This window comes from Drosophila virilis, chromosome 3 (genome assembly GCF_030788295.1).
Source record: "Drosophila virilis strain 15010-1051.87 chromosome 3, Dvir_AGI_RSII-ME, whole genome shotgun sequence".
In the NCBI taxonomy this organism is placed as follows: Eukaryota; Metazoa; Arthropoda; class Insecta; order Diptera; family Drosophilidae; genus Drosophila; species Drosophila virilis.
The window spans coordinates 17,812,872-17,878,987 of record NC_091545.1 but is presented as its reverse complement, the minus strand read 5'-3'; the positions used below and the strand labels follow the sequence as shown (position 1 = coordinate 17,878,987).

The window sequence follows — 66,116 nt, the reverse complement described above, 5'->3', positions numbered from 1 at the left end:
TGCGCATTTAATCAATTTAATGCAAAAATCTCCCTAGCGGTTCGCTTTAGCCGCCAAGCGTCGCCGCTGAAAGATTGTTATTTATCACGTTGCCTTTTATTTAATTATGCACTGCCCCGACACTTTCTGCCCCCGCGACGTTGTCGCAGCTGCTGCTGCCAGTAATTTGCTGATTTATGCCTTGCTGGCTGATTATTATTGTGTTGTGCTTAATTGTCATTCCCCAAACAGAACAGAACAAGCCCAAAAAGGGAAAAGGCGAAAAATATGAAAAGAGTACGAACGAAAGATGATTATTAATAATAAGCAGTCAGAAGTCACCGGCCCAAGTGTAGCCAATTTGCTGATTTAGTCAACAGGGACCATAAAAACCTGGCTGTTGACACACTTATCAACACACACACAAACACACATACACACACAAATAGCTCACATACACAGCATGGAGGACATGAAGCATCATTGCTTGGAACGTGTTCATTTGCAAATTTATTTGTGTGTCGGTAAGTGGCAGTTTGATGCGCAATGTGCTCTTCAAATGCCGCCCCATGCACATGGAGCGGACTTAATAGGGACGTGAATGTATGTGTGTATGTGTGTGCTGGCCAACTGGCGTTGTTGTTAATATTAAAGCACATCAACGACGCCACCAAGAAGTCATTGACTCGTTGAGTTATGCTTACAACGAGCCCCAACGCTATCATTGTAGTTGTAGTTGTACCACAAACTCACACACACACAGATCCCAGCAACAGAATCAGCAGTGGGACGACAGCACAGCGCATTCGTGCCTAAAATTATGCTAACATTTTGTCCGTGCGGCGGTTTACGTTTGAGTTAAACATGTGTGTGCACAAGTATGCATATTTCTGTATTTGTGCTTATGTGTGTGTGAGTGGACGAGAGTGTGCTGTCGCATAGCGGAAAGTCGCTTTCTGTAAGTAGCGCTGTGTGAGGAAATACACCGCGCAAAATTTAAAGTGTTGAATGCAAAGCAAGTAAATATATAAAGTCGAAACCGACCGGCTGTTCCATACCCAACAAGCAGATCAAAGTTGCTTAACTGATTGACTGGCTGACTGACTGATTGATGACCGACAGGTGTTTAAAGCCACAATAGTTAGAAGGCTGCTGTACCCTTATGTAAAATAATGTAAGCGCAAACGAAGATGAAATGCTATTGCATGAAACTTCTTCATTTATCATTTATGTCCTTAAAGTTGCTTCAATAATCCTTGTGAAAATTGAAAATATATGTGGCTGATTCACGGATTACAGGAAAATTTAACCTTTTCAAAGACTGAAAACTGGCCAGGCAAATAAAATGAAACTTTGTACTACAATTGATTTCTTTTCCTTCGATTGGTTCCCTTATTAACTTATCAATCTTAAGCATTTCCAACAAATTTAGTGCAGCAAATACGCTTAAAGCAACTCTCGAAACAAAACTCATTCTGTTACCAAGGCAGCGACTGAGAATAAAACTGAAAATGTAACTGGTGGCCGCTTTAGCGACTTTATATACCGCGCACGTTGTTGTTGCTGTTGCTTAATGCGGCATTTTGCGACAAGTGTTGCTGAAACGTTTCTGGCATCGTCATCAGCACGCACACTCACTGTACGCGCACACACACACTTACTCACTCACTCACTCGCTCTGGCAATTGTACGTAAGTTGCGTTGGTGGGCAGTGATGAACGGGAGCAAGAGATTGTCGGGTGGGGAAGGATTCCCTCATTCAGTCAAGTAAAAACCGCACACACTTCACGTCAAAAGGAAGCTGCACATGCCCATGCGACAACAAGGCCAGAGTGAAAGCGTTAAGTATACGCCATGTTACATTCGCCCCTTCACAAAATTAGGCAGTAATCAAAATACACACAAACGCACGCCCACACTTACGCAGCACACACATACACAAGCAGCGTATGCGTATGTCGATGAGGGTTTCTTTGTGAGTGTTGCCCAACCTACTTTCAACTCAAATTTGAAACAGTTTTGCGTTTGCCGTTTCAGTTGCCGTCTTTTTTATGTCCTTTGGGTTCAACACACTAACCTGTTGACCTTAATATTTTCTAATCTTGCTGCGTGCCTACACATGGCTTCGTCCTTTCCCGTATGCTCCTCCCGGCGGATGTGTGTGGGTGTGTGTTTAGAGTAATTTTAGATAAGCTCAAAACGAACCGAAATGAAATGAAATGAAAGCAAGCGATGGGATAGAAAAAGAAGATGCGACGAATTGGCAGGCCAGGAAAGTATTTGATAGCAACGCTTGAGCCCCGGGACTATCCTTTGACTGTCTCCGTAGGCAATAGCCAATTCCTATGTTTGGCAACACAGCTGATAAGCACTTGGTCCAATTTTATGAGCTATGTCGCAGCTCTTAAAGCTCCTTAATTACCAAAATGGCAAATTCGTTTCGCGCAATTAAAACAATTTAATTATTTGTGCGTGCATAATTGAAATTGCATTGCTGTTATCCAGAGAAACCACACACACACAGTCAAACACTTAAAATCCAATCGATACAGCGGCCAACGCCCAATAAAAAATGGCGAAAAAACAACAACTTCAATTTGTTGAAAGTTCTATATACGACATAAACAAATATACGTACATACAATAAATAAATTGGAGCAGGCGTAAATACAAAATACACACACACACACACACACATGCATGAACACACTGAGGTGCGTTGCATGAATACATATATGCAACAACATGCAGATGCACTGCACAATAAATAAAATGCAGCAAACGCATCGCAAAGAAGCAGAAGAAAAGAGTGGAGAAGCCCACATCGATGTTCGGGGGTATGGAGACAAGGGCTGAACAAAAGATTTGTGATGCGGTCAGGCAAACTGGTCTCTACGCAGTGCAAGAAGTCCTATATTTAAAGATTCCTAGAAAAATCATTGAATGTACGAGCCCAATAATCAAGAAGACTTTTTTTGATACTTTCGTAGTTATTTGCTTTCAATTGCCATGTTATGTTTTAATTTATTTTATTTGTCAAAATCCTATTTTGCATTTTTGTATTTGCATTCTCAAAATTAAATTTGTTCGCGCACATACAGATTATCCCAAAATCTGGGGGCTCTTTTAATATTCGGCAGCCCTGGTACGCAGCATAAACGAATAACAATTTTCCATTTTTTATTTGTGCAAATATTTTTTTATTTGCCTTTGTTGTTGCAATTCGTATATGAGTAATGCAAACGGACAGACAACGAGGCATGAGGCTGCGGCGAATAAAGGTGCGGCTCACAATGGGCGACACGGCGTATACGCAATACACACACACACATACGCATAGGCGCTAGCAATGAACGGAACATGTATATAACTAAGTGTACGATCGTATGTGCGTGTGTGTACGTAAAGCGGATTTCGAAACCATAAAAACGACGAAACGACAACGAGAACGGGAATGACCCACAATGAAAACGGACAGCATGTACAAATAGGAGGAGGGGAAGCTGCAGCAATGGATACACACATGCATCTACATGCACATGGACATGCACATGTCCCATAAATATGGCACACACACACACTGAAGTAGAGAGAGAGAGAGAGACCAGCAAATACACATGGGCCTATATATTGCACTTGTGTGTATATGGAGTCGTAGTAAAATGCTAGACGCAGGTAAGAGGCTGGGACAGCTTCACGGCACTTTACAAATTTGCAGCTGAAAGCTGCGCTTTGAACAATCAAGCGTGCCACATGCACACACACATAGAAAGAAGGCAAAGAAAGACAATGAAAGCAAAAGAGTAAACGCTACGCAGCTGTCGAAAACGTAAATGAAAATGAAAAATTGTGGAGGCGGCATGCAGCAGCAGCAGCAGCAGCAAATTGAAACACAACAACAGAGAACACAATAGAGAACAGGCTGGCAATGCTGCACGTTGCATATTTCGGGTCGTGTTGCAGTCAGTGCAGGTCCAGTTAATCGGCTGCAACATACGTATTCAGGTCATCATTATTGATTCGCACTCGCCGCCGTTGTGCGTATAGAGACATGAATTTTACGTACGCACTCACAAACACACGCGCACTTACGCATGCATATATATAGTATACACATACACACACACACACACGCACACTCGCAGCCAGGCATGTACATTTTTCGGACATTATGTAGCTTGCAGTTGCATATGGCAACGGCCTCGTTATGTATTTTGAGTCCTACTTAGTTGCATGCGCTATTAACTCTGGTCAGGCTCATTACTAGCGCACAATCGTTTCGCTCCTACTGACATACACACGCACAAGTGCACACACACACCGTTCTTCTACTAATCAGCAGCCATTATGTAAAGTCAGTCAAGCAAACAGCAGCAAGCGTCGCATGTACATTGCGGCGTATGCGCAACGTGCCCCAGCTCAACCAATTTAAGGCGTTGCAAATTGCTCTTGCCGCAATTCACCTGACGAGCCAGAGCTCGCATAGTTAACGAAGCACCCACGGTTTCGCCGCGGCTCTAATTCAAGGGAAAGAAAAATGAACAAAATTAAAACGATATCCATTTTAGCTCAGCAATTTCGTCTCGCTGCCGTCTTGCAGTGCAAGACTTTCATATCTCGTATTTTAGCGCCCTGAATACGCACTGCGTTGGCAATTTGCTGACAGCAGACAGGACGCGACAAGGACGACAGCTTGCCAGCCAGCCAAACAGACTCTTGCGCCTGACTCTGCTTGCCTAGGCGAGCAAAAACTCGTTTAGTTTTCATTTCATTTTCCAACCAACGCTGAAAATGCGTTTGCCTGGCAATTTTTGCTCGCCCTGGCTTCCCAACTCTAAATTGCTTGCAGCCTCCCATAGACATTGTGTATATAAACATGGACATTCCTTTCCTTTTCTTGCTCAAATCGCTGTCTGCAGCCACCCAAACAGCGCAGGCCCGGCCGGCTGCGTGTGGGGCAAGTTGTATGCCTCAGTGGCGGCGTGTCATAAAAATGTCGTCGCTACCAACGCGCAAAATGACAGCTGCACTATGGGCTAACATACGAATTTTTTATATACATACAATACAGAACAAAAAGCAAGTCCCTAGGTTCGGCCTTAGCCAAACTATTTATGCATCCTTAAACTAATAACAGAAATAATACTTAGGTATATAGAGGTCCAAATGAACTTACCCGATTATGAGGCGGAGGTACACGGACTTAACATTTAGAGTTATATCTTCCCACATGAATTCGCTGACTTCGGATCTTGGACTTATCTTTTAAAATATTATGTGTTTCCTTATAAAATGTGTTCGCTATCAACGGTTCAGATTAAAGTCATATTTCTATAAATAAAGGATAAAAACAATAATTATACGAATTGTAAAGACTACGAATATTATGATTATAAAGCTAATAAATATTTAGCTATAAAGAAGAGTTATCTTTAGCTGACCTGTGCAAAAAATAACGATGGATGCTAAGGCCTTCCGGAGGAACCAATTGGAATTTGTTGAAGAAAAGTGTGAAAATAAGATTATATACAGAGCTATAGGCAATAAAGAAGCGCACTTTGCAGACTAATCCATTTATATTCCATGACCTATTTAACATACTTTTTTTCCCCTAAAAATTCCATATTTTACCATAGTATATGTTTTTACCTTCGCCTGTTTGCTGCTTGTTTATTTTTGTCCTCTGCATGTTGTGGAATTATTTTATACACATTTATTTTTCATTTTTTCTGTTTTTTATCATATATTTTCAGCTTGTTGTTGTTGTTGTTGTTGGTGTTTGTGTTGTTATTCGTGTTGCCGTGGCTGCCGTTTGCCTTCAGTTTGTCGGCTAGGCAACTTCGCGCTATTGCCCTGATTAGAGATGTTGATAAGCCCCATGTCATTCCATCTCAAGCTGCCCGTTTAAATTATGCATCTATCTATCGTGCTCGGTGCGTTTTGCATTAGCTGTGCTTATCGCATCGCCGCATTCTGCGAGAAATATCCAGCAACAAGAACCGACATGTTTTCCAACGTGTTCCACCACTTGCCATTGGCGGCGTAGCCTATACTGCAGCGACAGCAACAGAAATACATAGATTTGTACATTTATGTATATGTACAACAGCTTGAAATGCCGTCATGTGCAGTCTATGGCATTGTTTCGTTAAAAAGCAAAGTGCCCCAACAATGGAGCTGCTGCTGCGCCATGCACTTGAAATACCAGTCAAGAGCAGCGGCATCTACGGTGCAGCCACCCCAAAATATGCAGCAGCATTTGTTGTTGGAAATGCCAACGGAAAATGGTTTTTGAGGCCAATGTTTGTTTTTCTTTGTGTTTATTTGTTTTGTTAGTTTTGTAATATTTTTTTTTTTACTACACAGAACAACAACATTTACGGTGTTTGCAAAAGTAATTACACACATGATGATCAACTTGGGGGCCAGGGACTAGCAGCACCTTGCAGAGAATTGCTGCTTGTTAGGGTCAGGTATGATTGAAGTAATTTTCTAGCCACTTACTTTTGGTTCAAAACCATAAATTTTGCATAAGGCAATTTATTTTCTGTATTTATTTTGTACGAATAAAAATCCATTGATTTTCAACTGATTTCAATTGTGTGCACAAATATTTTTAAGTTTACAAATTATTTAATTTCGGCCCACTCGAAATGCCCCAAATAGTAAATAAACGTTTGCAATGTGATTAAAAATAGTTTTTTTTTATTTATAAATTTCTTAATAAGTATGTCTTTTTAACTCCCGCTCATTGAACTCTCACAGCCATTGCCAATTGCTTGCGCTGCGTATTAGTGTAAGAACGAGAGCGCGATCGGCCATGGGACCGACCCCTAGAATGGCCGCGAGAACGTCCACGAGAATGAGAACGATCTCGCCTGCGCCCTCGTTTGACTGCAGAGATTTTCCTTCTGAGCACAAGTTCATTATCGGAACTGTCGGAGTCGGAATAGTCTCTGCAACGACAGCGATCTAGCTTCTCTAAGAGCGGATTCTCCTCCAAGTGCTTCAAGACATCTATAAGCAAACGCTGCGTTTTATTAGCCTGTTTAATTAGTTGGCTCATCAGGCCCATGGTATCTTCGTTTAATTGATAACGACCCATGATACTTTGGTATTTTCTTTAACCAATAACAAACACACATCTATTGGAACCTACTCTTACTGTTACTGTGCTCACACTTGCGTGCTATCACAGCTCTCGCTTTCAACTGATAACAAGCTCAGCGCTGCCGCAGCTTTTATAGAAATACAGCGAACGTTTGATAAACGTTTACAAACGTTCGTCCCGCTGTTTATATACGTTTATAAACGTTGACGGCCTTTCGTTGAACTCGAACGCACAGTAAACGTTACTCGGACGCTGAGTCATAACAATCTGTTAAAATATATGTAAATACCATGTTTCGACATTTATACAGAGTATGCGACGCAAATCATGCCAAATGCCATGACAATTCAAAAACATAAAGAAAAGATGAACCCATTCATAAATTCGCTTTTAAAAAAATTGAAATGCCTCCTCATCGCAACGAAATTAAACTCAAGTGAGGATTATTTATCACGGGATGCCCCTTAATATAGGAGTATGCTGGGATAAAGTCTACATAAATGTGTAACATGGCTTAAGAGAGTCGTGTGAGAGACAGGAACCCTTTCCGCAATGAACCTTCTCCTATTGGGAAGAGTTGAATCGATTATTTCACCTGTTTGTAAGAAAGAAAGGATCTATCTTACCTAAGAGGTAGAAAGCTTTGCATAATCGTCATCACAAGCTTTTGTATAGCATACGCAGTTGGAGTCAGACAAAGTCTTGAGGCACACCAAATGTTCAAATCGCAGCACTTTGGGACAAACCAGCCTCGAAAATTGTATCTCCCACCTCTAAAGATTGAACAAAAAATATACAAGCCACATCTTTCCCAAAGTAAAAGTTTAAAACTAACAATTTCGGGGCACACTCTTAATTTCAATAAAACATTAAGCAAAATGACTTTTTGGCTAATTGATTCGTTAGTCACACCTTGGGCTGAGTGTTAGTAATTTAGCTAAGCCCGACTTGGATATAGCATATTACAGATAATAATATACAGGTCAATAATACATAACTAACATTTTTGTTTTCTCTCAAAAAATAAACAAAATGTTTGCGACTATCCCGAATCAAACTCAAACTTAGCGTGTAATTAAGCCCAGGCCTATAATATTTGCTGAATCAAATAAAAATCGTTGACTATATATACGCTCCTGCAAATTGATCAATGCTACGAAAAATTTGATTTATACAACAGTAGTGCATCCAATATAGGGTATCTAAAAGAAATCGCGGCCATTGCGTACACAAACAGAATAAGAATGAATCGCACCCAACTTCAATAAGCTTCAACTTAGTTTCACCATGAAATCCCTGGAAACTTCAATTGTCGACAGTCTGACGGAACTGAGCACATTTTGTGCAGTGTAGGAGTACGTGAGCTTGTGCAGACCACGTTCATCTTGTGCTTGGCTCCTCAAGTAGCTTCAAGTTAGGAATTCATTGTTAGTTATGCGATTTCATTGCTTGTTTTCTTTGCGAATTTCTTGCGACAACAGCAGCCATGAAGATGAGGACACCCAAGCAAACTAAACGTCTTTCATTGGATTTTGGCATGCCAGGCATCATGGCTGGAATCACGACTTCAGGCAGCCACCAGCAAAACAACAGCAACAACAACGATGCCAACCAAGGACCTGTAAGCCACCCTCAATCGCATTGCATTGCACGGCAGCAAGTCAAAGTCAAAGTGTTCGACATTATTTGAAATTCATGAGTGGCATTCTCTGCTGGCGCTGTCTTCCCTAGCTCTGGCATGAGCTCTACGTTTTGTCTGGCAAATAAATTCAAGTAACAGCAGCTGATAATGGCATATTACCCACACTCAGGCCCCCACTCACATATAGCTTCCATTCCCACCCCCCACCCCCCTCCCGCACACTTCTAATTGAACACGCACGCTAATTAAGACACCAATAGTTTTGGCTTTACTTCTAGCTTCCACTTTTTGTTCGTGATGTCGATTGTATGTGTTTCTCCCCGGTTATTTGGTCCTTGACTGCTTTGCTCCGCAATCCAATTTTCGTTTCGCTTCTTGCGCTCTTGCATGTAACGCAATTATTACGCTAATTAACTGTTTAAGTTTATGCTAATTAATAGCTCGCAAGTCGCCCGAAACATTTCCTAGCTGGCGTTCAATTTAAAGGAGCCCTTATGCAATAACGCGCTACGCAAACAAATAGTTTTGCTTGCATATACGAAGTATAAACAAGATATATGATATGTTATACTTAAACAATCTTCTTGCTACTATATATATATTTATTTATATATTTATTCCATATATATATATATATATATATATATATATATATATATATATATAAGCCAATTTGTTCCGATTGACGATTTAATATTGCTTTTTTGTTTACCATCTGATCGGATTCAAACTCATTTTTAAAGATCTTTGTGAAAATTCATTGAAGAAGTGTCTTGCATTGTTCGAAAAATCAACCCCGTTTAAAAAAATAGTACTCAATAGTTGTATGGATGACAATTTAAAAGATTATTTGCATATATGGGCTTCCATCTGATAGACTCTCACTTTTGTCTAAACATCTACATAAAACTTCTATCGTTTGCGGAAGTGCAGTAGGATACAAAATCTGACTTTATACAACAACATTTATATTGCTTAAAGAATAATACGCATAAAAGATGCAAACTTTCTAATGGATGTTTCTGCAAACTAACTTAACAGGTTTCCTTTTAGTATTTCCCAAGAAATGTGCGGCTTATAATATATATCCTCTCAACTTCTTTATGTTCTAAGTACATTTAAAAATCTTAAAAATAAAACACAACCCATTTTAAAACTTGTACTGTAAGCACCTTGCTATTATGCACTTTTCAACTTAGGCAGCAACTAATGCACTAAAATCTTACTCCATTTGGTGAACCCTTCACCCCTGGCACTCCGTCTGTGGCCTGCAGCACACACTTGCTGACTCTGACACTGGTGTCCATGGCAAGTAATGCTTCATTCCTGGCATTCACACGTCACCGTCACTCAGCAGCGAGCGGAAACAGTTAGCAGCCATCATGACTTTTCCCGCTCGCCATCCGCGTGCCTAGTTGCTGGACATGTATGTGTGCGCATTTCTTAAAGTTTGTTTGTATGTATCTGTGTGTACATGTAATTATTGTAGGTCCGACGTCATCGTCATCGTCGTGTTTGTGACGACAACGCCAACTTGTTTGCATACAAATTAAACTCGTCATTTATGTGCGCGTTCTCTTTTTCTTATTTACTCTCTCGCTCTATCTCCACTGCTCTCTCTTTCTCACACACACACTCTCTCGCTCTATGCCTCTTCCCTACCTCGCTCTGTTACTTCCTCCCCTTTGTACTCTCTCGCCCACTCAATAGCGCGCTCCGTTGCACACTGCAGATTAATTTATCATCTCGCTTTACAAGCATTCTATGAGTGTAATGAACTTTTAACAAGCAACTGCCACACCCACAATGCCCACCGCCCTACTATACACAGCCCGTCGACGCGTTAGTTTTTGCATTTTTTCTCAATGCTTTTATTAGCGCAATGCAAATATTGTTCAACTGGTCCACTACACACTCATCAACCGTAAAAAAATGGTATACATATTATATATGTTATCTACCCGCACTATCTTTAACTGCACGGTTTGAGTTATATTTTACATTAACAGTTAAAAATATAAATTTAAACTACAAATAAACTTTCGTTAATTAAACCTTTGACGCGCATTTGTTATTTGAGAGCGGTGTATTTTGCGTATAAGATGAGTTTACACAAATATCTTAGAAAATACTACCTAAGCCGATCACCAATTTTCAGTGCAAATTTCCTAACTCTCATATAAAGATAAATATATATTTGAAATAACGTACTCACCTGTGAATCCACAAGCATGATTATTTTATCGTGTGGGATAAACACATCACTGAAAAAAAACAAAAAAGCAGAGATAATGGTTATTAGCCAACATTCATACGATTGGATAGTTGTTACTTTTGTTTTAAAGATGTGTTTACAATACGTACCTATATTTTAAATTTCTTCGTCCAAAGCCATAGCCTCCGCCATACTTAAATACACCTGCTCAAATGCTAAAGCCTCTTTATCCTTTTCTACTCAACGGCCATCTCCCTTCAATGTTAAAGCCGCTGCCTCCTCTTGGTTTAAGCCGCCGCCTCCAATTTTCAAGCCGCAGCTCCTGTCTCCTGTCTCCGTCTCCATATGCACAAATACTTGCACATATTAATCACTGCAACCTCACATGCATACATATTAACATGCATACACAAACACACATATGTATTTATTTTGACTAACATGCACACACATACACACATGTCAACAGAAACATATATAAAAACATACTTATATATAAACACAAGTGCATTCATATACGTAAGTACATACATGCATAAATACACACATACATACGCATACAAATAAATATATATACATCCATATATACACATATACACACACACATACTGACAGAGTCATGCATACATTATACATTTGACTTGACCCATCTACTGACGGGTCTAATCACGAGGCAGACCTGATTAGAAAAGGCAGATCATATTTAGTTCAACTATATTTGATGATGAGTTTGAAGCCGATCGGATGGTAAAACAAAAAAAAAGTGCATGCATCAAAACCAAGCTTAATTTAAAAAAATAAATAATTACATATTTACATAATTAAATATTTGAGATCCTAATATTCGTCAAACAAACTTCTAATACCTTTGCACGAGATGCAAATACAAATACACATACGTATATGTATCTTATGTATACAATATCCTATTAAATTATTATGTATACAAAACTAATATTGTGTCAGAGCCGGTTGTTGCTTTTGCCACCACAACAAAGTTGAAAAACATAATTAAAGTTTTGCATGGCGTCGATCCCTCGGGACCAATGCCTGGAACCAGGACTAAAGGTTGACTAATGCGCGCAGCTTTCACGCGCCGAAAGGTAATTAAAATGCTAATAAACACTCGTTAAGTACATAATAACCCAGCAGGAGCCGCAACAACAACAAACAACGACAACGACAGCAGCCAACCGAAATAGAAGGCCCGACTAATGCGACTTATCTGCAAATTTACACCAGGCACGAGTGCACGACACGTAGCACACTTTGGTCTCGACCAAATTTACTAAATTTATGTCTCAAATTTTCACAAATACACACAGCCAGCAACATGGAGCTCGTTTTTTGGCAGGTCCTCGCAGTGTTGACTCTGTCACACTACTCGACTACTACTCATACTATTATTTTGATCAAGGACCGCATTGCTTATTATGCGTCGGACGTCGCCTCTAAAATATGAATTACAAGTCTGATTTAAATAAATTAGCTCATGCACACATAAACACGAAGGTCATACGCAGTACAACACTCGATACATACACAGCAAGCCAAGGGACAGAAACAATTCCCTTTATTTGTCCTTGTCGTAGGCCTCGTAATATGCTCACAAGTTGTTGACACACAAACACACCTAAGCAATATGAATAAATACACCATACATATGTAACTCTGCACATACGTAAAGGGTGTCAAGCTCATGCTACATTCCTATTGAACGACCAGAATCCAGGTATATAATGCACTTTCTTTATATTAAAAAGTCAAATTAAAGAATAAGATAATTATAATAGTTATGAAATTGTTTTCTGTTTATTGGGAAACAGAAAAATGCTCTAGCATGGATATTGAGAAAACGAAAACATTTAATTGATACAATGAATTCGCCCAATAATATGCCATAATTATATATTATATACTTAAGATTAAACAGATAACCGGCATTCTTGCTAGTTTGTTTTCATCACTTGTATTAATGAGTTGAAATCCGGACCTACAGCAACACCCTATATACCAGCCAGTCGCACCCTTTGGCCAGCTTTATCCCCAAACACTAAACTCAAATTTTAATTAAGTTTTTTCAAGTGTTTTTGCGCTTATGAAGCTGCCCAGGCACTCGCTACGGTTCCGTGACCCTGTGGTCCATAAATTGCTAGCAATTTCTCAAACTTTTGTTGTTGTTGTTGTAGTGGTGTTGGTGGGGTGCTGTTTGTTGTTGGTGATGGCGGTTGCTACTGTTGTGGTTAGAAGAAGGCAGCCGAGAACGTCGCTATTTAATATGTCAAATATGTTGGCCTTGCCCGGTTATTAGACACCAGGACCCAAGCACATTATAAATTATGACGTAAAAATGTAATAAAGGCCAGGATCGACCCACAGATAGTGTCAAATATTGAGTGCACAGTATGAGATTCGCAAGAATGTTAGTTTCAGTGTGTGTGGGTAATTGTGCGGGTGCTTGTTTTGGCCAGAACGGTTAGTCAAATGCTATAGCATGGCAAATGCTTACATTATTCAAAACTATTGCTGTGCATAAAATATATGTAAGAGCATTGGGTGAATAGGGGAATGTCAAGTCAAAGTTTGCAACTTTGTTATTTGTTTGTTGGCGTTCTTATTGTTGTTGCTGCTATTGTTGTTGTTGTTGTGGGAAATGAGCAAGAAAATGCGCCCGTTACGAAATTTACATAAAATGAATGCTGTAGAGGGCCAAAGGCTGAAAGAAAAGTGCGCGAGTGTCGGCACATAAACAAGCTGGCGATGAGTGAAGCGTCGCAAATGCCAACAGGTTAGCTCCCGAACCACCCCCCCCCCCCCTCCCCCAAGGCAAAAGCTGGCACCCACAACCATGTCCTTCTAGCTGTTCTGGCTTGTTCTGGCATTATGACAATACAACAAAGCGAAAGTCGCTGCCAACGTTCACCGCGCAGTGGCAACAAAAACGAATTTGCATAAATAACAAAAACATATTTAAGCCACCTTCTCTTGGCCCGCACCACTCGCTGACTTTTGAGCGCAGGGATGCCAAAAGGGGCAGGTTCAGAGATCAAGCTAGGCCAGGTCATGCTGCCACAAGCTGGCAAACTTCGTTGGCAGCACTCCGGCTGTTTGTTACCTTCAGGACTCTCCTTACGTCCGTCCCGCATCTAGTTTATTCTACTTCTTTTTCTTGTTGCTCGTTGTTTGTGCCGTGCATAATTTAGAGGCACGCATCGAGCCGAGGAAGTTGCGTTGTCGCCTTGCGGACATCTTGTCTGCCTTGGTTAGTTGATTTCTCTTAGCCCATAAAAATCAGCAAAAACCTCGTTCGTTTTTCTACTTTTTCTCAGTTGATTTTTTTCTCCCCCCCTCCGTTTTTTTATTTGGCTTCTGTCTTTGGCAAATATGCATGCAGAAACTGTTTGTAAAATGTGGCGCCAAATATTTGAAATAAATGCAAAGCGGCAAATAAACGACAGGCAGCAACCGGATCCGCAACAGGATATGCAAAAAACGCGTTAGGGAATTTGTTGCCTTCAAGTTGTTGTAGATTAAATATACAATAGATTTAAGATGACTTGGCAGCGGGATTGTTGCATGTAAAAAACAAAAATAACAGCAAAAATTGTTGACGCTACAATTTCTTGGCTTGAGAAGATGTGCAGAATTTAGCGAAAACTATAAAAATACATGGTAAAATTGCATACGCTAAATTACAAAAAGTATATAAATATTTTCTAAATTTAATATGCATTTATATGTCAAGGAATATGCACAGCTCAACTGAAAATGTTATTCATTTAATATTAGCACCCAAACTAAATGCATATGTTTCTCAAATCGTGGTGCGTCTTTTCCTGCAACCAATTTTACTGCTTGCGCCACTCTAGCTGGAGCTAAGCGCCGGCGGTACCCAATCAATATGCTCCGAAGACCGCAGTGCACAACTCTAAACAGCTCGGAGCCAAAGCCAGCGATAATGTTGGTGTGGTGCACAAAAACAAGAACTGCAACAGCAACTGACAACAGCTACAAAAACCGCAACAGCAGCTGGGGCGGCCAGGACAGGCGGAGCACAGTCGGGACAGCTGGGACATGGCCAGGACAGCCAGAATGTGTCGCAAACAAGAGCGGGGAGTGCTGTGCAGAGAGTGATAGAGGAAGCAATAATTTAATTCTGCATTGCAAATGCAAACAAATTTTGTTGAGCCGCAGAGAAAACTTAAACCGCAGCGTGCAACAAAAACGCAGCAGAAGACAAAACCAAAACGCGAAGCCGCGAGGCGGCACCGAGCAGAGGAAGGAGCAGGATGCCACGGTACAAGGAACTGTGGTTAAAGTGAGCGAGTGTTTATTTTATAGCCGCCACAGAGTTGGCTTCACCCGTTTCCCGACTCACAATCTAAAAACGTTTTGCTGTTGTTGCATGGCCCGCATTTTTGCCCCAGCTCCTGGCATCGGTCTGTTATTATTGAAGAATTATTACGCGGAGTGGCAAGCGAAGCTGCCAATGCAGGCGATGTCCTCGTCCTCGTCCTCGTCCCCGTCGTCTGCCCCTCCCCTAGACGACTAATAGCGCAGAGCACCCGCACAATATCCTTGTCGTGGCGTCTCTATATTTTTTATATATTTTTTTTTAGATTTATATATTTGCGCATAAAAACTGAGTGTAAAAGTTTTGCATATTCATGGCGCTTTAAATGTCGTCGCCAGCGTCAACGGCACCGATGTCTGAAGTGCAACAGCCGCCGCAGCAGCCACAAAGGCAACTGGCAATAATAGCAAAACAGCAATGCAGCCTTGCTATATACCCTACCAAATGAAAGTATTATGATTTTGTTGAGAAACTAATTGCATTGATAAAAACCAAAGCTGCAGGGCCAAGATATCATCGGCTTTCAGCTTGAACCCATTTGCAAGCCTGATATTGTAAATCTTATGAAATAATTTAAAAAATTCGGTTCACTTAAGTTTTAGATTTGGTCCGGCCTAGATGTAGGTATATATTTTTAATAATCGTAAATTAAAATTAACTTCACTTGCAACTTGTTACAAGATATTTATTGTGTAATTTTTGTCAATATTCTTGTCCCATTGCTATTTTATCCCTAAAATGACCAAGTCAATAAAAGCACTTTTTACATAGTATAAAAGTGTATTTCTGCTGCAACTAGCTACAGCTATGAAAACATCTCAAACTTTTTGTGCACTTATAGTACATACATATATGGAGCAGATGCTCAAGTGCGAAAGAGAGGCAGTGAGTGGAAAAGGAAAGGAGATAGCGCTGAAAAAAAAATCGTAATAACATCAACTATAAAAGTAGCAACATCAGTTGGCAGCTGTAAGCAAACCAAACGACAGACCGACCGACAGACAGAAAGGCAGACAGACAGACAGACAAATAGACGACCGTCACAGACATATTGTGTCTGCAAAACTTTGTTGACAACAACAACAACAACAACAACAATGACAACAACAACTACGTAAGGATACAACAACAAGGAGAAAGTGTTTCAGTCGAGTATCTCGCGACTAAAAACCGCGCAATGGAGCGCATGTGAAAACAATGAGATTATTGGTTAAATTTATGTGTTCTCTATGAAGTCTGGCTGCCGGCTGCTGCTAAGGCTCCCTCCGGCCAACCACGCCCCCGTTCCGTGTAGCACACCCCGACACAATTTGCCTTGTAATTGTCGACATGTCAGCACATTAAACGGCTATAAAACGTTGGCAAACTGGCAAATCAAAGCAACTTGTCCCGCGTCGAGCAACTTTTCTAATTTACGGCCATGGAATGCAACAGTTAAGCGCCTGTGGCCTTTTGAACTCTCGACCCCGGCCACATTTACATGCACCCAAGCACACAAACATGCAAGCACCCAAGCCGCAGCGAACGCAGACCAGCTGGTCGGTCTACCTGCAAAGTTGGTCTAAAATTTATCATGACACTAATGAGCATGAAATGGGACAAGGTTTATTAAATTTCCTTTTTAAAATGCGCACATGGCAAGTTGCCCAGTAAGATGCGATGCAGTTGGCAGTGTGTGAGGTGTCTCCCAGTAAAAGGCAACAAGTTTTTTTATTATTATTTTTTTTTTTTCTATGCTCATCATCGCAAGCAGGCGACGGCATTGCATCGAGGCGAACATTGGCGACATGGACGCGGCGCCACGGCGACTTTCGCAATCTCCCGCCCCACCTATCGGCTGCCTAACTTTGCAAGATACCCGGCCGCCGGCCGCCGCCCGCACCCAGCTGCCACACATAGACGGACGTCCAAGCAGCTGCTGCTGCTGCCCGGGCAGCAGAATGAAAAATGTCCGCAAGTGCGAAAATGAATCTGCCCCATGTTGCAATTTATTATGCCAACATAATAAATATTATATACAGTTGGTGTGTCAGCGACTCACAGACCCAACGCGCCCCATCTGGGGCGGAGGTCTCCACTTTTGCTTACACTTGGGTGGCACATTTTTAGGGCGTGTCGCTTTGTGACACTTTGAGAAGTGTTTAAAGTGTTGCCTCGTCCATTTGCCTAATTGTGGCAAAAGCAAATCAAAATGTATCTCACTCAAGAAAATGCAAAGCACATGTGGGAAACACATTTGACACAAACACTTAAACATGCAACAAAAAAGAGAGAAAGCTCGACGTCCTGATCCAAAACTGATTTATATATTTAAGGGTATCGAATATGAAACTAAAGAAAATATCAATTTTAGACATTATATTAGCCAATTAAGGGTTTTAAGAATAGCATAAAGAAGACTAATAATAATGGATAAACGTTTTCTCAATATTTTGGGCGCTTCATAATTCAAAATATTTGCATTCTTGAGGTAAACATCAAAACTTTTCGCCTAATTTTTATCTATTCCTCAAATCTTTCTACTCGGCTTTAAATAATTGGAATGTTTTTGGTCTTTCCACTTGCTATTTGTGTTGGGAGCCTTGTTTATTTTGAGCTTAACTCTTTACAGTTTTTACCCTGGGGTACATGATGACATTTGTTGGGTACGCACCCATAAATAAATCATTCAAATTGTCAACACGAATTTATTTGTGTTGCGTTTTCGTATGATGTAAGTTTCTTGCGGTTCCCCAAGCGGAAATGAACAACATGTTAGTGAGCACGAGCAAGGTGTTGATCAGGGGTATGGCATGGCGGGGGAAGCGGGTGTAAAAAGGCAGCAACACAATGTTGTGCTTTTGTCAGGCTTGCCAAGTCGCTTGCAACGCAGTCTGTCTAAGTCTGTTTCTGAATGTGAATATCTATGTGTGTATGTGTGTGTATTAATATTTTCTGCGTGCGTGTGTGTGTGAATGTGTGTGTGTGTGTGTCAGACTTGGTCGTCTTTGCGGTGGGCAGATATATTATTGCTAAAATACCCTTACTGAAGGTCAAACAAAAATCACAAGCAAGGTAAGAAATATATTTTAGAGAAATCTAAACGAGTTGGGCAATAAAACAAATAAAAAATATCTACCATACTAAAGCATCTATTTTTTTTCTTTATCTTATTTTATAAAACGTAGGGAATAGCTTTCAAAAGATCTCGAGATCATTTTTATTTAAATTTAATGCTCTATCACCTTCTTTGCAACCATATTTCCCTGTCTTTTACTTTCATCCTTATGCCCAGCCAAGTCTTAAACTTCTTCATCTAATAAACCTAACTAAGATTAAGGCCCAAATTATAGTTTTTGAAACAAATTTGGAAAACGAAACTTAGTATTTAAATAGAAGTGTATACGTATGAGGACTCACCTATTAAAACTGATTTGCAGAGACGATATTCCTTGGCTGTTGTTATTTAAGCAAATTTATATGTATGCTGCTGGCAGTGTTGATGCTGTGGCTGCTGTTGCTGCTTTTGGGGCTGTTGGGGCTGTTGGGGCTGTTTGCTTTTCATTTCCGGCCACGTCGACAAATCACAAACAACCGAAAAAGGATATTATCTGCAGCAAAACTGTTTCCGTGGCCACACTATCGTCGCTGCGGTGTCCCCATCCTTGCGTTGGGTGCGCCCTGTCATGTTTATTTGGATAAATAATTTGGAAAACATTTTTCGTTTTTCATTGTGTGTTTTCTTAATGGCCTTTTAAGTGGTCTCCAATTCACTTCAAAGACCGCCTGGCCTCTAATCTCGGCTCGGGCTGTCAACGCCTAACAAAGCGAGTCACGCAATAGAAATACAAGACCCCATTGGGCCAACAAATCTAAATTCAAATCTCACGTGTGCAAATAGAAAACCAAACCAAAGGTGATTTCGGGGTTTTAGGCAAAAGAGCGCCTACACTCCAATTTCCAGCACAATTCCAATGCTAATTGGCTGACCAAATGTTTGTGTCTCCGAAATTTCCACTTGTCATCTTTGATGGCTCACTCGAAATGCTGCCGGAGAGCGGCTGCGGCTGGCTGCCCCTGTGGCAGCAGTTGATTTCGAAGTGCGCTGAAGATATGTCTGGAGCGGGCAGTATATTCATTAGCTTTGCATTATTAGCCTTGGGCTGGATTTACTGTGCCTCAGCCTCGGCCAATCTGACCGAGTTTCTGTCGCATCGCCAGCGGCGTGGACTTATTTTTCAGAACAGCGGTTCTATTAAGTTCAGCATTGGACCCTCGTTGCCAATTCCATTGGGCGACCATGTGTCCTTTCGCTCTGCTGTGCTCTCCTTCACACTGCAAACGTCCAGCAACTTGCCAACTACGCCGATTTGGCCTTGGGACAAATGGGAAAGCACTTTTGCCCGATCTCTGCAGCAAATGAGACGCAACATTGAGAGGAACACGGCAAACGGAGCTGTTAGATATGCGGACGATGCACGACTGTTGACCTACACAGTCCTGGAGGAGTACATGGGCAGAAGGAACAATAATATGATTGTGGGCAGACAATGCCTGCTGCGTTCCATATGCGAAAATGCCCAGGTGCATCATCATGTTGGCATCTTCTCCGAAATACTAAACATTGTCCTCAGGTGAGTAAACAATTTGAATGTTTTCCATCCTTTCATCTGGCTTTTCTGAACTCTTTGTAGTCCGGGTAAGGCTGATTTAGATAACGCCTATCACGATGCTTTTGCCGCTGGCCAAGCGGGTGCTAATTGCTTGGCCGTTTTTAAGGCCTGTCCACGTGGTCTCAACTTTCTGGACGAGCTGTTCGTTTCGGAGCACAACTTGATTGATTGAGTTTTCGCTATGGATTGATGGATTGATGGATTGCATAGATTGGTTAGATTGGATGGAACAATAAAGTTTTGGCAAATCAAAGTGCATGTCTAATGCTTCTTCTTGTTGCGACTGTTGCATAATTTGCGACTCTGTCAAAGGAGCGCGCAGTGAGCATGTGGCATGTGGCATGTGGCATGCGGCATGCGGCATGTGGCAGGAAACGGCAATAGGGGAGCCTGCCCAAGCAAACATACAGTAGGCTCAACTAAACCAACAAGCAGCTTACACGTAGCCTCTTATTTTGATAATTCACGTTTGTGGGCATCACTTGTATCATTTTTTATAAAATCATATAAATAAGCCGAAACAAAAAGAAGCTTATCTGGTTTATTCCACTTGCAGTTTGCATATGCAATATTTTTGTACCTGTTCCTGGTCGATAAGGAGAACCAATTCTAGATAAGGAGAACCAATTCTTCACGGATTATTATTATGTATTATTGCTGTATTCATGATTTCATTTTCATGTTTTCGTTGTCCGCATAAACGTAATAGCCACGAGATTGTTACCTATTCCTATGCGACATCAGAAGTTCAAATACCGCAAAGTTGCACAACTGCTGCGCTCTCTCTCTCTCTCTCTCTCTCTCTCTCTCTCTCTCTCTCTCTCTTGCACTGTGCAATTGTCTCTTTCTCTCACACTCCCACGCTCTCTCTTTGTCTTTGCCCGCACTTTGCACAGCTCCCTGTCAACATTCCCCACCCACTTATCAGCAGCGTTGTTCGCGTTGTCATAATCGCATTTGAATTAGCTGTGCATACAAAACGACGAGCAATACCAAAAACAGGGTGCCTCGTCTAAGTGCTGCTGACTGCGCGAGGCTAACACTTGAACTCAGCTGCGTTGGGAGCACCCGGTGGAGCGCAATTGTCGTGTTGTTGTCGACGTGTAGCTAGCTACCTGGGATGCCTAATGTGCCACTTAAGACGCATTTATTGTCTTTCTGTTCTCGTAGTTGTTGTTGTTGTTGTAGTTGATGGTACTGCTGCATTTCCATTTAATTGATGCCATTGTTGACAAAATGACGGTCGCACGCCCGTTGCACTGCAGCTCTCCCGTGTGCCGCAGTCAAAAGCCATTAATGTTACGGGTTTTTTTCGAAGAACGGCAACATTTAAAGGAAAGGCGTGGCACGTGCAGGCACTTAAATCAGTTGAACATTTGACGCGGCTTAACGGTATTTTCTTTCAACACCATTTTTAGACATTTTTTAAGATTAACTTTTAATCAAATAGTTGATTATATGCAATTGCCCATTGGCTCAGCCCGCCTTGCCAAATTGAAGCTGCCATTTTAGTTGTTCACATCCAAAGTAAAAGCATCCAGAGCACTCGCACCTCTGGGACACTCATGGAACTGCTCACAGCAATCCACACCTGCTAGGCCCGCAGCGTAGGCTTCCTTATAGGCCTCCTCGAGTCGCGCCTTTCCAGGTCTGCAGTTGAGAATGAAGCAATAATGGGATAATTGAGCTGTCGAACTGTCGCACTTACGTGAGTAGCACATTGAGCAGCTCGGCCATGATGCCCACATGATGATGCACTTGCGCATTCTCACACATTGCACGCAGCAGGCACTGGCGACCGCGACCCCGGACTCCGCTCGCATTGTCCATGTAATGCTCCAGCGCGGTGTAAGCAAACAGGCGCGTGTCATCCTCGTGCGATGCGTCCAGCTGGCGAATCTTATCGTTCAGCGATCTGGCAAATACGGACTCCCATTTATCCCACGGGTAAAGCGGCGCTGAGGGCAATGTATATGCCCCAAAGTGTATCACATAAAAGTTGACCATGCTGCGCCAAGCGACAGGATCTTGTAGCTCAACGGCCATGACGGGTCCAACCACAAGGCGAATACTGCCTCCGTTCTGGTACAGCAGCTGATGCCGCTTCTGCCGTGCATGTAGGTAAGCCGTTATATTCTGGGTCGGCGAAATCACATCGTAGGAGGCTTCCAGCCATGGCACAAGCCAAACGAGCAGCAGCAAACAACTTGTTAAATGCATTACTTAAGTTCCTAGGGCAGTCGTCCGTGAAGTGCACAGAGTGCTTGAGGAATGATCTTTAACAGTGCCAGAAATGATCGAACGTTGAAATTTTGTTCGACACAAGCGAAGTAAATATTTGTGCACCAATTAGCAGCTGAATTGGGTTATAAAGTCATCAACTTGGCGGCGTATTTCGTTCAGCTTGAGCACAATAAATCACTAATTCCCTATGTAAAATGTATATTGTGGGGCGGACAACTTTTAGGACTGACTTCCTACATTTAAAAATATCCATAGTACTTTTGAAATATGCGCCTTGTTAAGGCGCCTTGTTAAGAGGCGGTGCGACAGTGTTGATCAATATATATTTGAATTGCACAAGAGTTTCGTTTTGTATTTCTAGAACTCTTATTCACAAACAAGAACTGCCAACCGATTTTAGCAACACTGCACCCATTGCATTATTGCTTTATTCTTCTATTTGATACTGGCCACATTTAAGTTCAAATAACGCGCTTCGTTAACTGGAACTGCCAACCTATGTGAAAACACTACGTACTGAATAAGAGTTTTGAAACAAACACGATCCACAACATCCACCATACAAATTAGTGTAACCGTAAGCAGCTTAAACAAAAATGTCAAATATGAGTAAAATAAGTAAAAACGCCAAAGTATTTGACTTTCGGCCACACATTATCGAGCTAGCATTCAACTTTAGTAGACATCTGTTTAAAAATTAACTAGAAAAATGAGCAGCGAAGCGGTTAAAGCCCAAATGTCCCAAGAGAAAATTGTTGCCCAGTTTCAACAGCTCCGGAACGAACAAAGAAATCTGGCCAACAGCCTAAATACGCTGGAAATGGATCTACGCGAACACAAGTGAGTCAGAATGGCCGCTAACCTAACCTAGAAAATATAAACAACTAATTCTTATTGTAAATTAGAACTGTGATAGAAACCCTCAATTCAGCGGATCCGGAACGCAAGTGTTTCCGTCTCATTGGTGGCGTGCTGTGCGAGCGGACTGTCAAAGAAGTGCTGCCCCAGCTGGTGGACAACAAGGATTTCATTGCGAAAACCATTACAACGGTGACGGAGGATTTGAGCAGAAAGGGTCAGGAACTCAACAAATTTAAGGAGGAGCACAACATCAAAATACGCGGCGAACAAATCGGCCCCGAGGGCACCAAGTCCTCAGAGGCGGAAAGCGGCAGCAAAGCGGAAAACCGCAACGTTCTGGTCTCCAACTAACCTCGGCAGTGAATACCAAACGGCAAACAAACGAAGCGTGTTTATTGTGTCCGATGAGGTTCTTTGTGCGGCGGCACTACAATAATGCATTGATTATGATTCTAATGTTATATGTAATTTTAGCTATAAGGCGCAGTTACACACACACACACACAGAGAAACGCCACTCATCCATCCCCTCAAACAATTCACCCACACAAGCTACACACAACTCACAAAGTCGGCCCACAATTAAAAGAAACTGAGCTAATTCAAAATGACAATGGATGCACAAGCTGCGTGATTTTATTGACGCTGGTAGTCGCGTTTGCCGCCTGACTTGCTCAGCAGGCGTACGTTTGTGATGCAGATGTCATGGGAGACAGCCTTGCACATGTCGTAGACGGTTAGTGCAGCCACGGAAACGGCCGTAAGGGCTTCCATTTCCACGCCAGTCTGGCCGCTGCAGCGCACAGTGGCCACCAGGCGCACACACTGCTGCTGCTCTAGCAGCGTGGCCTGCACACGCACCGAGGACAATGCGATATTGTGGCACAGTGGTATCAGTTGTGACGTATGCTTGGCACCCATGATGCCGGCCAGTTGGGCCACACTTAGAACATCGCCCTTGGCGAGCTCATTGGCTGCAATAAGCGCAGTTAAACACTTACCGACTTGTACAGTGGCCTCTGCGCTGGCTGTTCTCGTGGTGTGTGCCTTGTCGGTGACATCAACCATTTGGGCCTTGCCTTGAGCGTTGATGTGCGTCAAGCCACTGCAGTTGCGCAGCTGTAAATGCTGTAGTTGATGAGGATGAAGCATGGTTCTGCTGCTGCCGATACCTGCAAGCAAACAGTTCTGGGGGGAATGGTGTGCAAGTTCTGGACTAGCCGCCTATGAGTATCATTGGGCGATTTTCCATTTGCGACAGATTCAGCATGCCTGCGTAGGATAAATGCGCCCATTAATACAGACAACTTTTTGACAATTGCAATTTGACACTCACCTGCATGCTGACGCTTCTTGCGCTGCACTGCCGCGCCTATTAGCTCGACCAGCTGCTGCTCGGTGCAGCCTTCGGCGCGCATGGCATCGCGCAATGAGAACTCCTTGTTGCCAAACAGGCACACCTTAATGTTGCCATCAGCTGTCAGGCGCAGGCGATTGCAGGTGCCACAAAAGTGTTCTGTCATGGAGGTAATAAAGCCCAGTTGGCCAGTAAAGCCAGGCACTGCGTACGCCTTAGAGGTGTCATTTGGGCCATTGGGCAGCGCTTGAAACTCTGGCCAACGCTGACGTATGATCTGCACCGTTTCGCTATACGAGATCAAGCGTTCCGTATGCCATTTGTTGCCCGTAAAGGGCATGTATTCAATGAAGCGCACATCAACGGGTCGGTCACGCGTAAACTCCACAAAATCGCATATCTCGTCCTCATTAAAGTTGCGCATCAGCACGCAATTGACCTAAGGGCATACGGAGTTGTTTAGTCATCAAGATATATTGTTCTACAATCAGACAACGCGCACCTTTGGTCGATAGCCCAGCTGTATGGCTAGGTCGATGCCCGCTATGACGCGCTCCCAGCCCTTGCGTCGCGTTATCTGCTCAAAGCGCTCCTTACGCAACGTATCCAAGCTGATGTTCAGTGAATCCAGGCCAGCACGTTGCAGTGGCAGCAACATACGTGTCAGCACCAGGCCATTGGTCGTAATGCCCACATGCTCGAGTTGAGGCAGCGCCTTCAGCTGTGCCACAATCTCCACAATATCGCGACGCACTGTTGGCTCGCCGCCTGTCAGGCGTATCTTGCGCACGCCCTGCTCCACAAAGATGCGCGCCAGACGCAGCACTTCCTCAGTGCTCAGCAGCTGGGCTTTGGGCTGCAGCGGCACACCCTCGGCAGGCATACAATATTCACCTGCAAATGGACACGGTTAGCTTGTGAATTTCACCATGAAACATCTACAGCTTATCAACTATCAAGTACTCAAAACCTAAGGTCTGGCCATCAGAGATAACAATAATTGGGTAGGGAACATGGAATGGAAGTGATTGGGTTTGGGCAAAACTTACAGCGTAAATTGCAGCGTTCGGTGAGTGAAATTCGCAGATATGTGTGATGACGTCCAAAGCTGTCTGTTAGGGGCGAGATCGCAGCGGCTCTGGGCACTTGGCTCTGGCTCTACAGTTGGTGATAAGCGCATGAATCAAATTCTCATTGATCTAAATTATCATCTATTTACCTGTGGGACAGACGCTTCCATTGGCTTGTTTTCATTTTCAATAACGTGCTGTGCACCTGTTGCGGCACTTTTTGTGGCTGTCGCCAGTTTTTGGAATTGGAAACCGGTTGCCAGGCCCGCCACTGGCTGCGCTGTGCATCGGAGCAGCAGCAGGTTTGCGCGTTTCGCTAACAATCGCATTTGATGAATTGTATCTACGCTGCGGCTCGTACAGATTAACTTTAAATGCTATTAGCACGCCAATCTGATTACCTAACCTACAATTCGCTGCTGGGGGCTGCGGCTTGGATTCCTGCGGTGCCATCAAAACACTCAATTTAGACTTGCTTTTGATAAGCAATTATTTAAAGCCAGCAAAGTGCTTACCTCACAAATATACTTGTAAATTCCACGGCTCGTATTGCTCTAGCCCCAAAGTCGACCTGCAACCGGCGACTGTTGTTTATAAACTGAACGCACAGATCATATGGGATTTGTAAACTGGAGCTTTTGGCCCGAAAGCTCTGCACGCAACAAGCACAGTTAAGAGCTGTGATTGCTGTGTGTGTGTGTGTATGCGTGCGCGAAAAACTACTGAATGAACGGTTCTCTCAGAGTCTCTCAACTACCAGATACTGCGTAATTAGTGGTGGTGAAATAATATTTGACTATGCAATATGAGATTCACTTAATTATAATACAATTCGTTTTTCTTATTATATGGATCGAAGCATTATTTAATTCAAATTGTAATCAAGTGTGATTTTGAGAGCTTTAAAGCTTGTTAAAACATGTTTATCTAACATTTGACATTATATTGTGCCCGTATAAACCGTTACATATGGACAAATCGAAGAGGTATACAAACTAGCATTATACCCTGTACCAATCGAACTTAACTTATCCAAAATAAGGTAACGGGTCGCAATGGGATATTCAAGTTTAATATGTGTACATACATACATTTTATTTCTGATATTGTTTTGAATTATCGAATTATAAAATATTGGTTGTGTTTAAGATTTTTATCAACGTAGATCCGTTTTGGGTATGCACACGCACATGCAGGTTCAATTGTTATTTTCAAGCATTCATGTTCCATCCCTTTTGCACTACGCCACTGTCACAGCCTTTGATCCACTGAGATCTTTACCCATTGCCTTGTCAAATTTCCCTCAGTCAGTCTTCTGCTTGCCTCGCTGCTGTTTGGTTCGTCGATGGTCTGCTGAACAATTGTTTATTCTATCCGATCTCCGGTTCCCTTTTTTGTTTTGTGTTTATTTAAAATTCGAATAGCTCTGTGCCACAAACACATTTGCACCATGCATAGCATGCGTCTTTGGAATCTCAAGCGGCTCTCGTTGCTGCTCAGCGCGGTCTTCTTGATATACTTCTTTGTTTTCTCCGGCGGCTATCATAAATATCAAATAGACGGCGTTATCGGCAAAGCGAAACCGGAAGCAGTTTGGGAATATGTGGCGGACTTTAATAAAATGCGCTTGCTGAATCCCACAATGTAAGTACACTCATGGATCTCACATAGCAACAACTAACTGACGGCACAAATCGCCAGCATAAATTTCAAGATTCTGGCCGATCATGGCCACGCCCATGACTGGCGCTACACGGTGCAGTATACGGAACGGCTGTCGCACTGGCCCCACTGGCTAAATGAAGCCACCGCCAAATATGTGGTTACCAAGACGATGCCGGGTGTCCATCCACCAGCCTGGGCCATCCAATCGACGCATAAGACGTGCTTCTTTCGCGGACTTTATTGCTGTAAGTATGTCGGAATGTGCCAAATGTGCCACATGTTTGACTTTTCCAATTCTTTTTTCTCCCAGTGCACTCGCTTAGCGAGTTCAGTTTCAGCGCCCTCGGCAGCGACACATATGCGAATGAGAAGATCCAATATCAGTGCCCGCCGCTCCTAGGCAGCGCTTGTCGACGTGAGCTCGAGTTCCAGCGCCGCGCCGTTATGCACAATCTGACGCACATTTTCAAGCGAACCTAGCTCCAGCGTGCCACAAAAAAGCAAAAGAATCGTTTTCCATTCTAATCTGTTTGCCGTATATGTATTTCCACATCCATACACTTGCACATTTCATTGAGTGCACATAAACAAAACATTTGCATTTAGCTAAATTAACTAATAATTGTTGCTAAATTTATCTGAATTGTAAAAAACTGATTAAAATATGCATGTGAACTAAATGGACAATTCAAGCTCACAGTTGAAACTTTTAAATTGTTCAATGCTCGCCCCTCTGTATTATATATTTAAAAATATTCTTTGTAAACGGACGCTGTTAACTTGTCATTGAGGAACTTCAGAGAGCGCCCCTCACAAATTGATTTTAACAGCGTATACAGTGTATATCCCTTAAAGTCGGATATTTGTGATAAATGAATAGATTAATTGTCCCCACATTGCCGTCTTGGGGACCTTAAAACTGTTCTACATCTTAACAAATTATAGAAAAAATAGTAATGTGATTCTTACTCATTCCATTCAACAAGGTGTTTCAGAGGTATCTGGTTAGAGAAAATGGATCTCCTCCACGGCCTTGATATTGATTAATATTTTGGCAAATTGTTTAAACACGACCCACTGCATAGTCTTGAGTCTCATAGTCTTGAGTCTTTTGTACAGATCGGAGCACCTCACTTATCGAGCTGCAGTCGCTTGCGTTTTCCAGCTCCACCACTGCGAGCCATGCGAGCGCGCGCCATTTTGTCGGTTGGCACTACAGGCGTACTAGGCGCACTTTGGGATTCCCCTGACACCGCGGCTGCAGTGGCAAACCAACGTGTCAGTTTCGTCGACTGTGTGGACTTGATGCTTTTGGGTGACTTGCGCAGCACTTGACTGGCTTGAGTTCGCTGGCCAGCATCCTCTGGAGTGCCGCCGGAGCTAATCAAATAGTTAGTAATTTTGTTGCGCTGGGGCTGTGACTGTTGCTGCTGCACGGGCGACACATTCCCCATGGAGTCGAGACGCAGCCGACTGCCGAATTCGCCATTATTAGTTATCTCAAAGATGTCATCATCCAGCAAAGTGAAGCGGCGGGGCGGCAGCTGTTGCTTGGGGCTGGGCAAATTTGGCAATAATTGAACACCTAGGTCGCTATTCTTAGTATTTTGCGGCTCAAACATTTGCTCCAGAATGTCCAAGCAGGAGCGTTCGCGCTTCTTTTTGACCGGCATGCCAGCTTGTGTTTTGGCGTGCTGCTGCTGAAGCTGTTTTACTTCCGAGCCAAAGATCTTGAATCCCTCAAACGGTGAAACTGAAGGCACAGGCTGTGCCAGCGTGAGCTGCGATAAATCGGAGCAGTTGCTAAATATGTCAGGAGATTTGTTGACCGATCCACGTTGCTGTGCTAGCAACATGCCAAAACTGGAGGTGGTGGGCTGCGACTGTTGCTCCTTGGAAGGAGCTGGACGCTTTCTTTTTAATGCTCGAGTGCGTCGGCTTTGTGATTGTTTAGCAGATGGCTGGGAGCTTTCGTCATGCGAACTGTTGATGACCACTACATCTGACTTTTGTTGGGGACTCGGTGCGATAGCCACTTCCGAGTCGCTAAACAAATTCAAAGGGATGGGCAACATGAGTGGAGTTGCCGGCGGCACGTGCGGTACACGAAACTGAGGCAGCTCCAAGGATCCGAGTTCTGCGAGGTTCTCTGGCAGCTTTTGTGCGCATTGCAAATACGAATTATCGGACTGCAGGGAACCGGAGCTTAGTAGCTCTGGCGTGGCAGCTGGCGCAGACTTCACGGTTACTTCACTGATCTTTCCCCTTCTTTTATTGCTAGGTAAAGATTTCGGTTCTTTAGACAATTTTCTCTTCGGCGCTCGCCCTATCTTTTTAGTTTTCGGGTTTCCTTTAGTTGGTGTTGTCTTTGACTTTTCAGCCGTGACTGTGACCTCTTGTTTTACTTCCACTTTTTTGAGCTTGCTAGTTGTGGGCGTTTGATTTGTATCTGAGTTGCGTTTTCGTTTGGGAGTGACTTTCTTATCGTTGTCCAATGTCCTCCGGAGACCCATGTATTTGCTGTACGGCCGTGCATCCGCGGAACGCGTCATTCTTTGCATTCCACGCGTCTCTCTAAGTTGGACGCCAGTTGAAATATTTGCGTCAGTGCGTTTAGACCTGGGCTCGGTCTTGGGCGTGATTGGCAAGGGTTTAGGTTTATCATCTTTAGGCGTCTGCGGCTCAGGCGTTGGTTTTACAGGTGGGTCAAGTTTTACCTTGTTATTAGGTTTAGCACGCAACAACTTTATTTCTAATGGTGTTATCTCTTCGGGCGGCTTTTTAGATACTTCTTGCCCTGGTTTTGACGCCTGTTCTTTTGGTTTGTGCGAGTTAGTTGCTGCCTGTTCTTTTGGTTTGTGCGAGTTAGTTACTGCTATTATGTTTAGATCCTTTTGGGGTAAGCAAACACGACTTAATCTAACATTCAGTTTTTTCCCCTTTATTTTCGGAGTTGGGCGCTGCTCCTCTGCCTCTGAATCAGTAAGCTCGGCTGACTTTGCAGTCTGTGCACGTTTTGTGTATTTTCGCTTAGTTTTGGACGTTTTTGAATTTGTTGCGCTTAGAGCCGAATGTGTCGGAGTGATTGTCGGCGTGACTATCTCACAATCATCGCTGGAGAGCATAACCACATTAGTGTTTGACTCCTTGGCTTGTGCATCTGTCACGTGTGTGACTTCCACCTCGGGCTCCGATTCGGACATTTCGAAAACCAAAGGCTCCATTGCTATTACTTCATCACTGTGCTCAGACAGCGATATTTTATCTGGATCCATTTGCTGATTCGGTGCCAATTGTCTATCCCGTTTCGTGCTCATCAGACACTCGAGAATTTCATCGGTGCCTCCTGTGGAAGTCGAATCTATAGTTGAACCACTTAATATACTATTGCTATTGTTTTGTCCCAGCCAAAGCGTTAAGTTCCTCTTGTATTGTTCGGGTGTGACAAGTGGTAGATATGAATCAAACTGATGGCGATAACGTCGCAGGCGAAAGTCTCTGCAAATAAAATATATTGTTAGATCATTTCCATATGTCATGAAATCACATAACAAGAGACATAATCATTTGGATGCAATGAATTGCTTTAACAATTGATTGTAATTTTGAAAATGATTTCATGGCTCCAAGCAATATTATGTAATCGTTTGATTTACTGCTGATTTTCACCAACTTGATGTATTCGCCAAGAACACCCCGCTGTTTGTAGTACTCCTCAAGATCGACACGTTTGCTCAGCACCTCCTTAACAGCGGGCAGATGAAATTTGCGCTCAAAACTGCGAAAGCTCTTGTGCTGATGTTCCAGGCAGCCACCCAGGCTCATCACATTGTACAGCAACTTCACGTCAGACTGGAGAAAAGGCAGAATGCATATAATACCAAGTGTTCCTTTATAATTCTAATAATGCTACCGTTATGTCCACACTAGAGATCACAATGTTCACTTTGCGCTCGAATTGCTTGAGAAGCATGGAAGTGCAAAAGTTGTTATTTAATGTATAGCCACGATGATCGACAATGATGTAGTCAAAGTTTAGCTTGCTGAGATCGCCAATGCTGCGTAGAACGCTCCATTTGCTTAGATAAACGCTATGCGCCGAATCCGTACTGTCTGCAGATTGAAGGTGATTCAAAAATATGCTAGCTGATAAGAATTGGCAAATGAATATTGCAAGCTACAGACCATTGACGTCCTTTATAACGCACACAGGCAGGTCGGATAGGACGCCCAAGTGAAACTGCCAGCCAGCCAGCAACTGCTCATCGTTCTGCAACACAATTAATGTCTTTTTGGATATTCCCAGGCCATTTAGCAGTGCCACAACTGGCGCACTTTTGCCCAAGCCGCTCTCATCGTTAAATATGCAAAATTCTTGTTTGGACAGCCGTTCATAGAGAAAACGCACAGCTTCCAGTTGAAAGCACTTCAGGTACTGTGTCGTATGGCTGGAAATAAGCACATTCTCGGAGAGGCGCAGTTCCGCTGTTTGTTCTGAGACAAAGTGATACATTTGCCTGGTATTAGCCTTTTTTTAAACGTGCCTCTTTCGCTTTTTTTTTGTTTTTCTTAGTGGACGTGGTGCAGAGCCAGATAGATTGCCACGAGTATGTAGAGAAGTTTGAGGTATGAAAATATCACAAACATTGAAAACGAACCAATTATCATCTTTTTAGACGTCAACGGTCCATCGATGTAATCAGGATTAAATATATCCAAGTTGTTAATATTGTTGTTGTTGTAGACGACATGCATGTGTAAGCAAATTTTGCAGGTGTCGTGGGAAAAAATGCTCGCGTATTGTGCCGGCGGGAAAATTGTGTCTTGGACGTGTCTTCACGTTGTGGTGTATTTTATATTCACTATAAACTCACATAGATATATTAAAACGCTATTTCATCAACAAATATACATTCTTAAGCATATTGCGAATAAAATAAAAACTTCTTGTTCTTGCACCTTGCAACACTGCACTTTTACTGAATTAGCGATGGGTAACTGCCCACAACTAAAGATGGACGCAAGTCGATAACTTTTACTGCGATATATCGCAAGCATGAAAATTAATTGAACAAGCACGATATATATTGGGAATATTTATGCATATAAATATATCATATATAGAAATATATATGAAATATGAATTTTATCTTACTATTATTTTATTAAAGATCAGATAATTACCGGGCTACCTTTAATTTTCCGTATGTTAATACTATCGGAGCGCAGCCACAATTGTGTATCGTTAATGTCGTTACAGTGGCGACTCCACAAGTTCTTTGACGCGCTTGAATAATAATAATAAAAACTAGAACTATGCTCTTGCCTAATAATAAAAAGCCCAGTGCGAAAAGAAAACATGCCGAAGATTCTCCAACTGCTGCCCCAGTGTCTTCGCCTGCCAAAAAGAGAATGGTGGTCACACCTTGGCGCGACACGTGCGTTTTGTGTTATTATTTGTCCCAGGAAGAGTCTCTTACATTTGACAATCTAATTGCAGCACAGAGTTTAGCACCGTGTACGAATGGTTGTTTGCAAAGCAAACGACGCCCGCAAATTGTCGGAAGGCTCTCAGCCAGATGCGAATATGGAACCTGCGTCGAGGCAGTCTCTGTCCGGCTTCTGTGCTAGCCACTGCGGTGCTGGTCAGGGCCCAGCTGGAGGATAAGCAGGGTAGTACCAACATACAGCCAACGTATGCCAGCGCCTTTACGCGCTTTTTTAATTTCATGTCCTCGATCATGCAAAACTACAACATCAGCAGCATGTACACCACGGCACGGCAACTCGGCCTGCAATCCTTCATCGTCGACTTGAGACACTTGTGTGCCCATGGTCAGGAGTTGCCGCCAACGGTGGTGCTGCGTCACACAGCTGCACACTGTTTGGAATGGTTGCGAAACTTTTACTGGCTACCACAATGCGAGAGCATGAGCAATTTGGATGCCCCGAAGCTGCAGCGTAAGGATAAGGCGAAATTTCAAAATGAGCTGGAGATTTTGTTTGAAATGTTTGACTTGGCATTGGAGTGCCAGTTAAAAGGTGCCCAAAAGCTGAAGTCGGTCAGCAAACTGAAGCCCAGTGCGGAGTTCAACAAGATACGAGTTTATTGCTCCTCGAGGAAGCTGAAAACTACTAGAGAGATTATGGATACTGTGGTTACCGAGCTGGGCACAGCTGTAAAACGCCAAACGTCATCAATGAAGGATTTGCTAGACATATACATGACGGGTATACTTAAAATGAACTATTTACTTGGTGCTGGCCTCAGCCACAGCGAGGATGAGGACCTCGTCATTGAGGCCACCCAGGGTCTCTTTCGGCTGCTGGCCATGCAGGGTTACATTGAGAATTTGTTTGTAGCCTTCGTACAACTAACAGAGAATTCGAATGCGGATGATGAGAGGCGTCGTGGCGCAAGCTATTGGGCTACAAAAATGCTGCAGACCTTCGGCATGCTGAGCCGAATGAAGCGTATGTACAAAGAGGAATTGGATATGGTATGTAGCTGCTATATAAATTCTGAACCCTTACTATATTTATCTGTATTTATAGAACTCAAAGCTCAAGCCAGTGGATTTCTCGACACTTAATAAATCAAAGATATCAAAAACTATGCGAGCGCTGCTCATTCACTCGGGCGTGGATCTGGCGCTCACATTGGTGTTTGGCGAGTGTCCAAAAAAGCCGCGCTCTTGGGTATTTGAGCGAGAGTTTCTCATGAACAGGCTGGATCCCTTGAATATACACTCAGCCCCCGTCCTAAAAGGGTAAAATGATCAATATAATTAGTTGAGTGGGAGTTTAAACTGTTCTTATTCAAATTTCAGTTTGCTGCCGCTTGTGGTCCCGCCACTAACTGACGAACAGCTTGAAGATTTCAGCAAACAGTGTAACCTAAAATTGCAGGACACAAACGGGGAGCAAAAGATTATTGTTGACAAACAGTCTACGGATATCACCAAAAACGGGAGTCAGCACAAGCCAGAGGATGATGTTTTTGGCATTTGGTCGATAGAGAAAGGTTAGCACAAATTATAAATTGTGCTTATTACAATGCTTTTTAATATTAATCTATTTTAGAGAAAAACTGGTCAATGTGTGCGCTTGGAGTACTACCTACCACCTTAAATTAAGTTGAATACATTAGAAAAGCTCTAATTGCTGATCAATTTTTATTTAGCATTTAAGCCGTAAAAATAAAATGACTTGAAGAAAATTTATATATATTGTCTATATATTTCATCAACAAACAGTAAACAGGAAACACTATTTAAAATGCGCGCCCCTTAGCTGCTTCACTCATTTTAGCCATTCCCGACACTTATGATGGTCTTTTCCAGCACTGGCTGTTCAAGCCATATTTATTTTTTTCATACAATTTGGGAAAGAATTGAAAATGGACTTTCAGCGAAGCGATGCTATGTTAATGGAAATATTACAGGAGCGGAAAACCATTACTGGATTCTTGGACGCAATATTTGGTTTTTTGAGACGCAAGTAACAAAGTATTTAATTGATAAACTGGATAGGGTAACATCAAGATATTTTGCAGTACCGACTTTTACCATACCAAGAAAGATCCAGAAGACAAAATCGGGTTTCCGAAAGGATTGCGGGATCAAATTCTCTATGGCGCCATGCAGCGCTACGACCCCGACTGTTGGCTGCAAACTATGAGCGCGGAAAGCGGAATTGAAGACACTGGGGAAAATGCGCCGCCTGCCATTCAGGAAGTGTCTGTGGAGACTGATGAACAGACGCCTCCTAATAGTCAGACTGAGCCAAGTAGGGCTGCTAGCGATGTTAGTCGGGGATTTGAACCCGGCGACTTTAAGAACGGTGCTGCATTCGAGCATCACTGTTGGTCGCAAACCCTAAAGGATTTGGAAGTGCAGGTCCAGCTGCCACCCGGTCTTAAAACTGCCAAACAACTGTGCATCGATATCAAAGCACAGCATATCAAGGTGAGCAGTAAAAGTGCACCAGCGCAGGTAATCTTAGAAGGAACGCTAAGTCAGCGTATACGGCAGAATGATGTCATGTGGTCCATAGAAAATGGCCGACTGCTGATCTGCTGTGGTAAGCATTTCGAAGTAAACGAAGAACGTCCCTTTAAACGATAACATTTGTAGACAAAGCGAAGGAGCGATGGTGGGAGCGCCTGTTTGAGGGTGACGATGACATCGATATCAAGAAACTCGACTGCGAACGCTACATAGATGAGCTCCCACAGGACTCGCAAGTTGCCATTGAGAAGCTGCGAGTACAGCAAATGGCAGCGGACAAACAACAAAACGCTCTACACCCAACAAGCCCAGAGCAGGTCGAAACAATAGAACGCTTGCGAAAAGCGTGGGATGCGGAAGGTTCGCCATTTAAAGGACAGCCATTTGATCCGTCGGTGGTGCGAATGAGCTAAAACTTTATTAGTTACATTAGGTTACGAGAAAATAAACGTACGTTGTTATAAGTATATTCTTAACAAAGAATGAGTTATGGCTTAAGCCCAAGACGATGACGATCAATTTGTACTTGTGATTCCGTCAAAGGATAGATGAGGCACATTTGCTTCATCGGTGGTTTAAATGAGTTAGTAGTTTATTAGGTACGAGAATATAAAAAGGTATGTGGTTATAGTTAAAGACTAAACTAGGAGGGAGTTATTGTTCAAGATCAAGTGCATGATGCCCCTAATGAGCCTTCAAGCCGAGTTTTTTACGCTGCAGCTGCTTCTGCTGGTAGGCGACATCAGTGTCATCAGTAGACCAAGCTACGTACATGTACGTAGTAAGCAGGACAGCGAGCAGCAGCCGATCAAGGCTCATTACATTGGTGACAAACAGAATTAGAGTGAATCCAACGAAGGATGGATGGCGCACATGTGAATAGAGATTGCGCAACTCAAGCGACTTATACGCTAAGGGCTCCGAGTAGTTATGTAGATCATAGTAGGTCTGCTTGACGCCCAGCAATTCCACCGGATCCATTATGAAGGTGCCACCGTAAATGACTGTCCAGCATAGTGCATGAGTTATCACAAAAGTCCACCAGAGCGGTGCGCTCTCATCCACATTGATCTGCCAGAGCACAATAGACTGAGCTGGCAGCCAGTTTTGTACGAGATACTAAACGAATAGTGAGCATATGTCTATACGCAAATTCAAGGCTATTTTATGATTCTTGTACGCACATGTAAACAAAACGATGATGTCAGAGTATAAATAGTTCGCTCCGCGGGAGCCAAATGCAATTTACGCAGCAGATTCTTTACGAATGCTGACTTGAGGAAGCTGTGCTGAAATATGAATCCAATCACATAGAGGGTGTCCATTACAATTGGCCCATAGGCGGTTTCCAATCGTGACTTATTGTCCAATAAATTAAAGATCCAAGTGTGCGCATTTGAAATAGAACGCGGTTCGGAAAGAAAAATCGTTAATTTTCTGACCACGTAAAACGTATAACAGAATGTCGCTAGAGAGGCTAGCAACACAATAACCTTCGCAAAGGACGGCATTTTAACTTCCTTTTTTTCTTCTATTATTTAAACAAAATACAAAAAACGTAAACAACTTGACGCGACCAGCAGCAGAGAATAAGGCGGTGTTGGAAAATCTTTTTGCACTGGCAATGGATGGTCACCCCAGAAATCCAACAGCTGTTTGTGCGCGTCTTTTAGTGATTGGCAAGTGTGGCTTTGAAACTGACGTCAACAATTATTTAGTTATTTTATTTTATTTTCTTTTAAGTAGTTGAAAAAAATGTTTACACTGTGGACACTGATTGAGGCCTCGCTGCTTTGCCTGAATGCAGTTTGCATTTTGCACGAGGAACGTTTCCTGGCTAAATGTAAGTTATTGCAGTCAAAATCTTCCTACAACTGACCCAATGCAATGCACTTACAGTTGGCTGGGGCCGGCACGCCGGTCAGCAGGATTTCGGAGCGCCCAGTGCCAAGGATCAAGTCTTAAATCTCATTCGCTCAATTCGCACAGTTGCCAAGAGTGAGTTGCCATATATATACTTATATGTCCACAAGACTAACACGTGTCCATATTTCCCACTTTGCAGTTCCACTGATATTTCTTAATGTAATAGCGATTATATTTAAACTGTTACTTGGGTAAAACTTAAATTCTATTGTAATAAATGTACTAGTAATGCTTTTCGGAAAAGTCATGATCATTGCCCTGCGTGCTGACTCGATTTGCGCTGCAGCACACACTTAACCCGATTCTCCAACGCTATGCTATATGCATCCAACTTGTAAGCAGCCGCCTCCAACTTGTCCACTGTGTCCGATATTTCATCGATTTGCTGCATGAGCGGTGCCAACTGTTGAAATTTGCCGCACAGTTCGTTGGTGGATACGTTAAGGTTTTCGGCAATTTGACGCATGTCTTTATACTTGGCTATGGTTGCCTTGTTCATTTCCTCGAGCAATTTATAGTCCTCTAGCGGCGCATTAAGCTCGTGTGTTATATATTCTTCGGTTTTTTGGAACATCTTCGTGGCCAGTTTGCTGAGATTCGGATCATGAGCGTGTGCTAGCGCCTCGAAACTGGATGTTGAAGTTGACAATGTTGGCCCCCGCATTGGTGAGTCGAGTAAGGGGTTGTGATCCTGATCCTTTGCTTGAGCTGCATTAGCGCTTGTTGTTGGCTGCTCTTTTTCCATGTTGTACGAATTTTCCAAAACAATTTCACTAACAGCTGATGTTGCCGGCTCGTTGTGAGTGGTAAATGGCACGAGCACTGCGAATAGTTAACGCATGCGTTTCGTTGTAACTGGCAAACATTGTGTGGGTAAAGCTTGCACAAATGGTTACTCAAATGTATCGCCCTAAAACTCTTGACTCAAGATGGCATCTATCCGTATGACAGTGAAATCCTGGTTCATATTTATTCGCGAGTGCCTTATGCGGCCGAACCACGAAAAAAACAATAATTAAATAACACTTATGTTACGCTACAAGGACGATTAATTCGTACGTGCAGGATATCATATGCTATTGTCGTTATTTATCACAATCACGGTATTTATCACAATATCACTGTCAAAACCCCGCCATACTTTAAGAAAAAAGTATTATTTTGAATTTCTATTGCTTTAACCGCTGTTTTCGCTCAATAATGGGAAAACATTGATAAACATCGGGAAAAGATCGATAAAACAGAAAGAACAAAAATCGACGTACCGATGTTATGTTAACATTTCGTTTGGCACTAATCACTTTAACTTCGTTTGTCTGAAAGATAGCATATTTAAATGTCACGTCAGAATAAAGAGCTGATGCATAAGCATCTTTTTGATGGCACCGCTTGGAATGTGTACAACCCGAATCTTTTAAATCTAAGCGTAGGTGCCCCTGGCCCAGATCTATTGGAGCCCTGCTGTGATATTTTTCAACAGGCTACTGCCCATTGCTTGGTGAGATCTCAGCTACTCTTATCATTATGAGATTACAATTTTAATCAAAGTTATCTTTGTACATACCCAGGAACACGAAAAGAAGTCCAACAATTCTCTGATCTTTCAATATGGACCAACAAGTGGAACTTATGAGATACGCAAAGAAGTTGCCAAGTTCTTCAGCGAGATGTACACCAACTCCGTTAACTGGTAATCGTACTAAGGATGGAATGCATTGCACTGAATTGTTTTGAATGTGCTTCCTTTTAGCGAGGACTTGATAATGACAACTGGCGCAACGCAAGGCTTACATTTCGTGCTCTCTACTCTGATTGACTTTAGCGGTTATATCTTTGTGGATGAGTACACATATATGATTGCATTGGACAGCATGAGACACTTTACGAGTCTTAAAATCGTTCCACTTAAGCTGAATGACGATGGCGTGGATCTTGATGATCTAGATGAAAAAGTAAGAGGGCGTCATTTTAAATCAAAGAACAAGGAATTTTGGGCTATTTATTATACGATTCCCACTTACCATAATCCTACTGGCATATTGTTTTCACCGGGTGAGTACAAAAGATGAGATGAGTTGTTAATAGAGATAATGACAGTATCTTATCATTTCTGTGCACTCCATTTTTAGCTGTTTGTCATGGAATTGTGCAGTTGGCACGCAAATATGACTTTTTAGTACTGTGCGACGACGTCTACAACATTCTCCATTATGGCGAAAAACCCTCAATTGATCGTCTAATATCCTGTGACGCGCGTACTGATGCGGATTTTGTCGGCAATGTCATTTCCAATGGCAGCTTTTCGAAACTTATTGGACCTGGTGTGCGCCTAGGATGGCTGGAGGTGCCACCACGTGTCAAACCGCTTCTAGATAGCAGTGGAATCATTCAGAGCGGTGGTGGTTTCAACAACTACACAGCTGGCATTGTGGCTAGTCTGTTTGAGCTGCAGTTGGCGCAATCTCACATTGCACGGCTCCACGAAGCATACAAAGAGCGGATGTTGGCGACCATTGAAATACTGAAGTCGGAGTTACCCAAAAGCTGCCATTTTGTGCCGCCTAGTGGAGGATTTTTTATATGGATACGTTTGCCGGATCAATTAAAAGCGCTCGATTTCATGGAATATTGTATGGAGCGTGAAAGGATTACATTCATTGGAGGTTCACGTTTCGCTGTAGAAGAGGGCAAGGGACAGCAGTTCTTTCGTATAACTATAGGTTTCTACAACAAGGAAAAACTTGTTGATGGGGTCAAGCGTCTTTGTCTGACTTTGACGGATTATATAAAGACTGTTGACATGAATAATTGTTGATTTTATAATATGGCAATGAGTTTCAATTGCTTGTCTGTTGTTATCGTATTTTAAATAATCCTTATAAAGATACGACTTAGAACTTAATCAGCTATGTAGTTATAAATTATGAACATACGATAAAATATGCGTATGTAAACATTTTTGGGCACACTGCTTAAAAATATCACAAATTTGATCAAATTTTAAAAGTATTCAAGTTTAACTTTGCAACACCTCGTCTTAATCCACTCTTTTTTTTGAGGATGAGAATTTTTAACGATTTAGTATTGGATATTTTGTGCATAATACTTTGCTTGTACGACAACTGAAATGCGTGACGGCAAATTCGAAGGAAAAAAATAACAAATTTATGACTAAAAACAATTGTAAAATATTCAGTTATTCAGTGAATGTGAGCACAATCTCCTTGAGAGAGGTATACGTGCCAATTACAAGACCAAGAATGCCCACAATAATTAGCACAAAGTTGCCTAAGAATAAATTGTAAATAATTATGTTCATATACTTTAAAGACTTCGTCTTTAATACTCACTTAACAGCAGCCAGCCCTTGCTCATACCGCTTGTTTCGTACCAGTGCGTGCATATTTGAATCAGAGCTGGAAAGGCCAATCCCAGCGCGGATAAGCACAGAGCGCCAAATAGCGAAATAAAGAGCTCCAAATTGGGTATGGCTACGGCCAGGAGAACTACAAGACGATCACATGTTTATAAATCTTTGTTGGCTCATTAGCTTATTATTTAGCTACTTACACGTGATCAGCACAAGGCCCGTACGCACTGCATATTCCCAGAATAGCTTGTTACGCTGTGGACCTAGCTTCTTGCCAACGTAATCGTTCCAGGTGATGTCGATGGCCACATAACAGGCCAGACCGTGTGTGATATAGATGGCAAAGGCCAGCATGCCCTTAACGCACTGAGCTGGACTACATTAGAATGATAGACAATCATTAGTATATGTCAATAGCAATGTTAAAGGTATATTTACATCTCGTGCTCCGGCAAATTTAGGGTAATGGAGCCCAGCACACTGGAACCATAGTTCAGGTAACCGAACAGGCCCATGCCAACGTACAGGAACACAATCAATACCATAGATACATTTAGAACGCCGCAGGAACCGCCAAACTTGTGTGGAGACTTCATCTCATTCTCAAGCGGCAATATGACGCCAATGGCCTCCAATGCGAACAAAACCGTGCCAAAGAATAATGGAAAGTTCTCCAGCTTGCCAAAGGCCTCTTTGCCATCAATTGTGACGGGCTCCCGAAATATATAGTAGCAAATGAGGCCAAAGGACACCATAGTTATGAAATTGGCCAGTGTGGAGAAGGGCGCCAGGTACTTTAACTGGCGCACCCAGTTAATGAGTATCAGCGGAATCAATATGATGATCATGCAGAGACGCACATCTATGTTCGTATCGCAGACGGCATCTACAATGGACTTGATGTTGGACGCAACAAACACCACATAAACACAGCAGGTGCCCAGCTGGTAAATCAGCAGAAATACATTCACTACGGTGCCTATATAGGGTGCACAGGCTTTAAAGAAAGCGGGACCTTCACTCAGCGCCGTCTCCGCCACAGCCGGATAGTTCATACTGGGCACCTGTGGCAAATAAACAGTCAGATAGTGCTGTCAATAAAAATACAAATTGGCATGAACTCACCTTCCTGCGCCGACACAGTTCATATTCGGCTTTGACCAGCTGGTGTATGCAGTAGGTGCATATAAAACCAATCACAATGGTGCCTATGGAGCCCGTTACGTAACCGGAGTTCCGAAACGCATTCGGCATGGCCAGAATACCTGTGCCAAGAGAGCCCTTTAGCAAATGGAATAGTGTTTCCCAGTTGCTATTGGTGCCATAGAAATGTTAGGTTTGAGTGGCTTTTGGCATGTTTAATGTGGCTTACGTTGTTGGATGTGGCACCTCACGATGTTCGTAGGGATTGTATTCGGGATCCTTGGCGGCACCCTTCTCCGCCAGTTCCAGGGAATATTTGTTGCCGCTCTGCTGCTTGACATTGTCCACATGATCGCTGACAAACGCCGGATTGTTGTGTCCATTTTTACTCATTGCTGGCCAAGAGAGAAGAAAAAAAGAAATTCATTAAAAAAAAAAGCAAATAAAAAACGGAGGATTGCAGCGAAAACTCATTTGTGGTGGGACTATAATCAAAGGCTAGTCACGCAACAATGCACGTTATTTAATTGCTGACACTATCCATAGAGATCACGATCTATCTAAGCACAGCAAATGCAGCTGAAAATAGCTTGATATATTTCTAAATTAAAAGCAGACCCAGCGCAATGTCAAGTTCAGTGGGACGGAATCGTTGCCCCCGTCATATGAGCCACATGAGGGCATACACCGACTTTTCTGTGTCGGCTTTGAGTGGGTTTGCGAGTGTAAGTGTGTGTGTGCGTGTGTGTGTGTGTGTTAGTGTGAGTGTGTGCACAACATCGTCAGCAACTTGTCGTGAATGAAACGTGCTAACATTTTGTAATTGCAGCCAATTTTACTGTCACTTGTGAGTGGTTTCGGACTGGACTTTGTTGTGATTTTATTTAGCGTTTGAAATACTTAGTTATTTAGCTGTTACCGTTACCCCTTTTAAAAGACAAGACAATTATTTAGCTGAACATCAAGCAGCAAACAACAATTGCCCATGTCTTAATTAGAAAATATTTTCGTCTGACATGTACAATTTGTAGTTTTATTGCCCCGCTATTAGGCACCAGATCTCAACTAAGATAAAACCCTAGTCTCAGACTCAGATTCCCAAAAGCGAGAAATGGAAATTTTGGCAAATCCAAGCACACTTGTGGACTTACGACACTTTTTCCGGTTTTGCGAGTGGTGTGTGCAATTATTACTATATTCAATTGTACGAATTGACTTCTTGACTTCCACACATATGTACTACATTCAACTATAGTTGTAGAATCGACTGGATGCTTGCATGCTATAGAACGTGTATTATTCAAAGCACTTGCAATGCAGTCGCTCACTTACAAGAAATTTTGTGCTTGTGTTGTTAACTGTGGCAGAAGGTCGCGCAACTGATTCATCTCGAAGTTTGTCGCGTTGATTTTGGTTTTACGAAACAATAAAATTTCGAAGAGCTACGTTTCTCACACCCACATTGGCGCGGAAGTAGAAACGATGCAAATTCCCAAGTACAGCTGGTTTTGCGTTCTAGCCAAGATTATGTGGTACCCAGCAATCAGGTCTGAGATATGCGGAAGTCACGACCAAATGGCTATGGAAAATAGTTGTGCAGGCATATCTTCGAGAAGTACAAAAAAATTATGCAAGTTATTTGAAATTCTATGAAAAAACACGGATAATCCGGCACAGCACTTGATAACTTTCTAATCTATACATGTCTTACGTATCGCTATAAAATTTGAGTTGTTTATTTTTTGTTAAATCTTATGACTTTTAAAAAACCGTCACCGTACGCACTTTTTCTAGTTGTTGTACCGAATTTACCTGAAGCAAAATTCGCAGAAATATTTAAGATAATTTATTCTTCAATAATTTATGCGAAACTTAAATAAAATAAAGCAAATGAAAAACTTCATAGTTTGTTTTATTAATGAAACTGCAACCGGTTCAAACTGGATGCGTTGTTGTCACTCGCACCGAACCTTTTGCCAAAAGCAGAGGCAAGAAAAACTTGTATGCCCGCCAAAGACATTATACGTTTAATAAATTCCATCTGACATAGCACAAATCAAAAGTGATTTTGCCCAAATGCGCAATACTATTTAATGCAAATTTCGTTTTCGTCAATAAAATAGAATGAAAAAAGAAAAAAAAGAACAAAACAACTTGAAATATACAATCGATATATCGGCTGTTGTGCACGTGAAGTACAATAATAATAAATACTTATAAACAATAGCTTAAAACTCGATCGGCACGCGACATATTGTGCCAGAGTCTTGAGATCGGGCGACGTGGGCGAGTTCAATGCGCCAGGTTTACTGTCCGGCCTTAGCGGTCTTTCTGTTGTGGCATTTGTGATTGAAATTCAAAAGTCATTTGTCAGCGTCGTGTTCGCAATATCAATTGGTCGCTGTTGGCTGATGACGGCTTCTCGGCATCAACAGCAGCTTCTGAGCTTGAACAAGTTGTTGGCCTTGCTCCGCATTTTGTCTAAAACTTATTTATTCAAATTTGCTGAACTTAGAGTTGGCAAAACGTAACGCAATTGCTTTGTTCTAGTCAAAGATAGTTGCATTCAATGAATCATAAAAGTAATTGTTTTTTAACTGCGTAAATTACAAGCAAAATCTTTTAAAAGGGAAATAAGAGCCCGTTCGTTTCATTACCGTCAACACAAACTGTACTGTCAGCTCACTATTTAAATATTTATCGCGTAAATATTTATAAATTTAATTAAACGGTCATTTGGAACGCCTAGACTACAAATAAAATGCTGTGCTGTTGTATAAGTTCTCTTTCATTTGCAAAATATCAGATTATATATTAACGACTTGTAGTTGGTAACTGATGCCGCTTTATTTTGCAAAACCTGATTTAAAACGACATTTAAGCATTTCAATTAGGCCTAAATGAGTGACATTTTAATTATATTTCAAATCAATATTTAGCTCAAAGCTGACCGCTCAGCATTTATCAGATATCCCTGCTGAGAAGGACGTACACCTTTCGAAAGGGATGATTGATGGATTTTTTATTGTTGAAATTGATAAATTTCCTTTACGGGTTGTTTTTTTTTTATAACTTTGATTTTAACTTTGGAGGAAATTTTACAAATGTGAAAATTTGAAAATTTTTGTAAATTTCACATTAATTCGTAAATTGTTGTTTCTTTTAAAATGATGCTATATTTAAAATCATACTAAAATTAAAAGAATTATTTCCTGCTGAAACCGGTTTCATTAAAACAAGAAAAAAAAAACAACTCTTAAGCATCTTAAAGCTGGCTTTCGTAAGGATTAACGTATTTGCTTCTAGTATTTAATTAAATTAATGTTTTAAACAATTTAAAACATGTTTAGCGATGAACTTGCTAATTTGACACTCATCCCATTTTCTTATAGCTTTTCCGGTTATAGCTCAGGCTTTACACAATTGCCTTCGGTTTTATTATATGCTGATTGTTCTATTTTCGTTCACTATTTCATTTTGGTCAATGATTTCAACGCATTGTTGTGCTTATTTTAAATGCAATTAATTTAAATTTACAAAAGTACGTTTCAGCTAGTTTCATTCACTCACTCATCACGCTTTATCAGAGCCCGCACTGAGAATGTGCACTCGAGCTCGACACTGAGTTTTTGGAGAGAGGTTCGAGCTTCGCTTAGTTAGTAATTTGCAAACGCTGTCACACTTCCGTTGTTAATTAGCCGAAAACATTCTTGGGTTGTGATACTAAGATACTGTCTACAAATCCAACTTACCGACGGGCCTAAGAACAGATTGCTACCTAAAACTATAACTGAATCGGAAAAACAATATGTTTTTTTTTTTTCTTTTAAGCACAACGTTATAGTTTTCAGATTATGAATTTGCCAATGCAGCTTAAAATTTTGATGGGTGTGTTAAGGAACTTTTCGCAAATACCAATAAATGGGATAAACACATTGGTGAACCGATATCAAAACGAAAGCCGCCCTCCCGCAGGTGTCAAGCTGTCTGTATCTGACGGATGCGATCTACGATTGCAAACGATGTGATCAAGCTGCCCGCGCGCTAACGACTAAATCAGACCCAACGTGGGTCACCGGTTTTATGCAGTGAGCGAAATGTTGCCCACCGTTTGTAACGCCAGCAGCAGGCAACCAACCAACCAACTAACCAACCAACCACTCATGAATACTCGTTCTCTCAGGGTACGGGGTAGCTGCAGCAGCCACAACATCAACAGCAGGCGCATTAAATATCACATCCACTGACAAAATGTAACTTAATTTTTAAGTAACGTCAAGCAATACAGAATCCACTGTAATAATTGTGCGTGTGTTGAGAAAAGAAAATAACGAAAATAACAGAGAGCAGAGAGTAAGATGTCATATGAACAATATGATATAGCATTTAACTACTTAAGTTGATCGCGTTGATGGCCTAAGCTAAATTGTACTTTGACTTGAGCATATTTTTGAGCTTTTTTAGACAATTTAAGGGGTTTGAGCTTGTGGATTCTGTCCATAACTACTTAATACATATGATTGTTAAATAAAATGTACCAATTGATTGATATATCATATCAGCAGATGAGCTATGTATGGATCACTTATTCATTCAGAAAACTGAGAACGACAATTCGCATTCGAAAGCCAGGAAATGTTAGGATTTAAACAAGGACCTTAAATAAGCTAGTTTAATTTGGGATATAGATGGGTTGTTCATAATAACAGCTGATTATATTTATAATGATAATAATAACATAAATAATAATAATAATTATAATAATAATAATAATAATAATAATAATAATAATAATCAAAAATAGCATATTTTTACTATTAATCAGGTACTTTTTCAGTCTCTAAATAAATGTGTTGCAGGTACATTTGAAAGCATTTTGCGATGCTCGTATTGTGGCAACTTAACTTATACGAGTCAGAGCCCTTGAATATTTTCTTTAAATAAGTACCTTTATACAGACTTAAGTAGCTGTACGATGCGCACTCTTGGTTGTCACATTATCGATGGCATGACAAATAAGCAACTACGATGAATGTAAACACGATGTGCGTGTTGTCTTGTTCAGCTGTGCAGTCAATACAATTCACACTCTTTCTGCGCGCTTTCCAGTCTTGGCATGCCAAGCACAAAAAGTCGTTGCCAAATATTCGACTGCTGCTGCTGGATACTCGTAACTATGGCAAGACTGCATAAAGAACCAGTACAAGTTAAGGTGTAAGGTGTATTTAACTGCCATGGTGTGTAACTAAATTTGCAGTCAGCTTTGTTGTTGCCAAAATCTGCAATTTACATTTTTATTTTTTTATACGCTGCACTGGGGCTGCACTGCCTTAATGCACTTTCTCAGGCGAGCAACCGGTTTGGGGTAAAGAGAATTCGCGAGTTTGCGCCAAATTTCATTTATGCGGCGGCCTTCCAATCATTTTGCATGCATTGCGCATACGCCGTGTGTTACAGATTCGTGTATATCGAACATACACACACACACATAACTATACAATGCGACTACGAGTATAACCAAAAGCCGGCTAAACATTAGCCCATAGCCATGTCTAGCTGCTGCCTGCCTGGCTGCCCGTCAGTCAAAAACCGGTCAGCCGTTACCCCGACTCTGACGTAGTCTTGTCTACCCCAATATCTTCGTGTTGGTCTTGTTTTACCTGTGACGTCAGTATAGAGTAGGTGGTCATGATTCATTTGAGTATTCGATTCGAGTGTGCAAATCAAATATTATCAACTCCTGATCAGCTGCCCAATTGCGATCTACGCACATCACACATTATTATTATTGAATTGACATTTTTGAAGCGTATTATCTATGATGATGACCGTGTTTATCCACTTAAATGAGCATGGCCTCATTGGTAAACATCAGGTGCTAAGAGCTGCCTTCAAAAGTTTTGATAAATTAGCACCAATTTTCGAGCTATTCGGGTTTCCTTTATGGGTTTCAGGCGCTTGAAACCTGCTGTAAAAGTAATTTAATTATGAATTTGATTTGTGTTTTTATTAAAACTAAATTGCTTAATTAAGAGTGGATTTTCGTATGCATATAAAGTGTGAAGTAGCCTAAGATATAATTGACAGTTTCCGGCACAGATGCTGCCCTAGACAAAACATATTTTTCAACCACTTTAATCAGCATTATCAAAGAGGGGAAAAAAAACCTTTTAACCGAAACGTAAATGGAGCAATCATTGGGTTCGCTTAAAACACACGCTAATTAAGCCATTTTTAGATTTAATTTGCAGGGTGGCATGCAAAAAACCAAATAAATATGAATTACAACTAATAATTACACGCGAAAATCGAGTAAATATGAAAAACATGCACAACACCAGCCACATTGTAATTGGCGCTGATTTGGTTGTGATGCTAGCCATAAATATATAGAAATAAAAAATAAAAAAAAAAGAAAGAAAAATAAAAAATCCCATCTCCATTTAAATGGAAATAAGTACATAATTGAAAATTGTTTTCGCCATGAACTTGTGCTCTGTTACAATAAACATGCGTCGTTTACTTGGGACACGGGCTTAAAATTAGAACCGTGGCAAAGTTGCCCTTTGGCCTTAGTGAGGGGTCGCCAGCGTGTTCAAGTACAAGTAAACAATTGTGTAATATATTAAATATAAATATTTGTTTCATTATATTGAAGAGAGTGTTGTGTGGCTAATTTTGGTGCATGCTTCTTTGTTTCCATTATTGTGATATTGAAATCTTGCTGTTGGCCACCCTTGGCTCATCTGCCATATGCAAGTGGTTTTATAAGCTGGCCTAATTGAATGATTACCTTGTTATTGTCAATTTGTGGCGCACTCATATCTCAACTATTTTACGTATTATATATTTAATAGAAATTTAGCGTGCAACTGAAAAAAATATGAATAAAAAATTGCGCATAGCGCTTTTCGGTTTACCGTATACTGTAAAACTGGGTGATTTTGATTTATTTGATGCTCCCGCTCCAAAATCACAATTAAAGGAAATGAGAATTGAGAGCTGCATTGTTTTAAAGTACTATTTTGATTTAACATCTGCGGCACATGGGCTGAATATCAGTTGGATTCTGGAAAGAAGAAAATCAAATACTACATATTTTAAATTTAATTACGCCTTTTGAATGAAGTAATTTTAATAATAGTTATTCCATTTTCATTTTAATATTTTGTTTGACTTCTGGGCATGCCTCAAATTTTAACAATAGCTAAGTTATAGGCATTTTTGGCATGCTCGTCTCTGACCAATTGCACGTTTAGCACGAATGTTACTTTTAAATTAGTTGGTTTAATCTTTGCAGCCGCGTGCCAAGAGCAACAGAATGAGAAACGACTCCAACTAATCTGAGTGAAAATTTTTAGATAGTTAATTATTATTTAACACCCCAGATAAGCAATGGGTAATCGCTGCTTTAGCTGGCCTACACAATTATCTCCATTTTATCAGCTGAGTAGTTAAGAAACTTTGCCGGATTTTTTGAGTCGATTCGCACGTTTCGCTGTCTGTCTGAGACTATTGCAATAAGAGCAAAAATAAAGTTCAAAAAACAACAACAACAACAACAGCAACAACAAAAATTGTGGCAAACCAGACAAGTATTGCCATTTGGCTGGCAAGTGTAATTTCAATGTTAATGTTAAGCCGTAGCCATTGCCAGGCATTTTATGTATATTCCGCATGATCTCAGACTCAAAACAAAATTCGAATATGTGGGACAGCCAGGCTGCCTATGTATAACTCACTCGAGCTGCGAGCGAGTTTTGAGTGCTTTTGATTGTTTAATTGTTGAGCACACTGGTATTAACATTGCATTTAAACGGAATGTATTGTAAGATTTGCGCTTTTATTCGGTGCACGCCAATCGTCCCATAAACAACAAACAGTCGCCACACCAAGCAGTATACTTAATTTAATTGTTTTTCGAATTCAAAGTGCAAAAGGAACGTCAATAAAAATGACGCTGGCTACGATTAGTGGATCAGCTACCGAACACAATAATGGAACTGTAAGTGCCAAGATACTCCCCAAAAATTGTGATACACAGCAGTTTTATCAGTGTTCGCTATTAGGTGGTCGATTGTGCGCGACATATTTATGAATTGGTAATTGTATATCAATGCTGATTGTGAGCTAATCAAAACCAAGAATGTCGTGTGCCCAGCTTTGACATGATTAAATTTGTATTAGGCATATATAAATCAATGAAAATGATAATGAATCTGTGAGTCCTTTCATTTGCAATTTACTTGACTGGCAACAGTCGAATGCACAAACACAAAATACTTGGCTGGCAAACAGTGTAAGTTTGAATATAATTCGTCTGGGCCAGAGAGGCGTCAGTTAACTGACAGTAAACAATGGTAACGACATTTCAGTTGTATCTCTTATCAGCTCACGTTATTTGAACTGCCTAATGGCAGCTTATATGATGCCCAGAAGTGGCAGTAGCAAAACAGTATTCTACAGCCTGATTACCCAACAGCGTCGCTACCTTCAAGTACTTTGAATGGATTAATAAAATGACTCAACTAAAGGTAGGACAAAATATAATTGATAAGTCGTTATTAGCAATAATGTTATTAAACATATGCTCTGGAGATTGCGATTGTGTAAAGTGTTGTATGCTTATTAAAAACTTCTCAGCGCCTTGAGGGTGACTGCACGAAGGGGTTGTCCAGACAGAGTCAATTATTTATTTCTCATAAGCTTGCTCTGGTTGTGACAAGCAGTAATTATGGAAATTAGCACAGCATTTTACTTCCTTAAAGTAAAAAAAAAAAAAAACACCACAACTTCTCTCTAAATAAAATTTCGTAAAATACCAGTATTTATTATGGCAGCTGTTGGTCACTTCTAATTTTTAATTATTCTAGCTGCAGCTAGACATTATTTGAGTATTGACTTTTCAAATACTTTGAATTATGTATATAAGGTTATTTATAGTTCAATGCCATGATTCAGCATCATGAATCACAATTTTATTTGTAGTCATATTTAAAATTGGATAACTGATAATGGTTAAAAATGGCTAAAAATGGGCTAATCAGTTTATGGGAATACATTGATTTTTAATTAAACAAACATGTGGTGCACGGTTAGCTATTTTCTTCTTTTTATTGGCCCGACGAGCCTTGCCGCATGCCAAACACCGGCGCTTGTGATCTTTAGTGTTGGCTGCTTTATCGACGGTACAAACATGCATAGAGTTCTGTCTGTAAGCGTTAAGATAGCGAAATTGCTTAATTAATGATAATACCAATGAACTAAGCTCGTCATTGAAGTTGCCAAGCACTTTGTACTCTGATGATCGTCAATTGCGGATAATAGCGCACACAGATATGCGACTGACCAATATTACTTCGCGAGTGAAAGTGCCGACCAGGAATTAGTTCTGCAGCGATTCTCGAACTCAACGCATTGTGACGATTGGAAGCAAGCAGGCTCATAGGACATAATATATCAAAATGTCAGCTGATGGTGAGGTGAGATTTGAAAGCAATGTGAAGGATGTTATTGACTGTGAAAACATAAATTCTGAGTCAACGATCGGTAACCTTTATTTGAAATGCACAGCAGGATAGTGTGTTTTAAATGATGGTCAACAGCTTGCGGGTTAAACCCATTGAAAACAGTGTGTGGTGGTTTTTTTTTTTAAATACGTCATCAATTTATGGAAATGTGTTTGACTAATTGTGTTGTGCATTAAATGTGAATCCGTTTCGCACATGGCACGCGTGTTTTGCATACATAAGTGCTACGTGTCTTAGGTAATACGTTGCTGTTGATAATTAATAAGAACATTTTTGTTTATTGAAACTTAAGTATTTACATTGAGAACTCTCCTCGAATACTCTTTTGTGCTCGTTAAAAAAAATATAATTTTGTAAATGATCGTGGCAAATGTGCACAACCGGTTGTCGGATTAAATTTAGAATGCATTTATATGCGTCCGACTGTTCTGTATGCAAATTTCTTAAATTTCAGCTCAACTTAAAACTAATTTGCACGCAGCCACAATTTTAATTTTACTTGATACGAATTGCTGTAAATAAGCACTCAAGTACGACTTGATTTTGATTTATTCTACAAGTATGTCAACTTGTTTCTGTCGTTATTTTTTTCCATAAGTGAAGTAGCTAAAATGTGCTTAAATCGCTGCAGAGGTCACAAAAATCAAGCCAATTTTAAGCATATTTTTTAGGCAAAAATAATTCGCATTCAAAACACACATCTCATGTATTGAGGGGCGTATGCGCAATGTACAGCCAAAGTGGCGCACTTTTCGACTTCGTTAAGTGCCTCAATTTTGACGAGTGCAAACGTTGCTTTACTTCGTACGGGTTGCCAATAGTAAGCGGCAGGTGGCGCTGGTTGCCACTGCGCACCAAAGTATGCAATATTATTGTGCTTAACAAATGAATGTGTAACGGATATTTGAAAAAGGTGGCACATTAGTTCAAGTCTTCGAAAAAATATAGTTCGTATTTGGGAATTGTTACAAACAATTGTGTTTACAATTAAGTTGACTTGAATTTAGGGACGTACTATATCTTAAACTTTTAATTCAAAACTTAAAATTAGCTTTAAACGAATCGAATTAAAACAAAAAGTTTAAAAAACAATCGACTTTGGGGTGGTTCTTCCTATTGGGCTGTTTTGTGGGAAGAGCTTAAAAAATTATGTCCAATGTTGATCGGACAAATATTTAACTTTCGCGCTACAACATTTTCCAACCCTTGAAGTAACAAATATATATATTTTTGCTTTGTGAATTTTATTAATGCAACGACAAGAGTTCAGTTAAATTCAATGTCGTTTTTATCTAATCCGCTCTCTCAATGATATTCCTTTTTAAAGGCCTAAGCTCGGTCAAGTTGAACCGATTTCGTATTTTCAATTGACTTTTACTTGGAAAATGATAAATAATAAATACAAATCACAAAAGTTTCCATATGCTCAAATCGAACCGCTTTGCACTGGTTAAACGTTAGACGAGTTGGATATCAGTTCAATATTTGCAACGTTCCCGACGCAGCTGGCACGTTTCGAGTTACACATAAATAAATGCGCCGCAAAGAACCTACATAAATTGATTCAAATTTGCACTTGTTTCATGCACACATTTCGATTAACATACGAAAACGTATTCAATTCTATTTATATACATATATTCTGCCTTGAATGTCTGGATGGCCGGCCCTTGCATTGCTTTTTTTTTTATAAATTTTCGGCAATCAATTGCCAATAATTTGCTTGGGGTAAACGTCACACAATTTAATTGCCAGCTAATTGAGCGAGCTATATGAAACTCTTCTGTTTTTGCACAATTTCAGAGCTGAGAATCCAACTTCATGACGTTCCACACACAGTTTTGCGCAGTTGTATATTGATTCGCTCCCTTGGTGAGCACCCTTTGACGTATATCGTGTGGATGTGCGACGTTCCTATTTCTTTTATTTTATTTTATTTTTGTTGTTTTGGGCCTTGTCTTATCTAACGCCATCGCTAATTAATTAGCGCATTATTTGCCATGCATATTGTTGAGACTTTTCCGTGTATCGAATGGCCTTATCTGCAATGTCTGCATATTAGTTATACCCTATGACGAGAGAGGCTCAGAAGGTGTACTAAGAATGCTGTACAATATTTCTAGTAATATTTTTCATGATATAAATAATAGAAGGCTGCTTAAAAAGACAGTTATGGCTAATATTTTACTGTGTAGTCTTAACAGTCTCTCTCTCCCTCTCTCTCTCTCTCTCTCTTACTTTGCAATCTTGTCTGTCTATTTACTTAGCATTTAGTTTAACGTTAACAATTATCGGTATTTATTGATTGGGTAAACATTTTGTAATGAGCTTTGAAATGTGTATTATATTACATTCAGTATAATAATCGGTTTTAGCTTCCGGGCTATTGCAGGGTATTGGCAGTCTACACTTAGGTTTGACTAGTTCAGATTTGTTTAATAACTGATTCGGATTGTTTTTACTATCTGAAATGTGTGCTCTTTGGAAAACTAGAGAGCGCGTGACTCATATGCCAAATAAGTCCAAGTGCAGCGGAACTGATTTTAAAGTGGAATTATTGGATAGTCCCCGGAACGCCCATATATGAGAGCCGAACAAGTTTCCTTTTCTTTCGTTGCAAGTTTGCACTTTTCATTATCAAACGCGGAACTAGACACGGGCTCTCCGCTCTCTGCCACACATTCTCTTTTCTCTCGCTCTCACGCTCTCTCTTTCTCTGTCTCACTCTTTCCCTCTCTCTCTCTCTCTCTCTCTCTGCCGTTTGCCGTTGCACGTCAAATTGTCAAATCGGGTGTTTTACTCGCTCGTTTTTACGCGAAGGTTGGCATTCTTGTTCTGTTTGTCAAACTGTGCGGTTGTTAGAACTTTTAAATTTTCTTTGAAACGTCTTGGCAACGTTTTAAATTTCCCTCGACAGCTAACAAGAACAAGAAATTCAAATATAAAAAAATATTACGTTGAATACGTTGAATTTTTCAAAACCTGACCGGTCGCAAGTCGTTGAGAATTGCATTAGTAATATTGCATTTTATCTTTATACAAAATTAATAAAAATCAAGTCTCAATTTTTGCATTAAATTTCCCCCATTAAATTCTATTTTGTATTGTAAAAAGTGTTTGGAAATTGCTGGAAAACGCGCCGCAACGCGTTGACCGAGAGTTTACAAAATACGTTAAGCGCGCGACAGTTGCCATTGCCGACAGGATAACACCACCACCTCCGGGATTTTCGCTTCGGTGAAAATGAGTTTTCACAAAAGCGATTCACGCACGCCGCTGGCACCGGCGGAATATACCGTAAGTAGCCACCCTGCCCATTAAGGTATATGGTAGACCCCGTTCCGAGCTAATGCTAATTAGCAATTCGTTATTCCTCTTCAGAGGAGGTTAATGCTATGCACTGGATAGAAATTTGCAGTCCACATCGATTTGTCTAAGCTCAAAGAAAATTTCCATAAATATTTTCTATATTGACAGTTTCGATCTTATTAGATATATTCGGTCTAATCAGCTGAGAGCTGCCCTTCAAGGTCAGATGAACTGATTGTTAGACATTTGCCTAATAACTAACTGAACATTACCTACATATCAAATTTATAACCAATTCCTGTTAACTTTTGTTATCCATAAATAGGTCTTATTTGATTCCCCGACTCAGTGAATCATCTACATGTGACACACTCAATCAAATGTCTTTATATCAGCTCATCTAAATGTTAGCTCTTTACTCTCTACGAATCCCTTGATCCCATTTGATTGATCGACTTTTGGTCAAATTGGCGCATGCAAATATCATTTACTCTGTTTGATATGATAACAAATTAAGGAGTTCCAAAACTGAAGTCTAATTTCGGGGATGTTTTTGTTTCGGTTTTGTGTGTGCCTGTTATTGTTGCTGCTATGAGAAACATATAGACATATTTTCACCCTCGCCCCTAGAGCAACTTTTCTTGCTGTTGTTGTTGTTGTTGTTGTTGTTTATGAGCAGTGGAAATTTCCACTCACAGCCTGTGCGAGAGCGCCTTGCACTTTTATGTTTGCCTGGCTGGGATTCGAATTCGGTGCGGGCACTTGATAGGGGACGAAGTAGGGCACACAACAGACCGCCTATGGCCCGCAGTTGCCGACGTCGTCTTTCGTCTACCTACTGCGTCAGCATTTTTCAGGGTTTACATTTTTTCTGAGCAGAGCGTTTACAATTTCGTGGCAATATGCACAAAAATTATGGAATGTTGTACTTTGACTTGTCTGACCGACTGTCTGACTGTCCGTCTGATCGTTCGTCTGTCCCTCGGTCGCACAGTCGCTCTTTAAAGTCGTTCAGCCGTGCTACTGCTGCGCAAGCGCCATCGATGAATTTGCTGCGTTGCTTTTCTTTAAATGGCACAGCGCAAAATTCGATCGCATTTGGTAATTTTCCATGCCATAAGCATTCATGTCGCACTCTGGAAGTGTGACCAAACTCTCGCCAGCTATTGTAATGCAATTATTGGCGTTGCGTACCGCCGCACACTCTTTATTCTATTGATTCTCTCTCTATGGCAAGCATGAGCCATCATTGCATCAGTGCCGCTGCACCTGAAACCTGACTGCAACACATTTTTTTCTGGCATCAGGTAAACTGAGCATTCGATTGGCTCTCCAATTTCTGGGATTTGCGTTCGATTCATGCACATTGAAACAGTTTCAATTGGCAATGCTCAATATCTCTGATTGGTGCCTGTTCTGGTTGTCATATTGAAATCTTATGCCATACGTAAATGCTGTCGTATGGCACATGCACTATATGTGGCCCATTTGCTATCTTATCTGGCAATAGTTGGCGCCTTAATGCGTTTTTTTCAGATGCCATACGCCCCGTATGACATTTTTGGGGGAACAGGCCAAGCCATAAATCGACGTGTTTGCATTTACTGATTGCTGACAGTTTTTCGCTAGAAATGAGCTGCCTCTGCTGAGCTCAGCGACTTTTCCCCGCTCAGCGGTGTGCTGGGGGCCACGTGATGCACATTTCGTTGCTTGCATTTTAGCCAGTTTTGTAAAAATTTTCCACTACAATTTGTTGCCTTTTTGTTGTTGCTGCTGTTGTTGTTGTCGTTGCTTTGTGCTGCTATTGCCGTTTTCGATTTCATTTCCCTGCTGCTTCTGTTTCTGCTCCACTCGCTTATGTAAGTTCAATGGCATGCAGCAAAAAAACTATGGAGAGCCCGTAGAGCTATAGAACTCTAGTACTATGGAGCTGGCATGACTGTTATAATTAGAAATGCACATGAAGGCATGTAACTGCCTGTGTTGTACGCCTGCGAATGTGCGAATTTCTAACTTAGTCATTGCGTTTTAAAGGGGAGGGGTATGTGCAAGGGTTGAGTACGGGCTTTTTTGTCATTCCAGAAAAAGCGGCAGAACACTTTATACAAATTATTGCTAATGTATTGGCGCGCAAATTTTGTAACATCACGTTTCTAGATTACACCGAGATTTTTGTGTTGCAAATATTTTTGTCCACGCGGCCGCTTATCTAGGTCTAGGTCTTTAAGCATTTGTTATCGTTATCGAAATGCAAACGTTGTGAGCTACCTGATACAAGCTAAAAGCAAAGTTGTATCCAATATTGATTAGATTTCATGAATTACCAACTTTGTCAGTCGTATGTGTAGATACTCATGATGATCGATAACGTATATAACTATTTATGCATTAGTCAGCTTTTTTATGCATATTGTTGTCAAATTAATAAATTCGACAACCGGAAAGTTTTTTAATAGTTAGCAATAAAGATTTAAAAACATTTCCCAAAGGTGCGACTGTGTAGTAGGGTATATTCGGGCCGGAAACGGCATGAATGTTTGTTGTAGAATGAGTCTTACATAATGTATACTCAATACAGTCAAGCCACCCATTGCAAGCCTTTCTGATTGCATGTTTATACAACGGGTATAACTATATATCTATATAGCTATTATAACATAGCGCTTATACAATGTATGTGTCTATATCTATAATAACACAGTTATCTCCATGGGTAACAACTAAATCACTTTGCAAATAATTGTGAAGATTCTTTATTAAGTTTCTTCACCTACAAATTTAAGACCGGGTATCATGATTTTCAGCAAAGGTATGTAAAGTAAGAACTTGCCTTCTAAAGTATATATATTCTGCCTGTCTGGCTGTATAAACAAGTCGATCTCTCATTGAAGATCCAAGAAATATAAAATGCGAAAAATCATTTGATTTCCAATATATCGACAACTATAGATCGCATAACTCTAGGCCTAAAAATGGTATTAACACAGTACTGTGTGCTATTAAAATCGATCTATACACATCGAAGTTACTGAAGAAAAAGCGTAACTGATGCATAAAGTGGAAGGAAGTTCTTATATTTCAAGTCAACTCGAAGTCGAAGCCCTGCTACGCTCCATGTTCATCTGGATATAGCACTACGCCATATGAAGGCCTCTTCAGTTCCTAATTTGCCATAGTTTGCAATGCTAATGGCAATTCTGACCATATTGAACTTGAACCGCACCAACGACACGTGTTGATCGCTCCGCTCTCAGCGCTTGCAATTTGTTTGCAGTTCGCTTTCAAGCTCCATATCAGTCGTTAGTCTTTAGAGCACATGTTTCGAGTTGTATTTTTTGCACTCTTTTCACAAACTCGCTGTTTGGGTAGCTGTTGACGCCATTTGAATGCGGGTACAAATTCTAGAGCTCCCCACAAAGCACACCCTACACACTGAAAGCGGAAAATAAATGCAAGCGCAATACAAATATGTATTTATTTTTGTTTTTGTTATTATTGCTGTACACTGTAAATAGTTTTCGACTGGTAATGTTGCACGCGACAAAACAATTGAATGATTGACTGATTGACTGACTGATTGAGATAAAAACTGGCGCTCCAATGCAGTTGAATTTCTGTTAGCCCAGCTGTCTTATTATTGCGTAAACTATTTTTAGTACGAAATTGCCATATGAAGCGATGATTGTATGCAATTTTAATGCTCTGTACTTAAACACTCCATAAGGTATATTCGGTTTCTGAAATGATGCGACTGAGAAACTATGGGATTCTTTTGTTTCTGAGTTTCGGACATTCTCAGCGAATATATTTGTTTGTGTTTGGTATTGTTTGTTTATGCATTTGCGCGTTTGCATTTAATTGTCTGTGGTCCATAACTAACGTCAACTGAAGCGTACAACTTTAAAGTTCCCTTTTGGCATATGCCAAAGCTGTTCTATCACGCCAATTGGCCGTGAATATAATGATAACAATTTTATAAGAATATTCTTTGCATAACAGCAATAATTTAGTTATAAATTTTATAAAAAATAAAAAAGGACCTACATCTCAATCATCGAATTGCGAGAGTACACAGTGATTTATTAGCTTGGAAATAAGTCAAATGTCCAGTGTTTTCATTCATAAAACAGCGGTAGAATTATATAAATATTAATATTTAAGCGGATTCAAAATTGTCTGAGCCTCAGTTGCTTAATTTACTATTTTCTGTCGCTTTGATAAAAAACAAATTTAAAAAAAAAAAAAACAATAAAATATTTAAAAGTTGAATTTGATTTGCCGCTGTCGAGTTTTGCGCGCTCGTAGCAGTTTGCGGTAAATTTTCATAGATGACGCTAGCATTACAAGCAGACAATAAGCACCTGCTGTCATATAATGCTGTTTCTTGAAATTTATGTATATATATAAGAAATAACTTAAAAAATTGTTGTTTTTTTTTTCAATAACGTCTTTTAATTATTTACTATGTATCAGTTTGAATTTTTCACATTGTCTTTCACTTAGTCAATGAATTTATTCGTGGCTAAATTCGCCGCGCAATTATATGGCACTCGCTGCTGTCAACTGTGTTACATTTGAAATAGCTTATGTGTATATTTTATAGATGTCGCTAGCAACACATTCCCACAATAAGCATACGGCGTTTTGTATCACGTCGCTGGTTTAATTTTTTGTAGTTGTTTTATAAAAAACCGAGAAACCCAGTTTTTCATGAAAAATTATTGTTAATAATTCTTTGTAATTTATACAGCCGTTTGATTTCGCCGCATTGTTTGTCATCTGCTGATAAATTCGTTGCCTAATTTGCGGCGCCGCTGTGTTGCATTCGCCGCAGTTAAGTGTGCGCTTGCAGTTTTTGTTCATAGATGGAGCTGTGAGCCCACAATAAGTATACGCATTGTGGTCTCTTGCTGTTTGAATTTTGTGCGTTTATCTCGTAGATAACAGAAAAACAAATTTAAAAAAATAAATTTTTTTTTGCTTAAGTCTTGCTAGTACAAACAAATTGAGTAGATTGTTAATTTATGGTGTAATTTTCTAATAAATTCAAATCGCTGTCCAAAAAATTAAATTAAACATATTTACCCCTTGAAAACAAATAATCAAACAAAAAGAGATTTATAAAGCAGAAATTAAGGTCTATGTCGCTGTTGTTGTTGCAACCGTAAATATTTTTCGCACATATTTTGCGCAAATTTACAGTTTCCTCATTATTTTTATTTACGTCGCAAATGGCATAGTCGTATCATGTCGCTTACGGCGTCGCACTGATTTTGATCAATTTATATGTGGGAGCACTCGTTGAGATTGTGCTTTTTTTTTTTTAATAGCCGCGCGCACCTCTCTCTCTCTCGGCGCACGTGTGAATATATAGGAAACAATAGCTGTAGTCCAAGCAGTTGATGACGGCATTTACGAGTATTTTGAATGCTGCTGCACCCCAAACAATGTATCTATATAGTTAGAACTATAGATGCCGAAAAATCTCGTTCTGAAAAAACCCGTCACTAAATAGCTGCTCAGTTCTGAAAAGGCGCCCCTTTCTGTTGCAGCTTGTTCTGCTTTTGTGTGCGTCCGTGTCCCGTGTGACTACTATTTATTTTTGAAGCTATTTGCAAAAGATCGCAGACCACTCTCTGAGTGTGTCGGCTGTGGCTGCTGTAGTTGTCGCTTTTCATTTTGGCCACAAAAGTGCATATAAGCGGACGACATTGACCGTGGACGCGAACAGATTTGTATTGTGTCCCACTGGAATTGCACGTGTTGTAAACGTCGCGCATGTCGTTGAAAAAATTGTGCTTGAACTTTATCTTGATCTTGACAACGAGAAGCGTAACGCCTTCAAGCTGAACGCCACCGCCGGAAAGCCGCCATTGCCTCCGCGTCAGCCGAAGCCGCAGCAGCAGCAGCAGCAACCGCAGCAGCAAGAGCACGAGCTGAGCAGCTTTGGCCCCAGGTTACGCGAGACGCGTTTATCCAGCGCAGCACTCAGTCGCCACAGATTGAAGATGTCTCTAAAACGGGGCGGTCCACCGCCGGCACCATCGAGCGGTGCTGCATTAATGACCACATCGTTGAGCGGCGCCAGCTTGGATCAGCAGGTGCGACTGAGTCCATAGGCATGCTGTGTGTGTGAACGCAACGTTCTTCTTCCGCATAATAGTTTGACTATTGAACTTGAATAATGCGCATACGGCGCGTGTTGCCAAAAAATGTCTCTATACGCTGCATTGTCGGGCGTTCTGTTTACCAGCACAACAAGACAAGAATTACTCAAATTGCTCGATCCACTCGTGTCTGCTGATGCACATTCAAATTTGACATTGCGCATAGTGTTTGTCAAGGTCATGTGACTGCAAATCCAGCAACAAGTAACCATTGAAGCTCGCTCAGCGTCCCACGCTGGCCATAAACTGAACTGATCTTGCTCAGAACAACGTAAATAATTTTTGGCATAGCTGCAGCTCTCGATCAGCCAGCTGGCTGTTTTACATAAGTGCGCGTGCTCTTCTGCGCTCTGCATTTTGCTTGCAAATGCACCTTATCGATTTCTCAGTCAATTGCCTAACACTCAACGATCTCTTTTGCAGAAAATTCCGACGGTTGTGACGGTCTACGACAGCGAGAAGAAAAATGGCAGCAGGAACAATGCGAGCATAAGCCAGCCCAAGTGAGTGCCTTTCATTTTAGTTTTCGATGCCGTAGCCGACGTAGCTATAGCGCGCATACGAATCAAATATTTTAACCACAAGATAATTTGTGCATGCGTTGCGCAAAATGTACAAAAATATCGATAACAATTCCTCAACTACAATGTTTGAAATGTATTCATCCTCGGATAGATTTATACGCTCGGACATGGCCGACGTGCCAGTCCAGCAGGCGGCTGGTTCCACGCTCCCATTGGTGTTGACGCGCAAAAAAGGAGGCGATGATGGCGAGGATGGCCACTATAATCCCTTCGAGCACCGCAAAGTGGAGCACCCAACATCGTAAGTATTAACGATCAATTAAGCGTAACGACAGTGAGAAAGCCCGATAGATATATCTATATGATATTCGGGTTAGGACATGCAACATCGAAGGATACGACATCCTTTAAATTGAAACTATATTTTCCTTATATTCTTACAATAAAGTATAGGGTTGGATAACGCATTTAATGCCTGTGACCACATTGGCATAGTTCGTTCTCGAATTATCTTATATAAACAGCTGATAGTTGCCCAAACTGCACGCTGTTTAAGATAAATCAATGACTAACTAATTAATTAACGTCATTGAACTTTGCCTAGACTTTGATTTCTCTGGCCGCCTTTGTTGTAATTTTAATGAAAATGAAAAAAAAAAAACGGAAATACATTTGCAATTTTATTGACATTGTCCTTGGACTTTTGCTGAAAAGCTTTCACACTAAAAATAAAGTAGATTCGCAAATAGAAACGAATAAGAAGAAAATGCGAAAATGAGCACGAAAAAAACACATATGTCGAGATAATACTGCACGATTCGTTTACAGTGCAAAATGTGTAACGTTGTCTGTTGATGTGTGTGAGAATCGCAAAGAGAGGGCGGGGGCAGACACAGCGCCATGTTATGCACTGGCAAACAAAAGTTGGGTTTTTGTAAATTACGTTCGATTCTTTTTTTGTTTGTTTTCATTTTCGATCTAATGGGATTGATGCACGTTTTAGAATGGATTCACGTATGAATTACTAAACAAAATAATTATTTTGGTATTAATTATTTTGTGTTCTGATTAGCTGGAATAATGTGATGTGTGTCCGCCTGTGTATCTAAAAATATATCCAAGATTCTCTCTATTATACATTATCTCTCTTATATTTTTTGTAAATATTTGGATGCAACTTAAGTTTGCGTTTATTTATTTTTGGCAGCCGGATACGATTTGCATATTATAGATATTATTCGATATTTGAATTATCTGCGTTTATGTTTATTAATATTTGAGTCCATTTCGTTTCGCAGTGATTTGGAAACCTTCGTGCATCTGTTGAAAGGCTCACTGGGTTCAGGCATTCTGGCCATGCCCATGGCCTTTGCCAATGCCGGTCTGTGGTTTGGTCTGGTGGCCACCTTATTCGTGGGCACCTTGTGCACCTACTGCGTACACGTGCTGGTCAAGTGCTCGCATATACTCTGCCGGCGTCGCAAAATACCAATGATGGGCTTCGCAGATGTAGCCGAGCAAGCCTTTCTGGATGGTCCACCCTCGCTGAATCGCTGGTCCCGCTTCATACGTTTCATGGTGAACACGTTCCTGGTGATCGATCTGCTTGGTTGCTGCTGCATCTATCTTGTGTTTGTGGCTACCAATGTGCAACAGGTGGTCAGCGTTTATATGGATACTGTGCTCAGCGTGCGTTTGTGGATTGTGATTGTGTCTGCGCCTTTGGTGTTCATGTGCCTGGTGCGCAATCTGAAGTTTTTGACGCCCTTCTCGATGATTGCCAATATTCTGATGTTTGTGGGCATTGTCATAACGTTCGTCTATATGTTTACGGACTTGCCAGCGCCAGCTGAGCGCGCGGGCGTGGTTTCGCCAGTGCAGTGGCCTCTGTTCTTCGGCACGGTCATTTTTGCCCTGGAAGGCATCGGTGTAGTTATGTCTCTGGAAAACGACATGAAGAATCCCAACCACTTCATTGGCTGCCCCTCGGTGCTCAATCTGGGCATGGGCCTGGTCATTGGCCTTTACACACTGGTCGGCTTCTTTGGCTATCTCAAGTATGGCCCCGACACCGAGGCAAGCATAACACTGAATCTACCCCTGGAAGACAAGTGAGTATCCGCAACAACATAAAGATCTCTCGCATAGCAGCACTCATTTCCTATTTCTTCTACAGATTGGCACAATCCGTTAAGCTAATGATTGCCATTGCTATATTCTTTACCTTCACGCTGCAGTTTTATGTTCCAGTCAGCATCCTGTGGAAGGGCATTGAGAACAAGATTCCTGCTGCGCGCAAAAACATTAGCGAGTATGGACTGCGTGTGGGCCTGGTGGTAAGTCATGCTGCTGTTGATATTTTACCAAAAATTAACTCTTGATCAATTTGAATTTGACAGATTCTTTGCTGTGGCATTGCTGTGGCGCTACCCAATTTGGGTCCATTTATCTCGCTCATTGGCGCCGTCTGCCTGAGCACGCTGGGCATGATGGTGCCGGCGATTATTGAATTGGCTGTGTACAATGAGGATCCTGGCTATGGTCGCTTCAAGTGGCGGTTGTGGAAAAACTCGGGTTTGATATTGTTTGGCATTGTGGGCTTCGTAACGGGCACATATGTGAGCATATGCGAGTTTCAGGCTGAGTTTAACGGAGGCCATGTGGGCGATGCACAGTGAGCAGCCGCCCAAAAGTTTACGCTAATTTAATTTAAATTAGTTTTAATAAAACTCTTCTAAGCACAGGGATATCTAAGTTAAGTTTTTAACTAATTTTAGGGCTAACCAAAGTTTTATAAGATTCTCCCTCTGCTACACTTTCTCCAACGTTCCCAATCCACCAGCTTACCACATACTCAATCCCATCTAAATTTCAAACTAAAACCATGAAAATTAACAATGTCATAGCATCATTACCTTCATTCAGGCCAAGAACGGGCAGCTTTGTTGTAGTTACCTTCTTCTTAAACCTTCACCCTTTCAATCTACCATCATCCAAACAAAGTATTTGATTTAGTCGATGCCGCATTATCATCGATAATTGTGGCATTAACGTTAGAGAATTCTTCCAGAAGTGATTTCGTAAACGTAGTGATCTTTTGACAACAAAATATATCGTAGTTATAGTAGTTGTAATTAGTTCCTAGCTGAACTAAATTAGTTACACACAAAAACCGACAGACAGACAGTTAAGCAAGTTAACACACACACACACACACGCATATATAAAAAATGTTAGTTTTGTTATATTTTTCGTTTATTAAAATATCATTGATTTTCTCTATTTTTATGCCCTATTCAATTATTCATGACATATTACAAATATATACATACGTATCCAAAATGACATCAATTGCATAATTTGCAAATAAAATTGAATTTAAAAAAATACACGAATTTTATTGAATGATTTCATAATTTCTATGGAAAATTGACGTGACATCTATTTTTTGGATCATTATGTGAACTAGAGAGCCCAACGATTTACATAGTTCAAAACAAATTATTTGAGAAATAAATCGAATGAAATTATTTACGAACCTTGCCAAACTTTGCCTTATTATATAATTGTGTTTATATTAGAAATCAATATTATTTTAAATGACCAAACATTCAATGGGTAAGTTCTGTTATAGTTTAGCAACAAGAAAACCAAGGAATTGATTTTCGAGGTTATTGATACTGATTACAATTGTTATCCAATTGGAATTTGTCTGTAAATGCTGGCTTTGGGTGAACCAGCCATGGAACGGACAACAGACTAAGAGTATGCTATGCTATCATTGCCAGCTCAAAAGTATGCTACGGATAGTAATTGTCAAACACGTTGCATGCTTTTTAGTTTTAATAAGAATGAACACATTTGTCATGGTAGTTTTAGTGGCCTTCAACCCCTTGTAACGGCTATTCTCATGTTGTCATAACATATATAATGCATAGCAGGATGTGTCGACCTATGAAGGATAAATTTATTTATATACATATATACATATGATCTATACCAACAGTCAAGTAGTTGCTATAATGACATTTTGATTTTCAAGAATTATTCAATATTTCTGGCGTTTCTTAGTTTGGTTACCCTCCTTTTACATCAGGAAAATCCCATCAACTATATAAAAAAGGCTTCCTATAATGCTTTATGATATCGGTCGAGAAATTAATTGTCTAAATCCCACTTGGCTGGCTTTAGATTTATCAAGCTCTTTACATATCAAAGAAATATGATTATCATACACGATAGAAAAATTAATAATTTAATTAATTTTTGTTATGTATTATTTTATTTTAATTTATTATTGCATGTTCAACTGACCAGAGTCAGCAGATAGATACAAGATGCGATTAAATACTTTGAACGAATACTATTAGCGAATATCCAAAAATAATCAGAGGCTGTATTTGGCAGCGGAATCGTTCATAAAACTTTTTCAAATATATACAAATAAGTTAAAGTATAATTTGCATATCTTATGATACTGTCGTTTACAAAAGATGACGATTGTGACAACTAGACAGTTTAATATATTTTGTTTGTTTTAAAACAGTTCAAGCTCTGTTCGTAAGCCCCAAATTGAACCAGTTTATTTTATTCCTCATTACTCTAACAACGCCCTCAAATCGATTGGACCTTGAAAATGGCAGCCTATGAATAGTTATCGCCTCCAATTTGTTGACATTTCCCAGAGGCTAGTGGCAAGAGATTTGCCACACATGTTTATTTGCAGTGAGCGCAAACAATCCAAGCACTTGATAGCGAGTGATAAAAAGTCAACTGCCAAACCGCAGCGGCAACAACAACAACAACGATAACAACAACTGCTTAGGAAGCAGCAACAACAATTGCTCGAAATTGCAACAAATTTTAGCGCATTCCCACGCTTCTTTATGGCGCTCAGAAGGGCGAATGTAGAACTAAGAGCTGAGAAATCAAATTAATATGTGATATAAAGTGCTGAAAAACGAAACGAAACGCTGATAAGATATTTA

General features: G+C 40.8%; 15 protein-coding genes and 1 long non-coding RNA gene across 21 annotated transcripts; 8 read left to right on the top strand and 8 right to left on the bottom strand.

The window, feature by feature from the left end:
• Positions 1-6,662: 6,662 nt before the first annotated feature.
• On the bottom strand, positions 6,663-8,007 carry LOC116650566 (uncharacterized). Its single transcript, XR_004303571.2, has 2 exons — positions 7,717-8,007; positions 6,663-7,654 (listed from the first exon to the last, which is right to left on the bottom strand). It is a non-coding gene; the product is annotated as an uncharacterized lncRNA (long non-coding RNA).
• Positions 8,008-19,345: 11,338 nt separating this feature from the next.
• Positions 19,346-20,205, top strand: LOC6623768 (uncharacterized). The gene is made up of 2 exons (XM_002047777.4): positions 19,346-19,914; positions 19,975-20,205. Exons 1-2 carry the CDS (start codon positions 19,394-19,396, stop codon positions 20,123-20,125), a joined length of 672 nt encoding a protein of 223 aa, XP_002047813.2. The 5' UTR covers positions 19,346-19,393; the 3' UTR covers positions 20,126-20,205.
• A 1,055-nt stretch (positions 20,206-21,260) lies between these two features.
• Positions 21,261-22,468, bottom strand: LOC6623710 (uncharacterized). The gene is made up of 2 exons (XM_002047776.4): positions 21,662-22,468; positions 21,261-21,603 (listed from the first exon to the last, which is right to left on the bottom strand). The coding sequence occupies exons 1-2, from the start codon at positions 22,171-22,173 to the stop codon at positions 21,462-21,464; spliced, it is 654 nt and encodes a 217-aa protein (XP_002047812.1). The 5' UTR covers positions 22,174-22,468; the 3' UTR covers positions 21,261-21,461.
• Positions 22,469-22,843: 375 nt separating this feature from the next.
• Positions 22,844-23,672, top strand: Pfdn2 (prefoldin 2). Its single transcript, XM_002047775.4, has 2 exons — positions 22,844-23,037; positions 23,103-23,672. Exons 1-2 carry the CDS (start codon positions 22,907-22,909, stop codon positions 23,407-23,409), a joined length of 438 nt encoding a protein of 145 aa, XP_002047811.1. The 5' UTR covers positions 22,844-22,906; the 3' UTR covers positions 23,410-23,672.
• Mocs1 (Molybdenum cofactor synthesis 1) lies at positions 23,660-26,150 on the bottom strand. 2 transcript variants are annotated; one of them, XM_015175892.3, is made up of 6 exons: positions 26,001-26,150; positions 25,635-25,926; positions 25,465-25,573; positions 24,918-25,309; positions 24,395-24,854; positions 23,660-24,230 (listed from the first exon to the last, which is right to left on the bottom strand). In XM_015175892.3, exons 2-6 carry the CDS (start codon positions 25,812-25,814, stop codon positions 23,695-23,697), a joined length of 1,677 nt encoding a protein of 558 aa, XP_015031378.1. In that variant the 5' UTR covers positions 25,815-25,926; positions 26,001-26,150; the 3' UTR covers positions 23,660-23,694. The 2 variants fall into 2 exon arrangements, with proteins under 2 accessions (XP_015031378.1, XP_002047809.2); XM_002047773.4 differs by having other exon boundaries at positions 24,141-24,330.
• Positions 26,151-26,548: 398 nt separating this feature from the next.
• Positions 26,549-31,663, bottom strand: SuUR (Suppressor of Under-Replication). The gene is made up of 4 exons (XM_032435216.2): positions 31,336-31,663; positions 31,064-31,263; positions 30,824-31,002; positions 26,549-30,648 (listed from the first exon to the last, which is right to left on the bottom strand). The coding sequence occupies exons 1-4, from the start codon at positions 31,661-31,663 to the stop codon at positions 28,281-28,283; spliced, it is 3,075 nt and encodes a 1,024-aa protein (XP_032291107.1). The 3' UTR covers positions 26,549-28,280.
• On the top strand, positions 26,936-27,630 carry LOC6623577 (uncharacterized). The gene is made up of 3 exons (XM_002047772.4): positions 26,936-27,129; positions 27,187-27,395; positions 27,461-27,630. The coding sequence occupies exons 1-3, from the start codon at positions 26,936-26,938 to the stop codon at positions 27,628-27,630; spliced, it is 573 nt and encodes a 190-aa protein (XP_002047808.1).
• A 56-nt stretch (positions 31,664-31,719) lies between the features above and the next one.
• On the bottom strand, positions 31,720-32,138 carry LOC116649766 (uncharacterized). The gene has a single exon (XM_032435235.2). The coding sequence runs from the start codon at positions 31,903-31,905 to the stop codon at positions 31,720-31,722; it is 186 nt and encodes a 61-aa protein (XP_032291126.1). The 5' UTR covers positions 31,906-32,138.
• A 163-nt stretch (positions 32,139-32,301) lies between these two features.
• LOC6623644 (uncharacterized) lies at positions 32,302-34,373 on the top strand. The gene is made up of 5 exons (XM_002047770.4): positions 32,302-32,588; positions 32,651-33,650; positions 33,706-33,920; positions 33,981-34,174; positions 34,234-34,373. Exons 1-5 carry the CDS (start codon positions 32,467-32,469, stop codon positions 34,284-34,286), a joined length of 1,584 nt encoding a protein of 527 aa, XP_002047806.1. The 5' UTR covers positions 32,302-32,466; the 3' UTR covers positions 34,287-34,373.
• Positions 34,374-34,451: 78 nt separating this feature from the next.
• On the top strand, positions 34,452-35,626 carry LOC6623608 (nudC domain-containing protein 3). Of its 2 annotated transcripts, none has more exons than XM_032435232.2 (3): positions 34,452-34,646; positions 34,706-35,232; positions 35,286-35,626. In XM_032435232.2, exons 1-3 carry the CDS (start codon positions 34,477-34,479, stop codon positions 35,570-35,572), a joined length of 984 nt encoding a protein of 327 aa, XP_032291123.1. In that variant the 5' UTR covers positions 34,452-34,476; the 3' UTR covers positions 35,573-35,626. The 2 variants fall into 2 exon arrangements, with proteins under 2 accessions (XP_032291123.1, XP_002047805.1); XM_002047769.4 differs by having other exon boundaries at positions 34,500-34,650.
• LOC6623575 (nurim homolog) lies at positions 35,552-36,772 on the bottom strand. Its single transcript, XM_002047768.4, has 2 exons — positions 36,344-36,772; positions 35,552-36,278 (listed from the first exon to the last, which is right to left on the bottom strand). Exons 1-2 carry the CDS (start codon positions 36,668-36,670, stop codon positions 35,844-35,846), a joined length of 762 nt encoding a protein of 253 aa, XP_002047804.1. The 5' UTR covers positions 36,671-36,772; the 3' UTR covers positions 35,552-35,843.
• Positions 36,773-36,844: 72 nt separating this feature from the next.
• LOC6623500 (immediate early response 3-interacting protein 1) lies at positions 36,845-37,328 on the top strand. The gene is made up of 3 exons (XM_002047767.4): positions 36,845-37,002; positions 37,059-37,157; positions 37,225-37,328. Exons 1-3 carry the CDS (start codon positions 36,915-36,917, stop codon positions 37,278-37,280), a joined length of 243 nt encoding a protein of 80 aa, XP_002047803.1. The 5' UTR covers positions 36,845-36,914; the 3' UTR covers positions 37,281-37,328.
• On the bottom strand, positions 37,159-38,110 carry Blos2 (biogenesis of lysosome-related organelles complex 1 subunit 2). The gene has a single exon (XM_032435234.2). It carries the CDS (start codon positions 37,828-37,830, stop codon positions 37,336-37,338), a length of 495 nt encoding a protein of 164 aa, XP_032291125.1. The 5' UTR covers positions 37,831-38,110; the 3' UTR covers positions 37,159-37,335.
• A 151-nt stretch (positions 38,111-38,261) lies between these two features.
• Positions 38,262-40,414, top strand: LOC6623377 (2-aminoadipate transaminase). Its single transcript, XM_032435231.2, has 4 exons — positions 38,262-38,583; positions 38,654-38,775; positions 38,836-39,137; positions 39,215-40,414. Exons 1-4 carry the CDS (start codon positions 38,422-38,424, stop codon positions 39,898-39,900), a joined length of 1,272 nt encoding a protein of 423 aa, XP_032291122.1. The 5' UTR covers positions 38,262-38,421; the 3' UTR covers positions 39,901-40,414.
• Positions 39,887-45,654, bottom strand: LOC6623534 (proton-coupled amino acid transporter-like protein CG1139). 2 transcript variants are annotated; one of them, XM_002047764.3, is made up of 7 exons: positions 45,351-45,654; positions 41,828-41,993; positions 41,581-41,767; positions 40,894-41,519; positions 40,656-40,831; positions 40,436-40,591; positions 39,887-40,373 (listed from the first exon to the last, which is right to left on the bottom strand). In XM_002047764.3, the coding sequence occupies exons 2-7, from the start codon at positions 41,989-41,991 to the stop codon at positions 40,282-40,284; spliced, it is 1,401 nt and encodes a 466-aa protein (XP_002047800.1). In that variant the 5' UTR covers positions 41,992-41,993; positions 45,351-45,654; the 3' UTR covers positions 39,887-40,281. The 2 variants fall into 2 exon arrangements, with proteins under 2 accessions (XP_002047800.1, XP_015031375.1); XM_015175889.3 differs by lacking the exon at positions 45,351-45,654 and adding an exon at positions 45,169-45,298.
• Positions 45,655-49,473: 3,819 nt separating this feature from the next.
• LOC6623601 (proton-coupled amino acid transporter-like protein CG1139) lies at positions 49,474-64,470 on the top strand. 3 transcript variants are annotated; one of them, XM_015175111.3, is made up of 6 exons: positions 49,474-49,603; positions 61,028-61,107; positions 61,280-61,429; positions 62,427-63,239; positions 63,305-63,464; positions 63,528-64,470. In XM_015175111.3, exons 1-6 carry the CDS (start codon positions 49,553-49,555, stop codon positions 63,804-63,806), a joined length of 1,533 nt encoding a protein of 510 aa, XP_015030597.1. In that variant the 5' UTR covers positions 49,474-49,552; the 3' UTR covers positions 63,807-64,470. The 3 variants fall into 3 exon arrangements, with proteins under 3 accessions (XP_015030597.1, XP_015030596.1, XP_002047799.2); XM_015175110.3 differs by lacking the exon at positions 49,474-49,603 and adding an exon at positions 53,964-54,425; XM_002047763.4 differs by lacking the exon at positions 49,474-49,603 and adding an exon at positions 60,159-60,538.
• Positions 64,471-66,116: the final 1,646 nt, after the last annotated feature.

Bases quoted from the DNA above. Each gene is read 5' to 3' on its own strand.
- LOC6623768 (XM_002047777.4), top strand. From the start codon at position 19,394: ATGTCTGGAGCGGGCAGTATATTCATTAGCTTTGCATTATTAGCCTTG. The intron at 19,915-19,974 runs GTGAGTAAACAA...AACTCTTTGTAG, and splicing joins ATACTAAACATTGTCCTCAG to TCCGGGTAAGGCTGATTTAG.
- SuUR (XM_032435216.2), bottom strand. From the start codon at position 31,663: ATGTATCACTTTGTCTCAGAACAAACAGCGGAACTGCGCCTCTCCGAG. The intron at 31,003-31,063 runs GTAGCATTATTA...CCTTTTCTCCAG, and splicing joins TCTCTAGTGTGGACATAACG to TCTGACGTGAAGTTGCTGTA. The intron at 30,649-30,823 runs GTTGGTGAAAAT...TTTTATTTGCAG, and splicing joins GTTCTTGGCGAATACATCAA to AGACTTTCGCCTGCGACGTT.
- Pfdn2 (XM_002047775.4), top strand. From the start codon at position 22,907: ATGAGCAGCGAAGCGGTTAAAGCCCAAATGTCCCAAGAGAAAATTGTT. The intron at 23,038-23,102 runs GTGAGTCAGAAT...ATTGTAAATTAG, and splicing joins ATGGATCTACGCGAACACAA to AACTGTGATAGAAACCCTCA.
- LOC116649766 (XM_032435235.2), bottom strand. From the start codon at position 31,905: ATGCATGTCGTCTACAACAACAACAATATTAACAACTTGGATATATTT.
- Mocs1 (XM_015175892.3), bottom strand. From the start codon at position 25,814: ATGCGATTGTTAGCGAAACGCGCAAACCTGCTGCTGCTCCGATGCACA. The intron at 25,574-25,634 runs GTAAATAGATGA...CACCAACTGTAG, and splicing joins TGGAAGCGTCTGTCCCACAG to AGCCAGAGCCAAGTGCCCAG. The intron at 25,310-25,464 runs GTAAGTTTTGCC...GTCCATTTGCAG, and splicing joins CGAACGCTGCAATTTACGCT to GTGAATATTGTATGCCTGCC.
- LOC6623710 (XM_002047776.4), bottom strand. From the start codon at position 22,173: ATGCATTTAACAAGTTGTTTGCTGCTGCTCGTTTGGCTTGTGCCATGG. The intron at 21,604-21,661 runs GTAAGTGCGACA...TCTCAACTGCAG, and splicing joins CTGCTCAATGTGCTACTCAC to ACCTGGAAAGGCGCGACTCG.
- LOC6623500 (XM_002047767.4), top strand. From the start codon at position 36,915: ATGTTTACACTGTGGACACTGATTGAGGCCTCGCTGCTTTGCCTGAAT. The intron at 37,003-37,058 runs GTAAGTTATTGC...ATGCACTTACAG, and splicing joins GGAACGTTTCCTGGCTAAAT to TTGGCTGGGGCCGGCACGCC. The intron at 37,158-37,224 runs GTGAGTTGCCAT...CCCACTTTGCAG, and splicing joins AATTCGCACAGTTGCCAAGA to TTCCACTGATATTTCTTAAT.
- LOC6623534 (XM_015175889.3), bottom strand. The intron at 41,520-41,580 runs GTGAGTTCATGC...TATTTGCCACAG, and splicing joins AACTGTGTCGGCGCAGGAAG to GTGCCCAGTATGAACTATCC. The intron at 40,592-40,655 runs GTAAGTAGCTAA...ATCGTCTTGTAG, and splicing joins GGGCCTTGTGCTGATCACGT to TTCTCCTGGCCGTAGCCATA.
- Blos2 (XM_032435234.2), bottom strand. From the start codon at position 37,830: ATGGAAAAAGAGCAGCCAACAACAAGCGCTAATGCAGCTCAAGCAAAG.
- LOC6623575 (XM_002047768.4), bottom strand. From the start codon at position 36,670: ATGCCGTCCTTTGCGAAGGTTATTGTGTTGCTAGCCTCTCTAGCGACA. The intron at 36,279-36,343 runs GTGCGTACAAGA...CTATTCGTTTAG, and splicing joins CATCATCGTTTTGTTTACAT to TATCTCGTACAAAACTGGCT.
- LOC6623644 (XM_002047770.4), top strand. From the start codon at position 32,467: ATGCTCTTGCCTAATAATAAAAAGCCCAGTGCGAAAAGAAAACATGCC. The intron at 33,651-33,705 runs GTATGTAGCTGC...CTGTATTTATAG, and splicing joins ACAAAGAGGAATTGGATATG to AACTCAAAGCTCAAGCCAGT. The intron at 34,175-34,233 runs GTTAGCACAAAT...AATCTATTTTAG, and splicing joins CATTTGGTCGATAGAGAAAG to AGAAAAACTGGTCAATGTGT.
- LOC6623608 (XM_032435232.2), top strand. From the start codon at position 34,477: ATGATGGTCTTTTCCAGCACTGGCTGTTCAAGCCATATTTATTTTTTT. The intron at 34,647-34,705 runs GCAAGTAACAAA...GATATTTTGCAG, and splicing joins AATATTTGGTTTTTTGAGAC to TACCGACTTTTACCATACCA. The intron at 35,233-35,285 runs GTAAGCATTTCG...TAACATTTGTAG, and splicing joins CCGACTGCTGATCTGCTGTG to ACAAAGCGAAGGAGCGATGG.
- LOC6623601 (XM_002047763.4), top strand. From the start codon at position 60,446: ATGTCTCTAAAACGGGGCGGTCCACCGCCGGCACCATCGAGCGGTGCT. The intron at 60,539-61,027 runs GTGCGACTGAGT...TCTCTTTTGCAG, and splicing joins GCGCCAGCTTGGATCAGCAG to AAAATTCCGACGGTTGTGAC. The intron at 63,240-63,304 runs GTGAGTATCCGC...TTTCTTCTACAG, and splicing joins AATCTACCCCTGGAAGACAA to ATTGGCACAATCCGTTAAGC.
- LOC6623577 (XM_002047772.4), top strand. From the start codon at position 26,936: ATGCATAGCATGCGTCTTTGGAATCTCAAGCGGCTCTCGTTGCTGCTC. The intron at 27,130-27,186 runs GTAAGTACACTC...ACAAATCGCCAG, and splicing joins CGCTTGCTGAATCCCACAAT to CATAAATTTCAAGATTCTGG. The intron at 27,396-27,460 runs GTAAGTATGTCG...TTTTTCTCCCAG, and splicing joins CTTTCGCGGACTTTATTGCT to TGCACTCGCTTAGCGAGTTC.
- LOC6623377 (XM_032435231.2), top strand. From the start codon at position 38,422: ATGTCACGTCAGAATAAAGAGCTGATGCATAAGCATCTTTTTGATGGC. The intron at 38,776-38,835 runs GTAATCGTACTA...GCTTCCTTTTAG, and splicing joins TACACCAACTCCGTTAACTG to CGAGGACTTGATAATGACAA. The intron at 39,138-39,214 runs GTGAGTACAAAA...CTCCATTTTTAG, and splicing joins TGGCATATTGTTTTCACCGG to CTGTTTGTCATGGAATTGTG.